At 44.6% G+C, this 63,426-nt stretch overlaps 2 protein-coding genes across 9 annotated transcripts; both read right to left on the bottom strand.

The window, feature by feature from the left end:
* Nucleotides 1-11,549: 11,549 nt before the first annotated feature.
* LOC135549621 (histone acetyltransferase KAT2B-like) lies at nucleotides 11,550-26,583 on the bottom strand. Of its 2 annotated transcripts, none has more exons than XM_064979750.1 (18): nucleotides 26,213-26,583; nucleotides 25,333-25,459; nucleotides 24,937-25,082; nucleotides 24,773-24,859; nucleotides 24,480-24,661; nucleotides 23,792-23,983; nucleotides 23,555-23,658; nucleotides 23,263-23,388; nucleotides 22,989-23,128; nucleotides 20,425-20,633; nucleotides 16,715-16,841; nucleotides 16,360-16,470; nucleotides 16,067-16,210; nucleotides 15,816-15,930; nucleotides 15,552-15,579; nucleotides 15,329-15,392; nucleotides 15,158-15,242; nucleotides 11,550-14,213 (listed from the first exon to the last, which is right to left on the bottom strand). In XM_064979750.1, the coding sequence occupies exons 1-18, from the start codon at nucleotides 26,411-26,413 to the stop codon at nucleotides 14,020-14,022; spliced, it is 2,382 nt and encodes a 793-aa protein (XP_064835822.1). In that variant the 5' UTR covers nucleotides 26,414-26,583; the 3' UTR covers nucleotides 11,550-14,019. The 2 variants fall into 2 exon arrangements, with proteins under 2 accessions (XP_064835822.1, XP_064835821.1); XM_064979749.1 differs by having other exon boundaries at nucleotides 11,680-14,213; nucleotides 15,552-15,582; nucleotides 26,213-26,582.
* Nucleotides 26,584-27,849: 1,266 nt separating this feature from the next.
* LOC135549620 (ras-related protein Rab-5A-like) lies at nucleotides 27,850-40,736 on the bottom strand. Of its 7 annotated transcripts, none has more exons than XR_010456991.1 (7): nucleotides 40,552-40,717; nucleotides 38,562-38,790; nucleotides 38,115-38,266; nucleotides 32,561-32,683; nucleotides 32,363-32,456; nucleotides 29,464-32,177; nucleotides 27,850-29,403 (listed from the first exon to the last, which is right to left on the bottom strand). XR_010456991.1 is itself a non-coding variant. In XM_064979748.1 (6 exons), exons 2-6 carry the CDS (start codon nucleotides 38,725-38,727, stop codon nucleotides 32,062-32,064), a joined length of 651 nt encoding a protein of 216 aa, XP_064835820.1. In that variant the 5' UTR covers nucleotides 38,728-38,790; nucleotides 40,649-40,736; the 3' UTR covers nucleotides 27,850-32,061. The 7 variants fall into 7 exon arrangements, 2 of the variants coding, with proteins under 2 accessions (XP_064835820.1, XP_064835819.1); XR_010456993.1 differs by having other exon boundaries at nucleotides 27,850-29,325; XR_010456990.1 differs by having other exon boundaries at nucleotides 27,850-29,502; nucleotides 29,613-32,177.
* Nucleotides 40,737-63,426: the final 22,690 nt, after the last annotated feature.

The following is a 63,426-nucleotide window of genomic DNA, read 5'->3' as shown; positions in this document are numbered from 1 at the left end:
AAGCTTCACTCAATGTGCCTTTTAAGAGAAAATCTGTTACCTTGTGCCAGAGTGGTACCTGTTCCAGAATGTCCCTGCTCCACTTATCCAGCATGACCTTCAACGGCCCGGTCAGCAGGTCGGGCAAGGTTCTCCCTTGCTGCTCTTGGCTCCCATTGTGAAACTCCATCTATAGTCCTGGTATCTCTATAGTACCTCAGGATACCTCAGGACCCTGTCCTGGTATCTCTATAGTACCTCAGGATACCTCAGGACCCTGTCCTGGTATCTCTATAGTACCTCAGGATTCCAGGACAGGGTCTCTATAGTACCTCAGGATTCCAGGACAGGGTCTCTATAGTGCCTCAGGATACTTCAGGACCTTGTCCTGGTATCTCTATAGTGCCTCAGGATACCTCAGGACCCTGTCCTGGTATCTCTATAGTGCCTCAGGATACCCCAGGACCCTGTCCTGGTATCTCTATAGTACCTCAGGATACCAGGACAGGGTCTCTATAGTACCTCAGGATTCCAGGACAGGGTCTCTATAGTGCCTCAGGATACTTCAGGACCTTGTCCTGGTATCTCTATAGTACCTCAGGATACCTCAGGACCCTGTCCTGGTATCTCTATAGTGCCTCAGGATACCCCAGGACCCTGTCCTGGTATCTCTATAGTACCTCAGGATACCAGGACAGGGTCTCTATAGTGCCTCAGGATACTTCAGGACCTTGTCCTGGAACACTTTCATCTCCAACACATGACCTGTTCCCAGAACAGAATTTTCTAAAGGTTTCCAGAACATGTCGACTCCAATCAAGTTGTAGAAACAGCTCAAGGATGATCAATGAATATAGGATGCACCTGAGCTCGATTTCAAGTCTCATAGCAAAGGGTCTGAATACTTATGTAAATACGTTTTTTTTTTTCTAAAAACCTGTCTTTGCTTCAGGTCGGCAGGGTAGCCTAGTGGTTAGAACGTTGGAATAGTCACCAGAAGGTTGCAAGTTCAAATCCCCCGAGCTAACAAGGTAAAAATGTGTCATTCTGCCCCTGAACAAGTCAGTTAACCCATTGTTCCTAGGCCGTCATTGAAAATAAGAATTTGTTCTTAACTGACTTGCCTGGTTAAATAAAGGTAAAATAGAAAAGGTCCTGAGCTACAGGCAGTTAGATTTGGGTATGTCATTTTAGGTTAGCTCGCCAGCTATTGTCGTTCTTTTAACGTAACGTAACGTAATCAACACTGCTAGCTAGCCAGCTAGCCCCCGAATAGCAGCACTGTAGAAACTATTACACTCGACGGAACGACTTGATTAGTGTAGTGTCAACAACGCAGCCACTGCCAGCTAGCCTACAAAGTCAACAACGCAGCCACTGCCAGCTAGCCTACTCCAGCAGTACTGTATCATTTCAATCATTTTAGTCAATAAGATTCTTGCTACGTAAGCTTAACTTTCTGAACATTCGAGACGTGTAGTCCACTTGTCATTCCAATCTCCTTTGCATTAGCGTAGCCTCTTCTGTAGCCTGTCAACTATGTGTCTATCTATCCCTGTTCTCTCCTCTCTGCACAGACCATACAAACGCTCCACACCGCGTGGCCGCGGCCACCCTAATCTGGTGGTCCCAGCGCGCACGACCCACGTGGAGTTCCAGGTCTCCGGTAGCCTCTGGAACTGCCGATCTGCGGCCAACAAGGCAGAGTTCATCTCAGCCTATGCCTCCCTCCAGTCCCTCGACTTCTTGGCACTGACGGAAACATGGATCACCACAGATAACACTGCTACTCCTACTGCTCTCTCTTCGTCCGCCCACGTGTTCTCGCACACCCCGAGAGCTTCTGGTCAGCGGGGTGGTGGCACCGGGATCCTCATCTCTCCCAAGTGGTCATTCTCACTTTCTCCCCTTACCCATCTGTCTATCGCCTCCTTTGAATTCCATGCTGTCACAGTTACCAGCCCTTTCAAGCTTAACATCCTTATCATTTATCGCCCTCCAGGTTCCCTCGGAGAGCTTGATGCCTTGATAAGCTCCTTTCCTGAGGACGGCTCACCTCTCACAGTCCTGGGCGACTTTAACCTCCCCACGTCTACCTTTGACTCATTCCTCTCTGCCTCCTTCTTTCCACTCCTCTCCTCTTTTGACCTCACCCTCTCACCTTCCCCCCCTACTCACAAGGCAGGCAATACGCTCGACCTCATCTTTACTAGATGCTGTTCTTCCACTAACCTCATTGCAACTCCCCTCCAAGTCTCCGACCACTACCTTGTATCCTTTTCCCTCTCGCTCTCACCCAACACTTCCCACACTGCCCCTACTCGGATGGTATCGCGCCGTCCCAACCTTCGCTCTCTCTCCCCCGCTACTCTCTCCTCTTCCATCCTATCATCTCTTCCCTCTGCTCATACCTTCTCCAACCTATCTCCTGATTCTGCCTCCTCAACCCTCCTCTCTTCCCTTTCTGCATCCTTTGACTCTCTATGTCCCCTATCCTCCAGGCCGGCTCGGTCCTCCCCTCCCGCTCCGTGGCTCGACGACTCATTGCGAGCTCACAGAACAGTGCTCCGGGCAGCCGAGCGGAAATGGAGGAAAACTCGCCTCCCTGCGGACCTGGCATCCTTTCACTCCCTCCTCTCTACATTTTCCTCCTCTGTCTCTGCTGCTAAAGCCACTTTCTTCCACTCTAAATTCCAAGCATCTGCCTCTAACCCTAGGAAGCTCTTTGCCACCTTCTCCTCCCTCCTGAATCCTCCCCCCCTCCTCCCTCTCTGCAGATGACTTCGTCAACCATTTTGAAAAGAAGGTCGACGACATCCGATCCTCGTTTGCTAAGTCAAATGACACCGCTGGTTCTGCTCACACTGCCCTACCCTGTGCTCTGACCTCTTTCTCCCCTCTCTCTCCAGATGAAATCTCGCTTCTTGTGACGGCCGGCCGCCCAACAACCTGCCCGCTTGACCCTATCCCCTCCTCTCTTCTCCAGACCATTTCCGGAGACCTTCTCCCTTACATCACCTCGCTCATCAACTCATCCCTGACCGCTGGCTACGTCCCTTCCGTCTTCAAGAGAGCGAGAGTTGCACCCCTTCTGAAAAAACCTACACTCGATCCCTCCGATGTCAACAACTACAGACCAGTATCCCTTCTTTCTTTTCTCTCCAAAACTCTTGAACGTGCCGTCCTTGGCCAGCTCTCCCGCTATCTCTCTCAGAATGACCTTCTTGATCCAAATCAGTCAGGTTTCAAGACTAGTCATTCAACTGAGACTGCTCTTCTCTGTATCACAGAGGTGCTCCGCACTGCTAAAGCTAACTCTCTCTCCTCTGCTCTCATCCTTCTAGACCTATCGGCTGCCTTCGATACTGTGAACCATCAGATCCTCCTCTCCACCCTCTCCGAGTTGGGCATCTCCGGCGCGGCCCACGCTTGGATTGCATCCTACCTGACAGGTCGCTCCTACCAGGTGGCATGGCGAGAATCTGTCTCCTCGCCACGCGCTCTCACCACTGGTGTCCCCCAGGGCTCTGTTCTAGGCCCTCTCCTATTCTCGCTATACACCAACTCACTTGGCTCTGTCATAACCTCACATGGTCTCTCCTATCATTGCTATGCAGACGACACACAATTAATCTTCTCCTTTCCCCCTTCTGATGACCAGGTGGAGAATCGCATCTCTGCATGTCTGGCAGACATATCAGTGTGGATGACGGATCACCACCTCAAGCTGAACCTCGGCAAGACGGAGCTGCTCTTCCTCCCGGGGAAGGACTGCCCGTTCCATGATCTCGCCATCACGGTTGACAACTCCATTGTGTCCTCCTCCCAGAGCGCTAAGAACATTGGCGTGATCCTGGACAACACCCTGTCGTTCTCAACTAACATTAAGGCGGTGGCCCGTTCCTGTAGGTTCATGCTCTACAACATCCGCAGAGTACGACCCTGCCTCACACAGGAAGCGGCGCAAGTCCTAATCCAGGCACTTGTCATCTCCCGTCTGGATTACTGCAACTCGCTGTTGGCTGGGCTCCCTGCCTGTGCCATTAAACCCCTACAACTCATCCAGAACGCCGCAGCCCGTCTGGTGTTCAACCTTCCCAAGTTCTCTCACGTCACCCCGCTCCTCCGCTCTCTCCACTGGCTTCCAGTTGAAGCTCGCATCCGCTACAAGACCATGGTGCTTGCCTACGGAGCTGTGAGGGGAACGGCACCGCAGTACCTCCAGGCTCTGATCAGGCCCTACACCCAAACAAGGGCACTGCTTTCATCCACCTCTGGCCTGCTCGCCTCCCTACCACTGAGGAAGTACAGTTCCCGCTCAGCCCAGTCAAAACTGTTCGCTGCTCTGGCCCCCCAATGGTGGAACAAACTCCCTCACGACGCCAGGACAGCGGAGTCAATCACCACCTTCCGGAGACACCTGAAACCCCACCTCTTCAAGGAATACCTAGGATAGGATAAAGTAATCCTTCTCACCCCCCTTAAATGATTTAGATGCACTATTGTAAAGTGGCTGTTCCACTGGATGTCAGAAGGTGAATTCACCAATTTGTAAGTCGCTCTGGATAAGAGCGTCTGCTAAATGACTTAAATGTAATGTAAATGTAATTTTAGGCGAAAATTGGAAGAAAGAAAAGGGTCGATCCTTAGGGCCGTTAAACAGCTTCTTGATATGCCACACCTGTCAGCTAAACCAGCCAATCAGCAGCAGGGCACAACCGAAACAGGCCCAGCCACCGCGGCCCAAACCCGAACTGGAGAGGGGCCACAAACCAGACCTCCAAAACGACTGTTGTCACATGGTGAGCAGTGAACAACATACAGATTTCTACATTGCTGTTAAAGGAAAGGATAGGCTTTGACAGCGATTCTCAACTGGTGGGTCACGGGTGTCTGAGTAAAATGTTTTTTTTAAATGTATTTTACTAATTTTGGGGGGTGATTTTTTTTTTTTACTCTAGTCTAAACTTAAATGACTAATACAATGTAGAGAATGTGTAGATATTATAATGAACCTAAAAAATATATATAATTGAATCTCTTTTCTTCTTCAATCATAGTTTTTTCAATGTAGTTATTAGCAGTGCTATATAGCAGATTTGGCTGATTTAGTGGTCTCAAACCAGTGAGCTTACCAACATTCTTCATCAACAATATGAGCAATATGGAGTTATTGACAATTAAAAAGGTAGGAATGTTGTTCCCTTGTCATATAATTGCTACTGTCAATATTGTTATGTACTTGAGTGAAGACCCAAAAGCGGTTTTAACAGAAAACAGAGTTCTTTAATGAAAAACAGGAATGGCATAAATCCTCTTCCAACGTTGACAATGGAACAAAAAGAACGTAGTATAGTGCAGGATGCACCTGCCAGGCAGACTCCGACAGGATAGGACAAGGTGGAAGCAAACGAGACGACAGCTTGCTTCTGGCATCAAAAACACAAACAAGAATCAGACACTGAAAGTAGCAGGAACAGAGAGAGAAATAGAGACCTAATCAGAGGGGGAAGAGAGAACAGGTGAGAAAGAGTGAATGAGCTAGTTAGGGGAGATGTAGAACAGCTGAAGAATGAGAGACAGAGAAGGTAACCTAAAAAGACCAGCAGAGAGAGACAGAGTGAAGAGAAAGGACAGGAACAGACATAACAAGACATGACAATATAGCATGTATTTTTCCAGATAGCATTTCAGCAAAACAATATTAGGATGCGAATATTGAGTCACGACTGAGAACCTTGTTTAACTTTGGTTTTAATGCAAAGCCAGTTGAGAAACACTTGGCTACATATTGTGTCTATATTGTTTCTGGTGCTGAACTCCCTGTGTCTATCCAGTCAGAAGGGTAGAGCCCTGTCCTACAGCTGGGCCCGCTGAGGTCCCTGTGTCTATCCAGTCAGAAGGGTAGAGCCCTGTCCTACAGCTGGGCCCGCTGAGGTCCCTGTGTCTATCCAGTCAGAAGGGTAGAGCCCTGTCCTACAGCTGGGCCCGCTGAGGTCCCTGTGTCTATCCAGTCAGAAGGGTAGAGCCCTGTCCTACAGCTGGGCCCGCTGAGGTCCCTGTGTCTATCCAGTCAGAAGGGTAGAGCCCTGTCCTACAGCTGGGCCCGCTGAGGTCCCTGTGTCTATCCAGTCAGAAGGGTAGAGCCCTGTCCTACAGCTGGGCCCGCTGAGGTCCCTGTGTCTATCCAGTCAGAAGGGTAGAGCCCTGTCCCACAGCTGGGCCCGCTGAACTCCCTGTGTCTATCCAGTCAGAAGGGTAGAGCCCTGTCCTACAGCTGGGCCCGCTGAGGTCCCTGTGTCTATCCAGTCAGAAGGGTAGAGCCCTGTCCTACAGCTGGGCCCGCTGAGGTCCCTGTGTCTATCCAGTCAGAAGGGTAGAGCCCTGTCCTACAGCTGGGCCCGCTGAGGTCCCTGAGATAGAACACCAAATCCCAGAAGTCCCTTGGAGTGTCTCTGTTGACAGACAGTCCTGTTCCAATGACAGAGGAAGGTCTTGAGGGTCACACAGGTAAGTGGGTATGCTTGTTATGGTGATAATCTATTGAAATGACTAAGGCTTCATCCAAATGGCAACCTATTCCCTAGTACAGGGATTAGGGCGCCATTTTGGACACAAGTGAAAAATGATCGGTGATGGTGATTGTGTGTTCCAGAGCACCACAGAGTAGATGGCGAGGAGGCTCTGCTTCCTGTCACTCCAGGACTGCAGGAGGAGATGATGAGGATCGACAATGTCCTGCCTGTTTTCAGGGTCTCCCCCTGTGAGCCTCCTGGTCCTGGCTTATCGACAAGCAGCACCCCCCAGAACCACACTGCACTGATCCCCAAAACATGCAGGAGGACAGGTACTGCCCAGTTGGCTGCCAAGGACATGTTAATGAATGATGCTGAATCAGTGTCCTCTCATTCTTTCACACTACACTTATACCTTCAACATGTACAGTGTTCTTCTCTGACCACTAAATCAAATCTAATTTTATTGGTCACATACACATGGTTAGCAGATGTTAATGTGAGTGTAGCGAAATGCTTTGGCCATATCAAAATCTCTTAATCTCTTCTCTCATTCCATCACCTCTGTCAGGATTATCAGTCCACTGGTGTCAATAGAATATCTGCCTGAAGAGGAGGTCCACGATAACAGTGGACTACAAAGAGCTGTTGCTGCACGCGTGAGTATTAAATATACACAGTCAATATGAGACTGCCTGAATACGTAGTATTATATACACTGAGTGCACAAAACATTATGAACACCTGCTCTTTCCATGAAATAGACTCACCCAGGGAATCCAGGTGAAAGCTATGATCGCTTAGTGATGTCCCCTGTTAAATCCACTTCTATCAGTGTAGATGAAGGGGAGGAGACAGGTTAAAGAAGGATTTTTAAACCTTGAGACATGGCTTGTGTATGTGTGCCATTCAGAGGGTGAATAGGCAAGACGAAAGCTTTAAGTGCCTTTGAACGGGGTATGGTAGTAGGTGCCAGGCGCTCCAGTTTGAGTGTGTCAAGATCTGCAACGCTGCTGGGGTGTTCACGCTCAACAGTTTGCCGTGTGTATCCAGAATGGTCCACCACCCAAAGGACATCCAGCCAACTTGGCACAACTGTGGGAAGCATTGGAGTCCAAATGGGCTAGCATCCCTGTGGAACGCTTTCGAGACCTTGTAGAGTCCATGCCCCGACCAATTGAGGCTATTCTCAGGGCAAAAGGGGGTGCAACTCAATATTAGGAAAGTGTTCCTAATGTTTTGTACATTCATGTTATACAGAGTCAATATGAGACTGATTACATCGCCCACAAAGTTTCACAGGAGCTAAATATATAGGTTAGGTACACCACCCGGTCCACAAAAATGGTTTGCTCCTACAGACAGTGAGTTACATGGCTGTGTCTTGCTATATAAAACAGGCAGACAGGCATCAAGACATTCAGTTACAGTTTGATTGAACGTTAGAATGGGCAAAACTAATGACCTTAGCAACTTATAGCGTGGTATGATCGTCGGTGTCGGGCATGCCGGTTCCAGTATCTCAGAACCGGCCGACCTTGGCATTCCACACAAGACCGGGTCGGGTTTACTAAGAATGGTGCAACAAACAAAAAACATCTAGTCAGCTGCAGTCCTGTGGCAAAAACATCTTGTTGATGAGAGACGTTGAAGGAGAATGGCAAGAATCCTACAAGATTTATAAATAATCTTTGTATATGATATCGTAAATAGGGCTGGTGGAGTTATGTCACAAAAATATATGGAAATGTCTGCTCTACTCAAAATTACAACCAACTAATTGCAGCATTACCACAAAAATTGGAAGAGGCAAGTGAAAGGGGGAAAAAGTGAGACAGTTGTCTGTCGGCCCTGCATTACTGACCAACATTTATTAAAGAAAATTGTGATAAATAAAAAAGGTAAATCAGTTTCATTTAAGAACCAAACAATTTCCAGCTGTGCCATATAGATTGCAAAATAGTTGGGTAGAGATTTTCGATATACAAATTCCATGCCACATGGTTTATGAACTGATGAGCAAAACAACGCAGATTAAAAACTTTCAATTTAAATGATTATACAAAATTATTGCAACCAATAGAATGCTATATATACCGTGGGGAGAACAAGTATTTGATACACTGCCGATTTTGCAGGTTTTCCTACTTACAAAGCATGTAGAGGTCTGTAATTTTTATCATAGGTACACTTCAACTGTGAGAGACGGAATCTAAAACAAAAATCCAGAAAATCACATTGTATGATTTTTAAGTAATTAATTTGCATTTTATTGCATAGGGATGGGAGAATCTGTGGCTAGGAACATCAAAAACCAGAAATAAGAATGGATTACAATGGCACAAAAGGAGGGGTGGACAATTTAGGCAAGCTGGCAGCTCCAGCTCCAAAAGAAGAACCCTATGCTGGTCATTTGTGATATTCTTCAAGTTCTTGGACATCTCGATGTATAATGTTTTTGTCAACTGGATGGCATTGAACTCAGATTGGAACAGAGGGAAGCTCCAGAGGGAGATGGCTCTTTCTTGAGGAGCTGGGCCAGGCATTAGTAAGACCTCGAATCCAGAGGCAACATATCCCAAGGACCCCGGTATCTGCAGCCATCATGAGGAGGATTCAGGAGGAGGATGCTGGTGCCCCATCCTCCCGACCCACAGAACCAACAACTCCAATACCGGAAGTAAGTGTGAGTGATGTTGTTGGGTGTGTGTGTCTGACTCTCCTACCCTGGCCTGCTGTAACTATATATGTGAGTGAGAAATTTGTCAAATTCCTGAACTAAGTGTAAAATTCCTGAACTGTGTTCATTCTAAATTGCACCCGGTAGTAACGTTAAGAATCTCTGTGATGTGTGTGGAACCAAGAAGGACAGGAAGACACAGTACACATGCATCAAGTGCAAGAATACATTTGCAACACAGTAAAACTCTGTCCCTCATGTGGTGTGTAGACAGGCCTTCATTTGTGTTCAATGGGGCTCATCTATCTTTTCCATAAAATACTGTATTTAAAATTTGTCTTTAGAATTTGTTCAGTTCAAACCAATAAACATCAATTGTGATAACCTTGTTTCGTGTATATTTGTTCAAGATAAACATGATTTTTTCCCCCCACGTTTGTCTTGATTATAATGTTATTAAAAAATAAAATAGCGCTTTTAAATGTGATCTAGCAGAGGTAAATAGCAAATATTAACCATGTTTTCTGTCTATATTGCTTGTAATTGATATGTCAACATCTAAGTATTAAGTATTTTGATATGGTGTATTGTTTTAATAACCCAATAATGGTGTGGGTCCATCAGACCTGCGAACATGGGTTGAATAACAAAACATGAACACCACACAAAATAATCTCTATCCTTTCAATTCAATTCAATTCAAGGGCTTTATTGGCATGTGAAACGTGTTAACATTGCCAAAGCAAGTGAGGTAGATAATATATAAAGTTAAAAACAATAAAAATTAACAGTAAACATTACACATACAGAAGTTTCAAAACAATAAAGACATTACAAATGTCATATTATATATATACAGTGTTTTAACAATGTACAAATGGTTCTCCATCTCTTATCTCAGGAAACTGAGGCGTGGAGACAAGTTCACAGACACCAAGTTCCTCCGCTCTCCCATCTTCAAACAGAAACCCAGGAAATCCATGAAGACCCAGCCGTTGCTGGAGAAATACAATGAGTCTGTTGTGGGATGTCGCTAACATGTGCTTTGTGTCCACACATTGAACACACGTTTTACCCATCCACATCTGTTTGAGAGTTAGTTTGGCACCTGTGTTTGTAAATGATGTTAATAGTTTTTTTGTCCAATGAAATAATGGAAGGCAGCTTTAATTGTGGTTCATTTCTTAGTTCATTCTTTGTTCTTATCAGTAGGCTGAATTTAGCCAAATCATCAGGGGCATTGGAGATGTTCAAAGTATATCTCCCCAAAATCTATATTCTCTCCATCTCCCCGTTTAGTGATGCCTGTATTGATTGTTAGCCACCTGTAGAGGGCGATGTTAGAACAGCATTCTGCCGGACGACATGTTCCTCATCTACTGTATGGTTGTGTTCAGTCAGTTCACTGTTGTTCATATATGTTTAGCTTGCCTTTTCTAGAACTTTGAATATTCATTTGCCACATGCTGCTGTTTTCATGTGTAAGATGTTTTGGTTTTATGAATAAACATTCAGTCCATGATTCCTATTCAGCTGAGCCTTTAATGGCCTTTAATACACTCAGGTATACACTCAGGTTGTACTTTAAAAGTCACCATCTGAAATATAATTATAATATAATATATAATATAATGCATTACTGTAGCCTGACTGATGCAGCGTAGTGGCTTTACATAAATAGGCTGAAGTGTGGGGTTGCCCATCTGCAGCTACCTTAAAAAAAACAATGCATCAAATGCTACTTTCTACAAATAAATGTAACTTGTCACTCTGATCGTAAAAAGCCTGTCTCGGCAGAAGTGTATACATAAATATATATTATTTAAAAATATATATTAAGTGGCGGGCCACCACTGCCAAATTAATATAGGGCAAACAAAAATGTGTAGGGTAGGGACGTCCCAAGGATTCCAGATAGCACTGACCCGCCACCCACTGACCTGGCACTAAGCTTTCATCTAACCAATTAATTCGTCCCCAACTACCTCTGGAGAGGATCAGAAAGATCTGCTCACGAGGGGTGCATTCCTCTGCCCAGGGGTTGCTGACGCCTGCCAGACCTTACAATGCCTCGATAGGTATTTAAGTATCAACTAATCACATGTTATAGAAATCTGTCAATCGATGACAGTTAATGTGGCACGCAACCATTGGTTGACGCATGCAACCTCTGAGCAGGTGAACTCGACAATATTATTTTAATCGTCTACACCTGTTATTTCAACTGTGGGCAATCAGAATGTGGATAATATCAGGACACATGTTAGCGGCAGGTATAAAAAACGGCGTTTGTTTTATATAGATTTGCAAAGTGGGATTTGAGTTGAAACGTCCGAGTCAGTGATTTGTAGCAGGAAAAACACAACTCCAATCGATTAGATTCACTTCTATTTTAATCAGTCTATAAAATAGTCTGTCATTCAAACCATTATTACAAAATCCAGGTTTCTCCTAAAGTTTGAAAAAGTACAAACATCTTCTATACAAAACAGCAAAACTACATAGTATTGCACAATCTTTTTTATTTTATCTTCAAAGTACAAAGATATCAATCGTCTAGACAGAAATAATAAGACAGAATAAATTATTTTATTAAGCATTATTCCTTAAAAATTACAGCACATAAATAAGGAGAAACTCTACATAGTTAAAATTAGCCATTATTTCATAGTGCTTTTCTCAAAAGACGGAACATCTCAATGGAAAACAAAAAAGCTCTCACCATGTGATGCTGAATAGTTGCTTGAAAAAATAAATAAGTGCATTTCCATGGTCACCTTTTGCCCTATGGGACTTTTTACATGGACCAGCATGAAGGGCTTCCCCTCCTTTCAGTTTAAAAACAAACCAGGAAAAATATACAGCAAGTAATTCAAGAGGTTTACAATTGTTAAAATTCATACATACAGATTTAAAATATAATTTTCCTTTTTTGGCAGGATGAACTCTCTAGTAACATACATACAAATTTTGCCCTCATAAATTCTGGGACAGACCTCATCTGACGTCACTCGTAACACGCACATACAAATAAAACAAGTCAGATTACTATGGTTCCAGGGAGAGGTTACCCCTAGGTACAGATCTAGGATCAGCTTCCCCTCCCCTAATCCTAACCTTTACCATTAGTCTAGGTTTTTTTCACCCTACACCATTACGACCCAGTAACACCATATGAATGGCTGAGTAACTGACTATCCCTCCCCATATCTCTCAGACAGTCCAGTTCTTCACAGATGTGACATCTTACATGTGAGTTAGGTCAGCTGAACAGATGGAGGGTTGGGTCAGCTGAACAGATGGAGGGTTGGGTCAGCTGAACAGATGGAGGGTTGGGTTAGCTGAACAGATGGAGGGTTGGGTTAGCTGAACAGATGGAGGGTTGTGTTAGCTGAACAGATGGAGGGTTGGGTTAGCTGAACAGATGGAGGGTTGGGTCAGCTGAACAGATGGAGGGTTGTGTTAGCTGAACAGATGGAGGGTTGTGTTAGCTGAACAGATGGAGGGTTGGGTTAGCTGAACAGATGGAGGGTTGGGTCAGCTGAACAGATGGAGGGTTGGGTCAGCTGAACAGATGGAGGGTTGGGTCAGCTGAACAGATGGAGGGTTGGGTTAGCTGAACAGATGGAGGGTTGGGTCAGCTGAACAGATGGAGGGTTGGGTCAGCTGAACAGATGGAGGGTTGGGTCAGCTGAACAGATGGAGGGTTGGGTCAGCTGAACAGATGGAGGGTTAGGTTAGCTGAACAGATGGAGGGTTAGGTTAGCTGAACAGATGGAGGGTTGGGTTAGCTGAACAGATGGAGGGTTAGGTTAGCTGAACAGATGGAGGGTTGGGTTAGCTGAACAGATGGAGGGTTGTGTTAGCTGAACAGATGGAGGGTTAGGTTAGCTGAACAGATGGAGGGTTGGGTTAGCTGAACAGATGGAGGGTTGGGTTAGCTGAACAGACGGAGGGTTGGGTTAGCTGAACAGATGGAGGGTTAGGTTAGCTGAACAGATGGAGGGTTAGGTTAGCTGAACAGATGGAGGGTTAGGTTAGCTGAACAGATGGAGGGTTGTGTTAGCTGAACAGATGGAGGGTTGTGTTAGCTGAACAGATGGAGGGTTAGGTTAGCTGAACAGATGGAGGGTTGTGTTAGCTGAACAGATGGAGGGTTAGGTTAGCTGAACAGATGGAGGGTTGTGTTAGCTGAACAGATGGAGGGTTAGGTTAGCTGAACAGATGGAGGGTTAGGTTAGCTGAACAGATGGAGGATTGGGTCAGCTGAACAGATGGAGGGTTGTGTTAGCTGAACAGATGGAGGGTTAGGTTAGCTGAACAGATGGAGGGTTAGGTTAGCTGAACAGATGGAGGGTTGTGTTAGCTGAACATATGGAGGGTTAGGTTAGCTGAACAGATGGAGGGTTAGGTTAGCTGAACAGATGGAGGGTTAGGTTAGCTGAACAGATGGAGGATTGGGTCAGCTGAACAGATGGAGGGTTGGGTTAGCTGAACAGATGGAGGGTTAGGTTAGCTGAACAGATGGAGGGTTGTGTTAGCTGAACAGATGGAGGGTTGGGTTAGCTGAACAGATGGAGGGTTGGGTCAGCTGAACAGATGGAGGGTTGTGTTAGCTGAACAGATGGGAGTTTCTATCTAGGACTTCTGTTTTCCTGAGTGGGGCAAGGGATAGTATACTGATTAACCTAAAATCATTCTTCCTACTGGATATATAGCTCTCTCTTTTTCTGGTTGAACGCAGTAGAAAAATAAAAGAAAGAATAAGTAAATAAAAACAAAAACATTTAAAAATCATTAGACCGAAGCCATTGCTCCCTCACCCTTGAAGCCCCTCCCATCTCTTCACTTCTCAATGAGACCTGCCTCCTTGATCTTGGTGTAGAAGAACTTCTCTAGCAGGTTGGCACACTTGTAGTACTGGCTCTCTGGAGGGTTGTACTCGCGACAGTTGGTGAAGATACGCTGCATGTCGGCCATGAAGAGCTTCCGCGTGGTGTAGTACCTGCTCTTCAGACGCTCAGACATCGTCTTCAGGTCTGGAGATAATCACACAACATTAACACGACTCTTGATTGACCTCTATGAAACCAAATGTTGTGATTAACACAATATGACTTAACTAGCCATTACGTGTCTGTCTGTAGGTAACTATACCAGAGAAGAAGAGGCAAAGCCCAAAATCAAATCAAATAAGATGGTCTATTCATATTCAGCGTAGCATCTCAATCTCCATTGTATACAGGCATTGACATCAACACCACTCATTGAATATTTTAAAAAGTATTCAAATGAAGAGATGTATCCACCAAGTCCGCTGTTCCGCTCTGTGATTTTTTTTAAATATGGAAAGGAGCCAACTACAGGCAAAATCCTAGCGGAAAACCTGGTTCAGTCTGGTTTCCACCAGACACTAGAGGATTAATTCACATTTCAGCAGAACAATAATCTAAAACACAAGGCAAAATCTACACTGGACTTGTTTACCAAGTAGACAGTGAATGTTCCAGAGTGGCTGAGTTAACGACTTGACTTAAATTTACTTGAAAATATATTGCAAGACCTGAAAATGGTTGTCAAGCAATGATCAACAACTAACTTGACAGCTTGAATATTTCTTTTTACAGAATAATGGGACAAATGTTGCATAATCCAGGTGTGGAAAGCCCTTAGAGATTTACCCATGTTTCCGCCTTCAATAAATGTAATTCTTCAATAAATTAGCAAACACTTTCACTTTGTCATTACGGGGTATTGTGTGAAGATGGGTCAGAAAAAAATCTATTTAATCCATTTTGAATTCAGGCTGTAACACAACAAAATATGGAACAAGTCAAGGGGTATGAATACTTTCTGAAGGGGCTGTATCGGATGCAATTCAATCATCCATATTTTCTTGCTTACAAGTTATGTATGGCTATATTCCTTCCCCTGAAGAGTTGACCCAGGCACAGATGTGTTCCATGCGTAGTGCCATACATACCCATGGGGAAGCGGATGACTTGGTAGTAGCCAGGAGCCTCAGTCTTCTTCACTGGTTCCATGAACGGCCAGGCATTCTGGTGACTCTATAACACATAACGAGAAACCTGTGTGTGTGTGTGGCTACGAGTTGGTGTGTACGTGGGTGCATGCGTACGTGCGTGTCCCTCACCTTAACATGTTGTAGGATGGTCTTCAGGGTGCTGTACAGCTGATCTGGATCCTTCAGCTCTTTCCTGGGATCACAACAGGAAACAGGAATTTGTGATCACCTCATTTTCTGTCAGAGTTACCATTAGCTCACTGGCTAAGCTTTAGAAGGAAAACTTAAAAGCCGTTACATTTGTTTGACTAAAAATAGATGAGTAAAAGCTATAAGGAGCTGAAAGACTCACCCTTTGCCCACCGGTTTCCATCCAGTTTCTCCTGGTGACAAAAAGGAGTTGAGTTAAACTAGAGACACTGTTCACACACTTCTTTATTGCCCAAATCACTGCTACCTCTTTGGAGACTTGCCTTTGTCCACAATGGCACCCTGTTCCCTATATAGTGCCCTACATTTGACCAGGGCCCATGTAGGGAATAGGGTGCCATTTTGGACACATCCTTTGAACCTATGCTGAAGGTAGACTAATATAATGACAGGAGGAGAAACATACGTATTCCAGGAATGCTCTCGATGGGAATCTGTCGAACTCCTTCCTTAAAACAGGAAAGTCCTGGGTAGACCTTTCTGATCTGAGCTTGCTTCCTCTCTATCAGTTTCTTTATGATCTGAAAGCGAGGATGGAGTGATTGAGGGAGGGAGGGTGTGAGAGAGATAGTGGAAGGGAGACCGAAAGAGAGAGAACTTAGGTAACTCAATTTATTATACAAATAGACATTGTAGGCATGCACACACCACACACACCTCTTTCTGCTTCTTGATAATGACAGAGAACTCCGTGTAAGGGATGCTGGGGTTGAGCTCACAGCCCATCAGTGTCGCTCCCTCATAGTCTTTGATGTAGCCCAGATACTTGGCCTTGGGAACCTTGATGTCTTTAGAGAAGCCCTGAGACAGAGAGATGGAGAGAAAAAGAAAGACAGAGAGCTGTAAGAATGGTATTTTTTTTTAAAGAGACTGTTTCTAGATGTTTCCCTACATTACAAGATAACCAATGTCATTTGCTGATCTTTTTAAGCAACCAATTATGTACTGACCTGCTTTTTGAAGTAGCCAATGGCATACTCGTCTGCGTAGGTGAGGAAGTTGAGGATGTCGTGCTTGATGTGGTACTCCTTCAGATGGTTCATCAGGTGAGTGCCGTATCCCTTTAAACAATAGGTAGGGGTCAAAGGTCAAAACTGACCAATCAAGAAGAGTGAGGCACGGAGCTCAATGGCAGTAGAATGAATATCAGTCATATCAGTTAATACCAACAGAAATGTGACCCAGAACTGTTTGTTTGTGTATAGGCAAGTCCTATGGTCACTGTCATGTCAAACATGTCCATAGGAGTTGGAAAGAGAGCACAAACAGATCTGGGACTAGGTTAAAAGAGCTGCATTCTCGTACCTTGACCTGCTCGTTGGAGGTGACTGCACAGAATACAATCTCTGTGAAGCTCTGTGAGGGGAACATCCGGAAGCAGATCCCTCCGATCACACGGCCATCTTTGATCAGCGACAGAGTCTTGTGCTTTCTGTTTGGAGAGAAAGTGAACGGTTCCCAATCTTTCAACTCAATAGCTCATAATACGCAACTGGGTTCAACTTCTGCTTTAGAGTTAAATAGATACAGCCAGGTGTAATGTTCAATTGCTGCCACTGTTTACATAACATTGAGGGGTCAAACCTCTGGTTACAACTGTATAGCAACTTCACATTAAAAGTTCTCTTTCTGTGCTACAAAGTTGGGACTATTTTTCTCTTTGGTGGTCAGTCAATCAGGGTAGAACTCTAAATCAAATCTTATTTTATTGGTCACATACACCCGCAATAACATCTGCTAAATTTGTGTAACGAAATGCTTGTGTTCCTAGCTCCAACAGTGCAGTAGTATCTAACAATTCACAACAATACACACAAATCTAAAAGTAAAAGAATGGAAGAAATATAGAAATATTAGGACGAGCAATGTCAGCATGGCAATGACTAAAATACAGTAGAATAGTATACAGTGTATACACATGAGATGAGTAAAGCAGGATGTAAACATTATTAAAGTGACTAGTGTTCCATTTTAAAGTGACCAGTGATTCCAAGTCTATGTACATGGGGCAGCAGCCTCTAAGGGGCAGGGTTGAGTAACCTGGTGGTAGCCGGCTAGTTATGGCTATTTAACAGTGTGAAGGCCTTGAGATAGAAGCTGTTTTTCAGTCTCTCGGTCCCAGCTTTTATGCACCTGTACTGACCTCGCCTTCTGGATGATAGTGGGGTGAACAGGCCGTGGCTCGGGTGGTTGATGTCCTTGTTGATCTTTTTGACCTTCCTGCTGTAGGTGTACTGGAGGGCAGGCAGTGTGCCCTCTGTGATGTGTTGTGCAAGCCGCACCACCCTCTGGAGAGCCCTGCGGTTGCGGGCGGTGCAGTTGCCATACCAGCCGGTGATACAGCCCGACAGGATGCTCTCAATTGTTGTGCCTTCTTCACCACACTGTCTGTGTGGGTGGACCATTTCAGATAGTCAGTTGATGTGTACGCCGAGGAACTTGAAGCTTTCCACCTTGTCCACTGCGGTCCCGTCAATGTGGAAAGGGGCATGCCCCCCCCCCCCCTTTTCTGGAGTCCACAATCAGCTCCTTTGTTTTGTTGATGTTGAAGGGGAGGTTATTTCCTGGCACCACTCCGCCAGGGCCCTCACCTCCTCCCTGTAGACTGTCTCGTCATTGTTGGCCTACTATGGTTGTGGCGGCTGCAAACCTGATGATTAAGTTGAGTGAACAGGGAGTACAAGAGGGAGCTGAGCACACACCCTTGTGGGGCCCCTGTGTCGAGGATCAGTGAAGTGGAGATGTTGTTTCCTACCTTCACTACCATGGGGGGGCGGCCCGTCAGGAAGTCCAGGATCCTGTTGCACAGGGTGGGGTTCATAGCCCAAGCTTGATGATGAGCTTGGAGGGTACTATGGTGTTGAAGGCTGAGCTATAGTCAATGAACAGCATTCTTACATAGGTATTCCTCTTGTCCAGATGGGATAGGGCAGAATGCAGTGCAATGGTGATTGCATCATCTGTGGATCTATTGGGCGGTAAGCAAATTGAAGTGGGTCGAGGGTGTCATGTAAGGTAGAGGTGATATGATTCTTAACTAGCCTCTCAAAGCACTTCATGATGAAAGAAGTGAGTGCTACGGGGAGATTTAGTTCAGTTATCTTTGCTTTCTTGGGTACAGGAACAATGTTGGACAATGGTGGAAGCAAGTGCTGACAGCAGACTGGGAAAGGGAGAGATTGAATTTGTCCGTAAACACTCCAGCCAGCTGGTCTGCGCATGCACTGAGGACGTGGCTAGCGGATGGCGTCTGGCCCAGCAGCCATGCGAGCGTTAAGATGTCTCACTCACATCGGCCATGGAGAATGAGAGCCCACAGTCCTTGGGAGCAGGCCACGTCGATGGCACTGTCTTATCCTCAAAGCGGGCAAAGGTGTTTTTTTTAACTTTACCTTTAAAATAAAAAGCAAGTCAGTTAAGAACAAATTCTTATTTTCAATGACGGCCTAGGAACAGTGGGTTAACTGGTCTAGGAACAGTGGGTTAACTGGTCTAGGAACAGTGGGTTAACTGCCAGGGGCAGAACGACAGATTTGTACCTTGTCAGCTCGGGGATTCGATCTTGAAACCTTTCGGTTACTAGTCCAACACTCTAACCACTAGGCTACGCTGTCGTCCCAGCTCTCTGGGAGAAAAACGTCAGTGTCCGCGATGTGGCTGGTTTTCCCTTTGTAATCCGTGATTGTCTGTAGACCCTGCCACATACATCTCATGTCTGAGCCGTTGAATTGTGACTCCACTTTGTCTCTGTACTGACGTTTTGCCTGTTTGATTGCTTTACAGAGGGAATAACTACACAGTTTGTATTCAACCATATTCCCAGTCACCTTGCCATGGTTAAATGCGGTGGTTCATGTTTTCAGTTTAGCGTGAATGCTGCCCTCTATCCATGGTTTCTGGTTTGGGTAGGTTTTTATAGTAACAGAGGGAACAACATCCTCTATACACTTCCTGATGAACTCAGTCACCGTGTCCGTGTATACATCAATATTATTCTCTGAGGCTACCCGGAACATATCCCGTGATCAAAACAATCTTGAAGCATGAATTTTGATTGGTCAGACCAGTGTTGAATAGACCTTAGCACGGGTACTTCCTTTTTGAGTTTCTGCCTATAGGAAGGGAGGAGCAAAATGGAGTTGTGATCTGATTTGCCAAAGGGAGGGCAGGGAGGGCCTTGTAGGCATCCCGGAAGAGAGAATAGCAGTGGTTGAGTGTTTTAGCAGCGCGAGTACTGCAGTCAATGTGTTGATAGAACTTCGGTAGCGTTTTCCTCAAATTTGCTTTGTTAAAGTCCCCAGCTACAATAAATGCAGCCTCAGGATATGTGGTTACCAGTTTGCATAAAGTCCAGTGTAGTTCTTTGAGAGCCGTCCTGGTATCGGCTTGAGGGGGAATAAACACAGCTGTGACTATAACCGAAGATAATTCTCTTGGGAAGTAATACGGTCTGCATTTGATTGTAGAGTATTCCAGGTCGGGTGAACAATAGGACTTTAGTTTCTGTACATTATCACAATCACACCACGAGTGGTTAATTCTTAAACATACACCACTGCCCTTCTTCTTCCTGGAGAGTTTTTTTATTTCTGTCTGTGCGGTGTACTGAGAACCAGCTGGCTGTATGGACGAGGACAGTATATACACATTAGCAAGTAATATACTCGGAAGAGGTGGATGGTGTGCTCGCCTCTTGAGTCGGACTAGAAGTCCACTCCAAATACCTCTTCTCCACGGGTTCTTGAAGCAGCCTCTGGGATAAGTTCAATTGCCCTGAGGGGTGCGAACAAAGGATCCAATTCTTGGAAGTCGTATTCCTGGTCGTAATGCTGGTGAGTTACCGCCGCTCTGATATCCAAAAGTTATTTCAGGCTGTATATAATAACACAAAAAAACGTTCTGGGCTAATAATGTAAGAAATAACATACAAAAAAACAAAAATACTGCAAAGTTGCTTAGGCGCTATAAGGAAAGCTGCCATGTCTGTCAGCGCCATCTTTCATGGTAACACTCACGGGTCAAAGACGAGGCGTGTGATATACTCTTTGGGCATGCGAGGCAGCTGGTGAGAGAAGACATTCTGGAGGCCCACCAGCCACATGAGGATCCTCTTGTTGGGCTTCTGGTTGAGGGAGTTCCCAATGACGTGGAACTCTATCACCCCCCTCCTCTCCTCCAGGCGTGCCGCCTCATCACGGGCCGAGTGGGCCGACAGTAGACTGGTCTGGGGGTGGGGAGGGAATGACGTCAGCCTTACTCATTATCAAGTCCTATGACAGCACTCATTTTGATTTAGCAGTGTCCATATATTTGTCCCATTATCATCATTCTCAGCAGCAGCAGTAGCTTCACCATAATCATCACCTTCAAACCTCAATACTGCCTCTAAAACATTGACTTAGTGGGGGGTTCTGAACTGCAAGTCAAATGTAATCCAATATCCACAAACTGATTTTTAACAGAGATGGAATAGAGTGTTAAGCGATGGAAGTATTGATGACTTTGTGTAGGACTGAAGAGAGAAGTAGTGATGATTATGTGTAGGACTGAAGAGAGAAGCAGTGATGATATGTAGGACTGAAGAGATGGAAGTAGTGATGATATGTAGGACTGAAGAGATGGAAGTAGTGATGATATGTAGGACTGAAGAGATGGAAGTAGTGATGATATGTAGGACTGAAGAGATGGAAGTAGTGATGATATGTAGGACTGAAGAGAGAAGTATTGATGACTATGTGTAGGACTGAAGAGAGAAGTAGTGATGATTATGTAGGACTGAAGAGAGAAGTAGTGATGATATGTAGGACTGAAGAGGTGGAAGTATTGATGACTATGTGTAGGACTGAAGAGAGAAGTATTGATGACTATGTGTAGGACTGAAGAGAGAAGTATTGATGACTATGTGTAGGACTGAAGAGAGAAGTATTGATGGCTATGTGTAGGACTGAAGAGAGAAGTATTGATGGCTATGTGTAGGACTGAAGAGAGAAGTATTGATGGCTATGTGTAGGACTGAAGAGAGAAGTATTGATGACTATGTGTAGGACTGAAGAGAGAAGTATTGATGACTATGTGTAGGACTGAAGAGAGAAGTATTGATGACTATGTGTAGGACTGAAGAGAGAAGTAGTGATGACTATGTGTAGGACTGAAGAGAGAAGTAGTGATGATTATGTGTAGGACTGAAGAGAGAAGTAGTGATGATATGTAGGACTGAAGAGAGAAGTAGTGATGATATGTAGGACTGAAGAGAGAATTATTGATGATATGTAGGACTGAAGAGGTGGAAGTAGTGATGATATGTAGGACTGAAGAGATGGAAGTATTGATCAATACGTGTAGGACTGAGGAGATGGAAGAATTGATGATATGTAGGACTGAAGAGATGAAAGTATTGATGATATGTAGGACTGAAGAGATGAAAGTATTGATGATATGTAGGACTGAAGAGATGGAAGTATTGATCAATATGTGTAGGACTGAAGAGATGAAAGTATTGATGATATGTAGGACTGAAGAGATGGAAGTATTGATCAATATGTGTAGGACTGAAGAGATGGAAGTATTGATGATATGTAGGACTGAAGAGATGGAAGTATTGATGATATGTAGGACTGAAGAGATGGAAGTATTGATGATATGTAGGACTGAAGAGATGGAAGTATTGATGATATGTTGGACTGACGAGATAGAAGTATTGATTTGTATTTTTTTACCTTTATTTAACTAGGCAAGTCAGTTAAGAACAAATTCTTATTTTCAATGACGGCCTAGGAACAGTGGGTTAACTGCCTGTTCAGGGGCAGAACGACAGATTTGTACCTTGTCAGCTCGGGGATTTGAACTTGCAACCTTTCGGTTACTAGTCCAATTCTCTAACCACTAGGCTGATGAATACGTGTTGGACTGATTGAGGTCTAGATTCCATCAGATCAAGAGTTAACCGGCGATAGCAGACAGCTGCATAGCGGATGTTTTGGCGGTGTCAGAGGTGGAACTGCATTGGAGTAGTCAAATCGGTGAGCAGCTGCTCTTGCGATCATCGTCACGAAGCCACACCCGCCCCACTCGAGTTAGAAGTTCAGACACAGAAAGTGTAGGCTGTATAGAAATAATGACGCTCAAATAGACAAATCATTAAACAAAATAATGAGTGTTTCTATCATCAATCAGGTGAATACTACGTCTTACATTCCAGCACGGGGTTGATGGCACCTTAATTGGGGAGAATGGGCTCGTGGTAATAACTGGGGCGGATTTCGTGGAATGGTAACAAATACATCAAACAACTGGTTTCCAGGTGTTTGATGCCATTCCATTTGCTTCATCCCGGACATAATTATGAGCCGTTTCCCCTCAGCAGCCTTCTGTACATTCCAGTGGTCGAACTTGAAGGCTGCATGGGATTTCTCCAAAGGTGACTCCCTGCAGACAGTGGCAATGTCCACTTTAAGTATAATGCAAGGAGCCGCCTTTGAATTTGACAGCTCTAGTAGCGCAGTTCCACCTCAGGCACCGCCAAAACAACCTGTATTCGGAAGTCGGCTGATTGATCAGAGCCCTGAGTGTTTGATGTTACCTCTGGTCCCAGCATGGAGGCGGGGTCGGTGATGGTTGCCATGACTTCGTTGATGAGTTCCATGGGGATGTCCCCGACAATCCTGAGCTTCTTAGTCTCCTCATGGGGGAGGGGCTCCGATGGCTTCCGCTTCTGCCCACCTACACAGGTAGATCATATGTAAAGTTTCCCCTAGAAACTGATCTAAAGAGTGATTTTACCCCTAATGGTTAAGGTTATAATTTGTGGAGGCTAAGCTGATCCTAGATCTGTGCGTAGAGCCTGTTGTGTTTACCTGGGCTGGGTTCCAGAACAGAGGCGGTCTTCCTGGCAGGACTGACACTGCCACAGCTGGATGGGTCCACAGATACTGGGCTGGAGTTGTAGTACAGAGGCCTGGCCACCGGGGGCGCACTGATCACTGTCATTATACACAAGGGAGCTCATCAGATTACTTTATCAATGGAGAGTAGCACTTCATCATATCAATCACATCACAACTTTCCCTACTTAGAGTTTTACCTTGCCTAAAAAAGTTTAAGTGAGAGTGTGTTGGACAAGCTGGCTAAAGGTCAGGTGTGTTTTACCTGTATGGATGGGGATCGGTTCTCCTGAGGATCCAGCCAGGAATTCTTCACTCCAGATGGGAGAGCTGTGACTGTACACCTCCTCCTCCAGCATGGACAGGAACCTACAGCACACAGATATCACACCTACTGTAGACCGAGACTAGGAATCCTCCTCTATCTCGTGAGTGTGTGTGTGTGTGTGTGTGTGTGTGTGTGTGTGTACGTTTGTGTGCATGTGAAGAATTTGTCTCTTACTTGGGGAAGTGTGTGAGGATGAGAGTGCGTTTCTCCAGGGGTAGCTTATCCTTCTCCTGCCTGGCCTGCTCTAGCAGCTGTTTCCTCATTACAGTGAAGACGGAGCGCAGCAGGGTCCGACCGAAGATTTGGGTCGTCTCGTACCGCGGTAGACTGTCACAGAACTGAGGGACGTTGCAGTAGCACAGCCATCTGGGGGAAAACACACCACAAAAATGTGGGTTTGATTCTAGGTTATATAACGGTGATACAATTTGCATGAAATGTACACATCTATTGGAATGAAGAGAAAATGAATCTTTTGTTAGCAAGTTATGGGAGTGAATGGGGCTACTGGGGACTAAAAACACCGTAGCTACCCTACGTTTTAAGTGTTTGAGAACACACGATTGTGTGCGACTCAAAATGGGTCAAAATCCCCAAGATCCAGGGGGGAAAAGGGACCTTGTGCATTTCAGGTAAAACAACAACCCAATGTTTATATCCCAGGACAAATCATGTCTGGTGTGGATGAACTAAATCTACATGGGTGTGATGGCCCGGTGTAGTCAGCATGTAAGCATTAAGAACACAAAGCCAGCCCACAGTGTGGTCAGTGCACTAGGAATAAACATGTCATGACTGTGAACGCATCATCAAAGCGTGCCTGCCCGCAGTTGCATTCAGATCATCAAAGGGTGCCTACTACCTGGTGTAGTTGACTTTGTACCCGGCGGCATCATCAGCAGGGGCCCGCTGTCGTCTCTGTGAGGGTGTCTCCAGCTGCCAGTAGTTGATCTGGTTTAGGAACATCTTGGCCAGCTCCACGATGGTCTGACGTTCCTTGGAGGGAAGATGGCTGAACTTGTACTGGACAAAGTTATTCACCCCCTGTTGAAGAAACACAGAGATCATGTAAACAAAATATAATGTATACATCTTGTGTAAGTGTGATCTAAATATGTATTTTTCTGCTAGGCGTGTGTGTATTTGTACACTTGCCTGTTCAATGCTAGGTTTCTCAAAGGGAGGACTCTCCTGTGCCTCCACCACAGGTCTGCCCATCTGAAGGATGCATTTCCTCAATAGCTGAAGGTGAAAGAAGGACATTGTGAGACAGATGCACTGAAAGTAATGTGTTGTTGACATGTTGAGCTGTGGCCTACCTTGAAGAGGGAGAAGTAGACTTGTTTGGTGTCAGCATCCTCCTCTTTGTGGACACATGTGTACAGGTACTCCACGTCCAGAGCAATGCCCAGAAGCCTGTTCATCTCCTCCTCTGAAACGTTCTCCAGGTGGGTTACATGGTCACCTGAAAAGGAGAGACAGTGAGTGAGAGTGCGAAGACAGACTTTAGTTTTGATGACTAATGTGTCCCTGAAAACCTGTTACCTCCTTATTATCTAGATTTCTAGAACATTCCACCGGCCTATACCATGCCCTTACATGAGGCAGTGGCACCCCATCCCCATGTCCCCCCTCTGACCCTCTCTCCCCCTCCAGTACACAGGGCAACCCCTCCTAATGTCTCCGCTCTCAACCCTCTCTCCCCCTAGTCTTACCCAGTGTATGAGAGCAGCTACGGCAGGGGTCCTGAAGGTTGAAAGTGTTGGGCTGCTGGTCTGTACGGGGTGGTGTGGGAGGGGGGTTCTGGCTCTTCCAGCTGTTACACTTACAGGCCCCCTCAGCCTGCAGCACAGGGTTCCACCGGTTAGAAACACACATACTGTATGCATACACACACATGTTTAGAAACATAACATAATAGGAAAAATCCCATTGAACTTATATGCATAAGTTGACAAAGACAGCTTGGCTACAAAGTGGCATAGTTAGGCAATGCCTGTTGGGCCAGCCCTCTCTCACTACAACTCTTAGCTGGAGCCAAACTGTGCACAGGAACAAGAGCCAAGGAACAACAACAAACCCCGCCCCCCAGCAGCTGTCACTGTCAAAACAAAGACGCTGTCTCTCCCTGCAGATGATATATAACTGCAATAAATACTTTCTATTTTACCACGGTGCGCTGACAGACGGAAGAAACACTGTCACTATTCCAGTGGGGTGAATTACGCCCCGCACACTCCCCTTGCTGGAGGCATTCCGCACCAAGGCATGCAGGCTAACCTGAATTTGTCAAAGCACCTTGAGAATGTTTAGTCCACTCTCCCGCCTAGAAATACACATTTTAATATTATAATATGGGAGCGCTAAACTGTACATTTTGCCGTTTTTTTCCTGATGTTTATTTCCAATAGGATCATTTTACATAACTAGAGCATGAGGGATATGAAGAAATGCAAGCGCAGCAATGGCTTCCTTTGCTGCGTTTGCATTTTGGTAGCGCTGCAAACCAACAAGCATCTGAAACTCAAACCACTTTCAAAACATTGCAAAATGTATAATTGCTAAATAAAGTAATAATGGACTACTTAAAACTACCTTGCAAGATGAATAAACTCCGAGCTTCTCCAGTTTCTTCGGGCGCGGGGAGGAGCGGAGCTGCGCCTTCTTCACGGCGATTCGTGCCGATCCTACCGTAGCGCCCGAACCTTCGGTTCCCCCGGCTCCCGGAGCCGCAGGCGCCGATCCCGCTGCACCGATGGCCGGGGAGCCCTGCTGAATCCCTGCGCTCCCGGACATCCTCGAGACCGAACGGGATCCCCGACCCTGGAATTAAATGGTTTAGGTGTCCCGTTCTCTATTCCACTACTGGAGAATCAGACATGGCGCTGATCCGTTTTTTTTATAGCTCAATGCGCTGATCCCTATTTTTTTATTTGTCATTGTAGGTCCATTTTTCCTCCACTAGGGGAGACAAACTGGGTATTCCAGTGAGTAGGCTCGGTTAGGGGTTCCCAAACTTTTTTGGTCCGCGACCCCATTTTGATATCAAAAACCCACACCATGTAAAACACAAAAGGTGATGTAATCAACAGCCAATGTCTACTTTTTTAAAACGGTGTCTTTGACAGTCTAACATAAATCAGTCAGACGGCATCATTGATGTCCCCCCCCCCCCCCCAGTCTGATTTAGTGCCTCTAATGAGTCCTACACAGGCTTGTGTGCATGGGTGTAATAATACCCATAAAACCTAATGGTCAAAAAGGGAAATGGTTCCAATAGTTTTTTCACAATTAACGTTTTACCATAGGGGATTTTAGAAACACTTAAAATAAGGGCTGTGTTGGGTGTAGGTTTACCCTGGCGTGAGGTTTTGATGACCATGTAAATCTCTCTAGAACAAGCTGACTTTTATCAACATCAATGATGGGGTCATAATAATATGTAGCTTAAACCGTTCAAAAGATAGAACTACATTTGTAGGAAGAAAACAGAAACCACTGTTTATTACAACCGCATCTAGCTGCTACTGGAGGTTACGGACATAATTTTATATCAGAATTTCCTGTTTTCAAACCCCTAGTTTAGGAAATGCTGGAGTCGGCTATGATCCAGGGTAGAGGTCACAAAAAATGTAACCATTTGTAGTGAGAATTTCAAGGTCAAATGTAATGACCTTGGACAAATGGAGTGTGACATACCGTCATAGACAAAATAATAATAAGACGTGGGAAAAGCAGACAAGACTCTGGTGATGATGTCCACCTTACAAATACCACAATAATGTACTAGGCCTTGTAGTTACACAATACATATGTAATAAAATGTTTCCAATTATAGGCCGATTATTACATCTTACAATAGAGTTTTGTTATATATTCAGAGAGCCAGGGTGAGGACAGGTCTGACAGGACCACTAGTACCTTAGTCGATGGTGTGACCTCAATAGGCAAAGCTAAGTGGTCAAAGGTCAGATAAAAAGAACAGGATGGCACTGGTGACCTCCGGACAGTGTACAGTAGCATAAGAAAACATCTACAACCGCTGAAAACAAATCTTAGAACCACAAGTTCTAGAGATCATAAAAAAATAGGAACCACCTCTTAGGTAAGACAAATATCCTACTCCACACATGATATTATTTAACAGTACTGTAAAATGCTTGCATTTATTTATTTTTTTCCGGCTGCAATTAAGTGGCCACAGCAACAAAAATGTATACAATGTACATCCCTATGAGTTAATCCATTTATTCATCATCATGATCCACCAGCTAATACCCCAACAGTAGAACAGAGCCGTCTTTCTTCTCCTACTAAGGTTGTTAACATTGTTCCCACAACGTCGTTACATTCCTACTGAGACGTTATAAGACAAGCGGAAAGTTAATTTTTTTCAAATCCTTTCCGCTTTGCTCCAACAGGGATTCAACAGCCAGACAGTGTATTGTGTGTGACTTCAGTTCTAGTGGGATGAGGAGTACTGGACAGGTCATCCTAACTTTAGATCACTCACAAATGAGTGAAATGTGAGAGAGAGAATGTTAAAAAATAGAAACCAAAAAAAAAAAATCATTTAGCTTTTCTAGAGAAATAAAGTATAAGTCAGACCACTAACGAAATGCAAGATATCTTTTGTTTGTTAATAACACTTACATTTATAAAGACCACCATCGATTATAATTTAAACATTTTTGTGGGGGGGGGGGGGGGGGGGGAACAACAACTCCAAACCCACACTGAAGCTGTTTTCTGCTAACTGTACAGTTTTTTAATGATTATCTAGACAACTCCCTAGCAAGCATTAGTCCTGTCAACTGTAAATGGAAAAAGTAGACTACATTGCAATACCCTATGTACAGTATATTATATATATATTTATATCACACTGGCTGTAATTATGACAAGATATATTCATGAGAATCATTAGTGCAAGGCATGAGGAAGAGACCTGGACAGAGTTATTGATCAGGACGGGTTGTGTGTGTGTGTGTGTGTAACAGGTCCAGGGTTTAAGAATAACACAAAAGTGTACATGTGTGAGTGAGCCGTGTTTTAGCTTGTGTGTGTTATTTAGATCTGGAAGGGTTTAGAGAAATAAACCTGCGCCTGACTGTGTTTGTTGTCTCTGAGGATGTTTTATCACCAAACAGTCCAGTCTCCCTCTGTGTACACACAACCCCACACACACAGCACTTCCTAAAGAACAGGGGAGGAAGTGACCATGACAAAGAGAGACGTCCTGATTGGCACCCTATTCCCTATATAGTGCACTACTTTTGACCAGGGCTTTAGTCAAAAGCAGTGCACGATTTGGGGAATAGGGTGACATTTGGGACACATACACCTACAGAGGTCACCTCACCATGTTCCCCCCTCTCAACACCTACAGAGGTCACATCACCATCTTCCCCTCTCTCAACACCTACAGAGGTCACCTCACCATGTTCCACTCTCTCAACACCTACAGAGGTCACCTCACCATGTTCCCCTCTCTCAACACCTACAGAGGTCACCTCACCATGTTCCACTCTCTCAACACCTACAGAGGTCACCTCACCATGTTCCACTCTCTCAACACCTACAGAGGTCACCTCACCATGTTCCACTCTCTCAACACCTACAGAGGTCACCTCACCATGTTCCCCTCTCTCAACACCTACAGAGGTCACCTCACCATGTTCCACTCTCTCAACACCTACAGAGGTCACCTCACCATGTTCCCTACTCTCAACACCTACAGAGGTCACCTCACCATGTTCCACTCTCTCAACACCTACAGAGGTCACCTCACCATGTTCCCTACTCTCAACACCTACAGAGGTCACCTCACCATCTACAGAGGTCACCTCACCATGTTCCCCTCTCTCAACACCTACAGAGGTCACCTCACCATGTTCCCCCTCTCAACACCTAGAGGTCACCTCACCATGTTCCCCTCTCTCAACACCTAGAGGTCACCTCACCATGTTCCCCTCTCTCAACACCTAGAGGTCACCTCACCATGTTCCCCTCTCTCAACACCTACAGAGGTCACCTCACCATGTTCCCCTCTCTCAACACCTACAGAGGTCACCTCACCATGTTCCCCTCTCTCAACACCTACAGAGGTCACCTCACCATGTTCCCTACTCTCAACACCTACAGAGGTCACCTCACCATGTTCCCTACTCTCAACACCTACAGAGGTCACCTCACCATGTTCCCTACTCTCAACACCTACAGAGGTCACCTCACCATGTTCCCCTGTCTCAACACCTACAGAGGTCACCTCACCATGTTCCCCTGTCTCTCCAAGTGGAAAACAGCTGCCTTCCAGCCAGCATCTTGTTTACAGCTGGACAGGCATCATAACCTGAACCATGACCTAATCTCATCCATTACATGTTGAGACGTAATGAACATCAGCTGACATTGTAACCAGAATGGATCAGGATGTAACCCCTCCCTCTGACAGAGACCATCAGGTCAGGATGGAAAGGGGTCTGGAGACTTGGCATTCAGGGGGCGGGTGAGGTGAACATGTGAACAAGTCTCAGAGGCCCGTTGCCATACTGTGGTGATAGTAGGTAGGGTTGGGTGGGGGTAAGAGGGTGATAGCAGGTAGGGTTGGGGGGAGTAAGGTGGTGATAGCAGGTAGGGTTGGTGGGGGTAAGGTGGTGATAGCAGGTAGGGTTGGTGGGGGTAAGGTGGTGATAGCAGGTAGGGTTGGGGGGGGGTAAGAGGGTGATAGCAGGTAGGGTTGGGGGGGGGGGTAAGAGGGTGATAGCAGGTAGGGTTGGGGGGAGTAAGGTGGTGATAGCAGGTAGGGTTGGGTGGGGGTAAGGTGGTGATAGTAGGTAGGGTTGGGGGGAGTAAGGTGGTGATAGCAGGTAAGGTGGTGATAGCAGGTAGTGTTAGGTGGGGGTAAGGTGGTGATAGTAGGTAGGGTTGGGGGGAGTAAGGTGGTGATAGCAGGTAAGGTGGTGATAGTAGGTAGGGTTGGGTGGGGGTAAGAGGGTGATAGCAGGTAGGGTTGGGGGGAGTAAGGTGGTGATAGCAGGTAAGGTGGTGATAGCAGGTAGGGTTGATGGGGGTAAGGTGGTGATAGTAGGTAGGGTTGGGGGGGTAAGAGGGTGATAGCAGGTAGGGTTGGGGGGAGTAAGGTGGTGATAGCAGGTAAGGTGGTGATAGCAGGTAGGGTTGAGGGGGGAAGGTGGTGATAGTAGGTAGGGTTGGGGGGAGTAAGGTGGTGATAGCAGGTAAGTTGGTGATAGCAGGTAGGGTTGGTGGGGGTAAGGTGGTGATAGTAGGTAGGGTTGGGGGGAGTAAGGTGGTGATAGCAGGTAAGGTGGTGATAGCAGGTAGGGTTGGTGGGGGTAAGGTGGTGATAGTAGGTAGGGTTGGGGTGGGTGTGAAGGCAGGTTGCTTTGCAGTGTGAAGGTCCTTGCAGACACTGAAGAAATCACAGAGCCAATACTGTGAACCATTGCACAATGCCACTAGGACAGCTATGCCCAATCCCAAATTGCCCTCTAACCCCTTAGGTAGACCTGAGAGAATTGAATATGAGCATTATGGGGATCGCTCCACCTTGCCCTCCGATAGGCTAGGTGGAATGTTCACCCGATTGTTTAGATCACAAATCCTCTCAGACCTACATAAAGTACCTAAGGGGTTAGGGTTTGATTTGGGGCTGAGCATTAGAAGCAGGCAAGGCCCTGGGATGGGACAAAGAGAGACAGAAGGGATAAACTCTATACTAGCACTACTAAAGGTTTAGTGGGCAAAGCATATGAATACATTACTCAAGAGACAGATAAGGGTAGACAGAGAACAACAGAGAGAAACTAGAAGGAACCCAAGACCACTGCTAAACAGTCTTATCTTTAGAATTAGCCCTCACAAACCTTTGGAGCCTCTCTCCTTCTCAAATATATGTTTTTGTGCCGCTGAATAAAGTTAACACAGATTTTTTCTCATCATCAAGTTAGGCCATGTAGTGATACATGCATCCATAATTCCCACGATAAAAAAATAAACAAAACAAAAAAACAGACAGAAAGGACAGAGACTGTGTTAGAAACACAGAGCGATAGTCTGTAGCTATACCCAGGAGATGAGACCACCATCAGAGTTGTCCCGTCCCTTAGTCCTGCTGCTTGCCAATAGTCAGGAAGAATGAGGTAGGGAAGGCGGGCACTAATTTCAGAAAAGAAGGAGGAAGGTGTGAGGTGTCTCAATTAGTAACAGCAGAACCAGTAGAGCGGAGAGGGAGGGGCAGGGTGTCGTTGAGAGAACTAGAGAAGAGGGTGTTGCTTTGCATTAGTTACTGCAGAGAGGAGGAGAAGGGTAGAATGGGACGGGGGTTCAAAGAGCATCTTTTTTCAATGCTGCAGATCAGAGAGTTTTGGGCGGGCGGGGTCATCACATTAGTTACTGCAGTGTGGGGGGGGGGAGATTTCGCTTTAAGTACTGCAGCAGGGGGCCTTAGTTGGCTGGGCGGCTTCCGTTAGGTCGACGCCCCTGTTCCGCCCGCTGTTAGCTCCTGTGGCCGCAGGCTCGCTCTTGGGCAATCTTTTTGCTAGAGGATGGAAGAAAAACAAACAAAAAAACTTCATAAACGCCAGCTACTGATGAGGATCGCTTGATCAAAACATCCTGCTTGTTCACATTTCCTTGATACATGTCTAAGTATGTATTTAGTGAGTATTTGAGTGTGCAGAGCCCTATTCAATTACACATCAGTAAGGGGTTAGAGGAACCTACCAATAGCCATGAATATCTCGTTCACATTCATAGACGTCTTGGCCGACGTCTCCATGAAGAGTAAGCTGTTGTCGTCTGCATATGACTGGGCATCCTGGAAAAACAACCATGTCAGAGACAGTCACTGCCTGTCAAACGCAGACACACACCGGTGTGTTCTCGTGACACCAGACAGGTACAGGTGTTTGGAGGACTCACCTGGAAGTCCACGGCTCTCTTGCTGGCGAGGTCAGCCTTGTTGCCAGACAGGGCGATGACAATGTTGGGGCTGGCTTGTCTCTGCAGCTCCTTCACCCAGTTCCTGGCCCGCGCAAATGACTCCTGACACAAGAGACAATAAAAAATTTTAAAAAAGAGTTCTAACATTGAAAGTCAATATAAATAAAAAAAATAATATATATTAAAAAAAAGTTTAAAAAAAAAAAAGAGTTCTTAACAGGGTGTGTTTTTTTTTTTTAACCATCGCAGGTGCCGTCTCCTTCACTTTGTCACCTGACAATTTTAAGGTTTTTACTTTTTAACTACCGTTTATATTTTGGGTTTTTCCCTCAACTTTTTTTTTCTTCATTCCGGACGCTTTATCTGGACATGGTTCGTCAGGACCTCCAACAGCCGAAGTAGTAACATTAACATGATGCCTTCTAATTGCAGTCGCTGTACTCATAATATACAGGAGAACGATCACCTTACAGCGAGGATAGCTGTGCTACAAGCCCAGCTTCAGACGCAATCGTTAGGCAGAGGGTCATTTCAGTGTAGGAAAGGATGAAACAGCGTCTGTGCCACCAGTAAGTACAGGTAGTAGTATAAATCCCCTGGCACGGTACCCGCAGCCGGACAACTTTCTCACGGTTTCTGGAGGGAAATGCTGTAGGAACGCTCAACCGGTGTCGCTCATTCAGCCGACAGAAACTTTCAACCGGTTTTCCCCGTTTTAAGCAACGAGTCGGGGTCAGAGGCCGAGCCTTCTCTGGTCTCTACTCCTCCCGTTACGGGGTCTGAGATGCCGAAGCTTCCCACCATTAGCTCTGACAAATTGAAAACTCTAGTCATTGGCGACTCCATTACCCGCAGTATTAGACTTAAAACGAATCATCCAGCGATCATACACTGTTTACCAGGGGGCAGGGCTACCGATGTTAAGGCTAATCTGAAGATGGTGCTGGCTAAAGCTAAAACTGGCGAGTGTAGAGAGTATAGAGATATTGTTATCCACGTCGGCACCAACGATGTTAGGATGAAACAGTCAGAGATCACCAAGCGCAACATAGCTTCAGCATGTAAATCAGCTAGAAAGATGTGTCGGCATCGAGTAATTGTCTCTGGCCCACTTCCAGGTATGGGGGAGTGATGAGTTCTACAGCAGAGTCTCACAACTCAATTTCTGCCCCTCCCAAAAGATAGAATTTGTATATAATTGGCCCTCTTTCTGGGACTCACCCACAAACAGGACCAAGCCTGACCTGCTGAGGAGTGACGGACTCCATCCTAGCTGGAGGGGTGCTCTCATCTTATCTACCAACATAGACAGGGCTCTAACTCCACAATTAAATAGGGTGCAGGCCAGGCAGCAGGCTGTTAGCCAGCCTGCCAGCATAGTGGAGTCTGCCACTAGCACAGTCAGTGTAGTCAGCTCAGCTATCCCCATTGAGACAGTGTCTGTGCCTCAACCTAGGTTGGGCAAAACTAAACATGGCGGTGTTCGCCTTAGCAATCTCACTAGGATAAAGACCTCCTCCATTCCTGTCATTATTGAATCTCAAAATTGAGCTACTTAATGTTAGATCCCTTACTTCAAAGGCAATTATAGTCAATGAACTAATCACTGATCATAATCTTGATGTGATTGGCCTGACTGAAACATGGCTTAAGCCTGATGAATTTACTGTGTTAAATGAGACCTCACCTCCTGGCTACACTAGTGACCATATCCCCCGTGCATCCCACAAAGGCAGAGGTGTTGCTGACATTTACGATAGCAAATTTCAATTTACAAAAAAAATAAATAAAAAAAAAATGCAGTTTTTGTCTTTTGAGCTTCTAGTCATGAAATCTATGCAGCCTACTCAATCACTTTTTATAGCTACTGTTTACAGGCCTCCTGGGCCATATACAGCGTTCCTCATTGAGTTCCCTGAATTCCTATCGGACCTTGTAGTCATAGCAGATAATATTCTAATCTTTGGTGACTAATATTCACATGGAAAAGTCCACAGACCCACTACAAAAGGCTGTCGGAGCCATCATCGACTCAGTGGGTTTTGTCCAACATGTCTCTGGACCTACTCGCTGTCACAGTCATACTCTGGACCTAGTTTTGTCCCATGGAATAAATGTTGTGGATCTTAATGTTTTTCCTCATAATCCTAGACTATCGGACCACCATTTTATTACATTTGCAATTACAACAAATAATCCGCTCAGACCCCAACCAAGGAACATCAAAACTCGTGCTATAAATTCACAAACAACACAAAGATTCCTTGATGTCCTTCCAGACTCCCTCTGTCTACCCAAGGATAAAAATCAGTTAACCACCTAACTGAGGAACTCAAGTTAACCTTGCGCAATACCCTAGATGCAGTTGCACCCCTAAAAACATTTCTCATAAGAAACTAGCTCCCTGGTATACAGAAAATATCCAAGCTCTGAAGCAAGCTTCCAGAAAATTGGAACGGAAATGGCGCCACACCAAACTGGAAGACCTCCGACTGGCTTGGAAAGACAGTACCGTGCAGTACCGAAGAGCCCTTACTGCTGCTCGATCATCCTATTTTTACAACTTAATTGAGGAAAATAAGAGCAATCCGAAATTCCTTTTTGATACTGTCGCAAAGCTAACTAAAAAGCAGCATTCCCCAAGAGTGGATGGCTTTCACTTCAGCAGTAATAAATTCATGAACTTCTTTGAGGAAAAGACCATGATAATTAGACAGCAAATTACGGACTCCTCTTTAAATCTGCGTATTCCTTCAAAGCTCAGTTGTCCTGAGTCTACACAACTCTGCCAGGACCTAGTATCAACAGAGACACTCAAGTGTTTTAGTACAATATCTCTTGACACAATGATGAAAATAATCATGGCCTCTAAACCTTCAAGCTGCATACTGGACCCTATTCCAACTAAACTACTGAAAGAGCTGCTTCCTGTGCTTGGCCCTTCGATGTTGAACATAATAAACAGCTCTCTATCCACCGGATGTGTACCAAACTCACTAAAAGTGGCAGTAATAAAGCCTCTCTTTGAAAAAGCCAAACCTTGACCCAGATTTTAAAAAAAAATTTTTTTACTATCGGCCTATATCGAATCTTCCATTCCTCTCAACAATTTTTGAAAAGGCGGTTGCATAGCAACTCACTGCCTTCCTGAAAACAACACAATGTATACAAAATGCTTCCGTCTGGTTTTAGACCCCATCATAGCACTGAGACTGCACTTGTGAAGGTGGTAAATTACCTTTTAATGACATCAGACCGAGGCTATGCATCTGTGCTTGTGCTCCTAGACCTTAGTGCTGCTTTTGATACCATTAATCACCACATTCTTTTGGAGAGATTGGAAACCCAAATTGGTCTACACGGACAAGTTCTGGCCTGGTTTAGATCTTATCTGTCGGAAAGATATCAATTTGTCTCTGTGAATGGTTTGTCCTCTAACAAATCAACTGTAAATTTTGGTGTTCCTCAAGGTTCCGTTTTAGGAGCACTATTGTTTTCACTATATATTTTACCTCTTGGTGATGTCATTCGGGAAAAATAATGTTAACTTTCATTGCTATGCGGATGACACACGGCTGTACATTTCAATGAAACATGGTGAAGCCACAAATTTGCCCTCGCTAGAAGCCTGTGTTTCAGACATAAGGAAGTGGATGGCTGCAAACGTTCTACTTTTAAACTCGGACAAAACAGAGATGCTTGTTCTAGGTCCCAAGAAACAAAGATATCTTCTGTTGAATCTGACAATTAATCTTAATGGTTGTACAGTTCTCTCAAATAAAACTGAAGGACCTCGGCATTACTCTGGACTCTGATCTCTCTTTTGAAGAACATATCAAGACTGTTTCAAGGACAGCTTTTCTCCATCTACGTAACATTGCAAAAATCAGAAACCTTGTCCAAAAATGATGCAGAAAAATATATCCCACGCTTTTGTTACTTCTAGGTTAGACTACTGCAATGCTCTACTTTCCGGCTACCCAGATAAAGCACTACATAAACTTCAGTTAGTGCTAAATACGGCTGCTAGAATCCTGACTAGAACCAAAAAATGTGATCATATTACTCCAATGCTAGCCTCGCCACAACGGGCTTCCTGTCAAGGCAAGAGCTGATTTCAAGGTTTTACTGCTAACCTACAAAGCATTACATGGGCTTGCTCCTACCTATCTCTCTGATTTGGTCCTGCCGTACATACCTACATGTACGCTACGGTCACAAGACGCAGGCCTCCTAATTGTCCCTAGAATTTCTAAGCAAACAGCTGGAGGCAGGGCTTTCTCCTATAGAGATCCATTTTTATGGAATGGTCTACCTACCCATGTGAGAGATGCAAACTCTGTCTCAACCTTTAAGTCTTTACTGAAGACTCATCTCTTCAGTGGGTCATATGATTGAATGTAGTCTGGCCCAGGAGTGTGAAGGTGAACGGAAAGGCTCTGGAACAACGAACCGCCCTTGCCGTCTCTGCCTGGCTGGTTCCCCTCTTTCCACTGGGATTCTCTCTGCCTCTAACCCTATTACAGGGGCTGAGTCACTGGCTTACTAGGGCTCTTTCATACCGTCCCTAGGAGGGGTGCGTCACTTGAGTGGGTTGAGTGACTGATGTGATCTTCCTGTCTGGGTTGACACCTCTCCTTGGGTTCTGCCGTGGCGGAGATCTTTGTGGGCTATACTCGGCCTCGTCTCAGGATGGTAAGTTGGTGGTTGAAGATATCCCTCTAGTGGTGTGGGGGCTGTGCTTTGGCAAAGTGGGTGGGGTTATATCCTTCCTGTTTGGCCCTGTCCGGGGGTATCATCAGATGGGCCACAGTGTCTCCTGACCCCCTCCATTTATGCTGCAGTAGTTTATGTGTCAGGGGGGCTAGGGTCAGTTTGTTATATCTGGAGTACTTCTCCTGTCCTATCTGGTGTCCTGTGTGAATTTAAGCATGTTCTCCCTAATTCTCTCTTTCTTTCTCTCTCTCGGAAGCCCTGAGCCCTAGGACCATGCCTCAGAACTACCTGGCATGATGACTCCTTGCTGTCCCCAGTCCACCTGGCTGTGCTGCTGCTCCAGTTTCAACTGTTCTGCCTGTGATTATTATTATGTGACCATGCTGGTCATTTATGAACATTTGAACATCTTGGCCATGTTCTGTTATAATCTCCATCCGTCCCAGACAGAAGAGGACTGGCCACCCCACATAGCCTGGTTCCTCTAGGTTTCTTCCTAGGTTTTGGCCTTTCTAGGGAGTTTTTCCTAGCCACCGTGCTTCTACACCTGCATTGCTTGCTGTTTGAGGTTTTAGGCTGGGTTTCTGTACAGCACTTTGAGATATCAGCTGATGTACGAAGGGCTATATAAATAAATTTGATTTGATGAGACATGGTACCAGGTAAATGGTGATGTTAAAAACACTTCACTTTCAATCTGGAACGTGAAGGCATCACCAGTGTGACCACATATCCAAACATGTGAGATCAATTATCACTTTTACAAAGGGAGGTTGGTTGCACTGGTTATACAATCTATCAAGATTATGCTACTTGCCTCATTTGTGATGTCGTAGACCACGATGGCGGCCTGCGCCCCTCTGTAATACATGGGCGCCAGGCTGTGGTAGCGCTCCTGTCCTGCCGTGTCCCAGATCTCAAACTTCACCGTCGTGTCGTCTAGACACACTGTCTGGGTCAGGAAGGCCGCTGGGGAGGAGAGAAGAGAGTTGTCAAATACATAATTGACGTGAACTTTAAAAGGCATTAGAGCAGGACACCTCACTAAACACATTCAACAATATGAATGAAGGGATAAATAAATAACTACAGCCCAGACCCAACAACAACCCATAGTCCCTATTGCGCCATTGTCTGCAAGTCTGAGGTTCCTTCCGTAACCGGTTCCTTCAGATCTTATAACACTGAAGGGATAGAAACTTCCAGAAGAGGCTATAGATACTTTTCTGTTCCTGGCTTAAGTGCATAAATGAGTGATGGTCACCTCCAATGGTGCTCTCCTGGAACTCGTGGAACTGTCCCTTGACGAAGCGGAGCACCAGGCTGGACTTGCCCACTGCCGACTCCCCCAGAAGTACCAGCTTGAACTGGCAGATCTTGTTACCAGCGTTAGACCCGTTGGGTCTCGTAGCTCCTCCTCTGTTGGCCATGGCCTAGTCAGATCCCCGGTCAGTGTTTGTCCCGCACGTCTGACTATGCTGTCAGGGCTTCAGCTGGAGGCGGCGGTAGAGAGAAGGAAAAAAGGAACAATTATTCACAACTCTGATGATGTTTTCTGCTAGGGTTATGTCAGATGTGGTAAAGATAAGAGGATTTTGAAGTAGAGATATGGATGTTTTCGTAAAGTTTTTTGACATGTAGTTTAACCCTGGCCTATATCCTCCATAAGTGAGTCAAGGTGACAGTATGGAAGTGGACATTCTTCTCGAAAGAGAAAAAACCTTGATATATGTGTCCAGACTCTCCTGATAAAGAGATCAACTTAGCCCTTAAATATATGGTGAAATCTTGGAATGGAATGAATGATCTGGACATTTTACTTCCCTCCTTTCTCAGGGAGGTAGAAACTGAATAGATGATCCTGTCTACAGAAGAAAATTGAGAGTGGCAGGCTGCCCTGAAAACAAGTTGTCAAAATAAACATGGCTTGGCAGTCAAACCTTGCTGTAGAGCTGGGGCATATTAATAAGAGCACACCATAGCAAAACACTGTGCAACGGAAAACGAATACAAGCTTTTCTAACTGGACAAGCAGATAGTATATCCCTGTATTAAACTGTTTTCTCCCATTTTGTGTATTGAATATGACCCAGCCCAGTCTCTGAATGCATGGTATCACAGAGATGGCTGGATATGTGAGCTCACTAAAATATATTTTCCCTCATCAAATACACCATACATTGCTACTGACAGAGTTGTGTGTGCCTAATCTGTAGACTATTGAAATATATTTTTTAAAGACATAATAATATGGCTCTGATCTGGACTTCCATATGCATTTACAGTCAAAACCATGCAAACTCTTTCGGTACACACAGTAACATCCCCACTCGGAGCTGAAATTGTACCCCTCAAACTTTCCAAAACACACACACACACACAATTTGTCATAGAGGAAAACACTACTCAGCAAGGACGTTGCAGTGTTGCCTTCCAATGTAAATATGTTCGCCTACATATAGCTAATATATTAGCGATGTTAGTTAGAAGGTAAACATGCGCACTCGGCTGACAGCAATGCCAACGGCCTGTACTGGCTGTTGCCTTCGAGGTGGGACGTGACTCAACCAGCACTGTTATGAATCTCTGCAGTGCTAGCATGGACTGTTCAAACTTCTAACTATGTACTGAATTAGCATAGTCAACGTGGCCTACTCTTCGATTTATTTTCGAAGCCACAGCATCTAGCTAGAACATTGAGAGTACGCCATTTTCCAAATAGAAGCAAATGCTAACCCAATTAACGTTAGCTTGCTAGTTAGATTATTAGCAAGCCAGGTAACTAGCCAGCTAACTAACTACATCAACATCTGAATTGCTAACGTGTGCTACCTACCTACTCTCTGATTACTGACTGTCTTGCTAAGCAGCTCCTGTTAGCTAGTTAGGTGACTGGGTGGCAAGCTAACGTTAGCATAACAAGTCCGATTGCGAATGTGATGATGGAGCTGGATGGCTTACTACATTTTCAATAAGCTAACTAGCGAGGAGAAGCGTATGACGAACCCATGTCCATACATGATCAACACAACTAGGATAAACAACCAATAAATAGCATCACGAGCACGGTTTTGACCGGAACGATTAAATGACAAAACCGTTGTTAGGTCTCTTCCCGAACCAAATCCGGGCCACGGCCTATTTTTTACATTTCTCATCAGACGCCAATGTTAGCATATCAAGCTAGCTAAACTAGCATGTTGACAACTAATGAGCTGAAATCTACAACTTGTCACACCATTTGCTTACTATACCTGAGTGCCAGGCGGTTGACAAACACAGAATACCACACACGAGTCTATACACAAAATAAAGGTCGCAGTGCGGACAGATACGTATTGTTGCACATACAAATAATTTCAACAACCCCGATCACGTCTCCTCCTTTTTCTTTCTTTTTGCAACTTCCCCTTTTACTAGAACCAAAACACAAACAACTCCTTCCGCCCATTCTGCCACGTCACACAGCACGTCTGCTCTGCAGAGGTAACGCCGGATTCATGAATTTGATTGTTTGTCTTCTAGGATGAAATCAAGAGCAACGTGGGATTTCAAGTGATTTGGATCAATGTAGTAAAACTAGTTAGAAGCAGACGTTAGATTACCCAATTACCTTGTTATTGGATCTGCCATTTAAAATGGAAGTAAATACAGGGCTCAAGTAAAAGCTTTGGGATAATTAAGATGAAGATGACGTAAATATGCATATAGATGTATTACTCATAAAGTGAAGGGGGGACAATGTGCACCAAAATAACAATAGCCGAGGGTAAGGTGTAGGTTAGGCTGTATCATAAACTATCTATTGCCGGATTTAAAAGAACTGGGAACTCGGTAACATAATGACGTCAGTGAATTTAAGGTCGGGAAGTCGGAGCTCTAGATAGCGGCCCGAGGTCCTGAGTTGGAATTGCGACTTGTGTGACCATTCAAATCGATTTTTCATAGTCGGAGCTCGGTTGTTCCACCGAGTTCTCAATTGTTCTGAACGAACTGAAGTCGGAAATTTCCAAGCTCCAAGTTGTTTTGGACGCAGCATTTGTATCTGACTGTGTTTCTCAACCTTGTTCGTTTCAGGGACTGGCCATGCTGTCCCTTGTGTGTCTGGGACCGGCAAGATATGTATTTTCCTCCTATATTAAACCTAGCTTTGAATAACTGACTCAATTAGGGAGTAAACGTTATTTATAATAAGGGTTAGAAAATCGACCCCTGAAATGAAAATGGATGAACATCCCATATTTTACATAAACCCTCCCATGAACGCTTGAAAAATAATAAGTGACTCCCCTATACCCAAAATAATACACTACATGGCCAAAGGTATTTGGACACCCCTTCAAATTAGTGGATTTGGCTACTTCAGCCTCACCCGTTGCTGACAGGTGTATAAAATTGAGCACACAGCCATGCAATCTCCATAGACAAACATTGACAGTAGAATGGCCTTACTGGAGAGCTCAGTGACTTTCAACGTGGCACAAGTCAGTTTGTCAAATTTCTACCCTGGTCAACTGTAAGTGCTGTTATTGTGAAGTGGAAACATCTAGGAGAAAGTGGTAGGCCACACAAGCTCACAGAACGGGACCACCGAGTGCTGAAGCACGTAGCGTCCTCAGTTGCAACACTCACTACTGAGTTCCAAACTGCCTCTGGAAGCAACGTCAGCACAATAACTGTTCGTCGGGAGCTTCATGAAATGGGTTTCCATGGCCGAGCAGCCGCACACAAGCCTAAGATCATCATGCCCAATGCCAAGCGTCGGCTGGACGATGTAAAGCTCTCCGCCATTGGACTCTGGAGCAGTGGAAACGCGTTCTCAGGAGTGATGAATCACGGTTCACCATCTGGCAGTCCAAGGGATGAATCTGAGTTTGGTGGATGCCAGGAGAATGCTACCTGCCCCATTTCATAGTGGCAACTGTCAAGTTTGCTGGCTGTTTTCATGGTTCGGGCTAGGCCTCTTAGTTCCAGTGAAGGGAAATCTTAATGCTACAGCATACAATGACATTCTGGACGATTCTGTGCTTCCAACTTTGTGGCAACAGTTTGGGGAAGACCATTTCCTGTTTCAGCATGACAATGTGCCTGTGCACAAAGCGAGGTCCATACAGAAATAGTTTGTCAAGATCAGTGTGGAAGAACTTGACTGGCATGCACAGAGCCCTGACCCCATCAAACACCTTTGGGTGGATATGGAACTCCGACTGCGAGCCAAGCCTAATTGCCCAACATCAGTGCCCAACCTCACTAATGCTCTTGTGGGTGAATGGAAGCAAGTCCCAGCAGCAATGTTCCAACATCTAGTGGAAAGCCTTTCCAGAAGACTCAAGGCTATTGTAGCAGCAAAGGCGGGACTAACTCCTTATTAATGGCCATGATTTTTGGAATCAGATGTTTGACAAGCAGGTATCCGCATATTTTTGGTCATGTGGTGTAATGAAACAATAAAGTGGAACATGCTTACCGTTTATCCTCACTTCTTGGACAGACCAGAGCATAGATATGCAGTTGTAGAAACTGTTATTTGTCCTGTAAGCGTTGGATGGCAACGCATACTTTTTATAGAGCACAAGGCTGTGAGCCAGAAGGTTGTGGATTTTCAGATCACTGTGGACAAGAGTATGGGTGGAAATATCTCCTTTATAATAAAAGCATTCCATGAATCTATATTTGTGTTTGCAGTTCAGAGAATGTTTTTTTTAAATTATAATTTCATGCAATTCTATGTAATTGTATGTATTAACAGAATATTTTTTAATACCACACAAATTACAGAAATTGCAGGCTATTAAGAATGCACAGAGAGATAGGCCTATGTGTTAATCTTATCATATTTCTCTAATGCCAAATCAGTGTGTCTTGTTTGCAATGAAACTGTCCCTGTTTGCAAATAATTAAATCTGAGACAGGCTGCATTAGGAATCTGAGCATGGTACTTAAAAAATGAGGGCTACCTTTCCACCCCAGACAGAGTAGGCCTACCTTTCCACCCCAGACAGAATAGGCCTACCTTTCCACCCCAGACAGAATAGGCCTACCTTTCCACCCCAGACAGAATAGACCTACCTTTCCACCCCAGACAGAATAGACCTACCTTTCCACCCCAGACAGAATAGGCCTACCTTTCCACCCCAGACAGAATAGGCCTACCTTTCAAACCCAGACAGAGTATGCCTACCATTCCACCCCAGACAGAGTATGCCTACCTCTCACCCCAGACAGAGTAGACCTACCTTTCCAACCCAGACAGAGTAGACCTACCTTTCCACCCCAGACAGAGTAGACCTACCTTTCCACCCCAGGCAGAGTATGCCTACCTCTCACCCCAGACAGAGTAGACCTACCTTTCCAACCCAGACAGAGTAGGCCTACCTTTCCACCCCAGACAGAGTAGACCTACCTTTCCACCCCAGGCAGAGTAGGCCTACCAACACTGAAATGTGTAAGCTTTAACTAACTGCTGGCTTCTCTTCTTCCGTGTCTTAATGCAACAAGAGAAAGTCACAAGTGTTTCCCCAAAAGCTGTCTGGGTTTAAACATCTTCGATTGTACAGAAAGTTAATAGCTTAATCAATTTATAATGGCAGAATTGATTACTTCCCAAGCAAAGATAATGTTTTGTCTCCTTGGCTATAGAAGGTTGTAGCTCAGACTCTGAATATCAAAGAACCAAAACAATGATCAAATCAAATTTATTTATATAGCCCTTCGTACATCAGCTGATATCTCAATGTGCTGTACAGAAACCCAGCCTAAAACCCTAAACAGCAAGCAATGCAGGTGTAGAAGCACGGTGGCTAGGAAAAACTCCCTAGAAAGGCCAAAACCTAGGAAGAAACCTAGAGCGGAACCAGGCTATGTGGGGTGGCCAGTCCTCTTCTGGCTGTGCCGGGTGGACATTATAACAGAACATGGCCAAGATGTTCAAATGTTCATAAATGACCAGCATGGTCAAATAATAATAATCACAGGCAGAACAGTTGAAACTGGAGCAGCAGCACGGCCAGGTGGACTGGGGACAGCAAGGAGTCATCATGCCAGGTAGTCCTGAGGCATGGTCCTAGGGCTCAGGTCTTCCAAGAGAAAGAAAGAGAGAATTAGAGAGAGCATACTTAAATTCACACAGGGCATCGGATAGGACAGGAGAAGTACTCCAGATATAACAAACTGACCCTAGCCCCCCGACACATAAACTACTGCAGCATAAATACTGGAGGCTGAGACAGGAGGGGTCAGGAGACACTGTGGCCCCATCCGATGATACCCCCGGACTGGGCCAAACAGGAAGGATATAACCCCACCCACTTCGCCAAAGCACAGCCCCCACACCACTAGAGGGATATCTTCAACCACCAACTTACCATCCTGAGACAAGGCCGAGTATAGCACACAAAAATATCTGCCACGGCACAACCCAAGGGGGAGCGCCAACAATGATATCCCCATATGCATCAGAGTCGCGTCTTTCCCAGGTACTGTACAGCTTGTTTCTAGCATAAAGCATCACAGACCACAGTGCTGTTAAATATCACTTTATATTATAGGTTCCATTTTCTTTTGTTAAAAATCTTAAGGGAACAAAGCGTAGGCCTGTGCTTTTTGCCATTTTCTTTAATAAAGGGTAGGCCTATGGCCTCTTATACCCCCTATACTTGAGTCTTGATTTTAACTTAACAGCCCTTCACTGACACAGAGGTATGTTTTTTAAAGAGTGCATAGTGGGTGGATGAATTGACCTCCAAATATACGGATATAGCAGCCTGTAGCCTAATTTTGTAGACCTCCCTCTTATTTCTTAAATAGGAAGAAATAGTCTCCAACACAAATCCCTCTTGTTATTAGTAAAGTCTAATTCAAATTAAGAAGTTGAAATGAATTATGCCTACTCGAATTTGCCTTCTTTCAGCACCATGAGCTGTCCATTTCGATTGATTTTGAAGCAGCTGCTGCTTCAAGTTTCAGCATAACAAAGTTACTCAAATTTGGCTTATTGTGAGGTCAATAACTCTGGTGAATACATAAGAAACATTTTGTTTTTAATAACATCAATTATAGTAGTAGCATGCTAACAGATTTTACCCCTGGTCCTCCTTCCCATCGTTGCTCTCTCCTTCTCAAACCGAACAGAACAAAGGCTATATGCTAGTCCGTGCAGAAGTCTGGGCCTAACCAAAAATTAGTCAAAGAGCCTTTGACTCTCTTCCTGAACTGCGACCGTATGGTTTGTTCAGCAGGCAGCACACAAAAACGTTTTTCATCAGCAAGAGCAGAGCAGGCCAGGGCTCAGGGTTGGAATATCCATTGCAGTGTGTATTGCAGCCTAGTTTTATTCACACCATCCCAGCAGCTACCTTAGAAATATTACTTTGCTCTGTGCTTCTCTGAACATGCACTTCGTAGCCTATAGTCTATAGGTTATGGATAATTTGATTGAGTCCACACTAAATAGCCTATAGGCACACAACATATTGAGCGCCCAGCGGAGTATCAGAAATGAGGGGCGGCATTGAGAACACATCGATGTATAGCCTAATAAGCAACTAATTCCAAAGCATATTTTAAATTCTAAAACAAAAATATCTCAATTTCATCAATAACAAATTACATGACCTCCGTTGGACTAGATTTTTTTTAAATACGAAACCCTCCACTTGACTGAAATTGAAAAAGCATTCTCCTCCAAGGTAACCATTCTGTAAATTTCTATCCATCCCTTAGTATCATTAAAACATTTCACAAACTGGCACGGGTCCATAGACTGGGGGATGAGATACACAGGTCTTGGAGCAAGATGCTGCTGCTATTTGAACCTGAAGAGGGAGCTCAAGGCTTTAAAAGGATACCAATCATACAGTCCATTGGTGGAGGTCTAGATGCCTGTTACCATTAGGTGTCTCACAGCTGGAAATCCTGCCTCACATGAGTCCTATAAATGAAGGCTGACATACAGAGTAAAGACAAATAAACTATCAACAGCATTGTGAACCATATAGAAATGATATTCTATAAGGCTACCATTCCATTTCCACATTGTGTTATTCATCCAAAGAAAGACAATTTATTATTTTTGAATCGCAAGAGTGATTCTGTCAAAATCCTCTGGTTTTATCTACCTTCCATTGATCAATCTGCAAATCAACGTGTTGACAAAGTAATCAATCAACCAAAACCAAATAGATATTCAGTCTTGGTTGTCCTGCCTTTATGAAGACGTAAACAAGTCACAGCCAAAGTCAAGCCTTTTACAACCTGAGGTTGGAGTAGCAGCAGTGAGTTGGCCCACAGACTCCCTTTAGGAAGCCTCAATACTTTGACAGTGGGGCTATTCTTAGTACAGCACACTTAGCCCAGTGCAGTTTGGCACTGTTAAGGGTCATAATCTCTATTCAATGAAACCCGTAGACAGTATGTCTGTCTGGTCCCTCAGGGCCCAAGTCAAGGAGGTTGCATTGGATCCCCGGACAAATAACAAGATGATGATTCATTTGCCCATAAAGTATTCACACCCCTTGATTTCTTTCAAAATTATCTGCAATGTCCCTCAGTCGAGCAGTGAATGTCAGACACAGATTCAACCACAAAGACCAGGGAGGTTTGTACAGAATTAATCCTGTACATAATTAAACATATTCCAAGACATGCATCCTGTTTGCAACAAGGCAATAAAGTAATCTGCCAAAAATTGGCAAAGCAATTCACTTTTTGTCCTTAATCTACACTGGAGTTGTTTACCAAGAAGACACTGAATGTTCCTGTGTCCGAGTTACAGTTTTCACTTAAATCTACTTGAAAATATATGGCAAGTCTAGGTGTTTAAAGCTCTTAGAGACTTACCCAGAAAGACTCACAGCTGTAATCACTGTCAAAGGTGCTTCTACAATGTATTGACTCAGGGGTGTGAATACTTACAGTACCAGTCAAAAGTTTGGACACACCTACTAATTCAAGGGGTTTTCTTTATTTTGACTATTTTCTACATTGTAGAATAATAGTGAAGACATCAAAAATATGAAACAACACATATGGAATCATGTAGTAACCAAAAAATGTGTTTAAAAACAATCTAAATATAGTTTATATTTGAGATTCTTCAAGATAGCCACTCTGCGGTCCAATCAACCCAAACCATCTCAATTGGGTTGAGGTCGGGTAATTGTGGAGGCTAGGTCATCTGATGCAGCACTCTGTCACTCTCCTTCTTGGTCAAATAGCCCTTACACAGCCTGGAGGTGTGTTTGGGTCATTGTCCAGTTGAAAAACAAATGATAGTCCCACCAATGACAGTCCCACAAACCAGATGGGATGGCATATTGCTGCAGAATGCTGTGGTAACCATGCTTGTTAAGTTTGCCTTGGATTCTAAATAAATCACTGACAGTGTCACAAGCAAAGCACCCCCACACCCTCGCACCTCCTCCTCCATGCTTCACTGTGAGAACCACACATGCAGAGATTATCCGTTCACCAACTCTGTGTCTCAAAAAGACACGGCGGTTGGAACCAAAAATCTCAACTTTGGACTCATCAGACCAAAGGGCAGATTTCCACCTGTCTAATGTCCATTGCTCGTGATTCTTGGCCCAAGCAAGTCTCTTCTTATTATTGGTGTCCTTTAGTAGGGGTTTCGTTGCAGCAATTCGGCCATGCAGGCCTGATTAACGCAGTCTCCTCTGAACAGTTTATGTTGAGATGTATCTGTTACTTGAACTCTGAGGGGCGGCAGGGTAGCCTAGTGGTTAGAGCGTTGGACTAGTAACCAAAAGGTTGCAAGTTCGAATCCCCGAGCTGACAAGGTACAAATCTGTCGTTCTGCCCCTGAACAGGCAGTTAACAAACTGTTCCTAGGCCGTCATTGAAAATAATAATTTGTTCTTAACTGACTTACCTAGTAAAATAAAGGTAAAATAAAAAAAAGCATTTATTTGGGCTGCAATTTCTGAGGGTGATAACTCTAATGAACTTATCCTCTGGGACTTCCATTCCTATGGTGGTCCTCGTGAGAGCGAGTTTCATCATAGCGCTTGTTGGTTTTTGCGACTGCACTTTCAGAAACTTCAAAATTCTTGACATTTTCTGGATTAACTGACCTTCATGTCTTAAAGTAATGATGGACTGTCGTTTCTCTTTTCTTATTTGAGCTGTTATTGCTATAATATGGACTTGGTCTTTTACCAAATAGGGCTATCTTCTGTATACCAACCCTACCTTGTCACAACACAGCACAACACAATAATTTGTTTTTAACTGACATGCTTAGTTAAATAAAGGTTAATAAAAAACGAAAAACAAGGCACACCTGTTAATTGAAATGCATTCCAGGTGACTACCTTATGAAGCTGGTTGAGAGAATGCCAAGAGTGTGCAAAGCTGTCATCAAGGCAAAGGGTGGCTACTTTGAAGAATCTCAAATATATTTACTTTTCTTTAACACTGTTTTGGTTACTACATGATTCTATTTGTGTTATTTCATAGTTTTGATGTTTTCACTTTAATTCTGCAATTTAGAAAATAGTAAAAATAAAGAGAAACTCTGCAATGAAAAGGTGTGTCCAAACTTGTGACTGTTACTGCAGGTGCATACAGGTGACAGACAGTGACACACGGACAGACACGTTCATTACCGTCTTGTAATCATTAGTACAACAGTTGTAAACTAGAGTTTCTTTTGGATAAATGCAGGTATGTTTATCCTCATTTCGTTCCGTTTGCTTCCTTTAAGAAACGTTTTTCAACAGAATCGGCAGAATGAATACACCCCCTCACTTTCATAGCAGCCTCGTTGTATTCCTTCTCGCATCTATGCACTCCTCTCCACTCACATTTTATCTTTGTTACTGGACTTCAATGCACATCACATCAGCTGTATGTGACCAGGCACAAACATATTTCCAAGCAAAACCATAGCATAACCTCTACATTGTTGTTTCCATATTAGCTAAAGTAGCATCATAGTCAACATAGCTAATAGAACTAACACGTTAATAAACCCGCTACTACAATCAATCAGAAATGTTACAGTGTCCAGTCAGTAAGCAGTTTAGCACTTACACAGGCAGGCCCCGGTGGAAATTAATTAGTAAAACCAAAAGCTTACCTTGACTTGGAAGAGATTAATTCTTGTGTTGGATAGTCATAGCCAGCTAGCTAACATAGTATCCCTCTGTTTGAGCAGGGTGTTTGAGTAGGCTAAACTAGCTAGCTGCATTTGCTAGCTAAGTAAGTGAAACTGAAAGTTTAAAAAATATTAAATCTCTCTATCTCTTGGTTGTCTTTCATTTTGAAAGAAATTAATTTGTTAACTGTTCAATTATTGTCTTTCTCTCTCTTTGAGTCAACTACTCACCACATTTTATGCAATGCAGTGCTAGCTAGCTATAGCTAATGCATTCAGTACTAGATTCATTATTTGATTGGGTGGACAACATGTCAGTTCATGCTGCAAGAGCTCTGATATGTTGGAGGACTTCCTCCAGAAGTTGTCATAATTACTGTGTAAGTCTATGGAAGGGGGTGAGAAACATGAGCCTCCTAGGTTTTGTATTGAAGTCAATGTACTCATAGGAGGACAGAAGCTAGCTGTCCTCCGGCTACATCATGGTGCTACCCTACAGAGTACTGCTGCGGCTACAGTAGACCTTCATTGCAATGTGGTTTAATCAATTATTTGTAGACATCTGAATATATTTAGTATAGTTTTATTTAAATAGGATAACATTTAAATGTTTTAAATGTTTTATTTTATGTAATTCCCCGAGGAGGATGGTCCTCCCCTTCCTCCTCTAAGGAACCTCCACATGTTTTTATCAATGGCAATTTGAATGCACAGAGATGCTGTGACGAGATCCTGGGGCTCATTGTTGTCCCAATCGTCACCTGCTATCACCTCATGTTTCTGTATGATATTGCACGGCCCCATGTCGATTTGGCATGTGTCCCCAGATCCTCAAAAGGTTCTACAGCTACATACTGACCGGGTTGCGTTAACTGCTTGGGATGGCAACTGCTCGGCATCTGACCGTAAGAGAGTAGTGCGTACAGCCCAGTACATCACTGGGGCCAAGCTTCCTTCCATCCAGGACCTATATACTAGGCGGTGTCAGAGGAAAGCCCCCCAAATTGTCAAAGACTCCAGTCACCAAGGACTGTTCTCTCTGCTCCTGGAGCGGCAAGTCTAGGACCAGAAGGCTCCTTAACAGCTTGTACCCCCTAGCCATAAGACTGCTGAACAATTAATCAAAGGACCCCCCCCCCCTCCACCCCTCCCTCCATTTGTTTTTTACATTGCTGCTATTCGCTGTTTATTACCTATGTATAATCACTTCACCCCTACCTGCATGTACAAATTACCTTGACTAACCTGTACCCCCACACATTGACTCGGTACCGGTACACCCTGTATATAGCCTCGTTATTGTTCTTTTATTGTGCTACTTTTTAATAATTTTTTACTTTAGTTTATTTGGTAAATATTTTCTTGAACTGCACTGTTGATTAAGGGCTTGTAAGTAAGCATTTCATGGTAAGGTCTACACCTGTTGTATTTGGCGCATGTGACAAATAAAGTTTGATTTGATGTCGCAAGGATCTGTACACAATTCCTGGAAGCTGAGAATGTCCCAGTTCTTCCATGGCCTGCATACTCACCAGGCATGTCACGCAGTGAGCATGTTGGAGATGCTCTGGATTGATGTGTACGACAGCGTGTTCCAGTTCCCGTCAATACCCAGCAACATCGCACAGCCATTGAAGAGGAGTGGGACAACGTTCCACAGGCCACAATCAACAGCCTGATCAACTTTATACAAAGGAGATGTGTTGCACTGCATAAGGCAAGTGGTGGTCACATCAAATGACTGGTTTTATGATCCACACCCCTACTTTTTTTAAGGTATCTGTGACAAACAGATGCATATCTGTAATCCCAGTCATGTGAAATCTATAGATTACAACATAATTCATTAATTTAAATTGACTGATTTCCTTATATGAACGGTAACTCAGTCATATCTTTGAAATTGTTGCATGTTGCGTTTACATTTTTGTTCAGTATTTGTATTTTATTTGTATTTATTATGTATCCCCAGGCAGCAGCTACTCTTCCCGTGTTCCGTCAAAATTAAGGCAGTTCTACAATTTTTTAAAAACATTTCAATAAAATCATTACAGAATTCACAACGTACTAAGTGTATACATCACAACATGCTTTCACAGACCCCAACCTTCTCATATCTCCAGTGACGAAGAAAAGGATAAAGGAGTGAGACGTATGAAAGACACACTTACTGAATGAATTCTAACAAGCCAGACAGGGCAGCATCTTTATTCTATGGAATGAGAATGTCAATGTACTTCAACAGCTGGAGATGAATTCAGGATGAATCTGGTTCTGAGAGACCTTTACTGCTGGCTGATCCTGATTATTATGTAGCTGTGTGTGTTTGTGTTTGTGTGTGTGTGCAGGTGTGTGTATTAGAGAGAGTGAGAGTGTGTCTGTATGTGTGTGCGTTTTATGTGTGTTTGTGTGTTGTTTGGTTTGATTATTAAAGATAATTGGCCTAAGAGGCATGCTAGACCTGGAGGGCACTGAGGACACTGACATCCATAAAGCAGATAATTTGATCTGTGAGTACAGACATTAAATCACATTACATCTTTCGGTGACCCATGAGTGGACATGATACTGTGAAATCCAGCATCGCTCTCACATGTTCAAATTATTAAACCAGGACACGAGGTCAGTTGGCCTCACACATGCACGTGCATATGCACACACGCACACATACACACACACACGCACGCACGCACGCACGCACGCACGCACGCACGCACACACACACACACACACACACACACACACACACACACACACACACACACACACTCTCACCTGACCATCTCTCCAGTTATTTGACTGCTAGAGAGAGTGCATCCAAAGATGATTCTCAGAATAAGTATTGAGAGCTATCATTTACTCTCTATCCCATATTCATGTGTCCAAATTCAGCGTAAAGTACAATCTTCACCAGTAACCACCCAGCACGAGGTGGTTGCCCTTGAAAGTTGACACAAGTCCTGTTTATACCTGGTTCCAACATGTGTCCTTCGTCCTGATATTTTCTTAATCTTGTCTGTTTACACTTACAATTTCTGATCACAATGCGTATTTTATTTGTCTACATCTGCCTAAAAATGTGGGCACAATCAGAATGTGGACAAACTCAGAACCAGGACAAACGACACATGTTAGCACCAGGTATAAACGGAGCTTCTGTGACATTTTTCAATACCAGTTTCTCCAGTAGCAACCCAGCACGAAGAGGTTGCCCTTGAATGTTGACATGATGACATTTCTCAATTTAATAACTTTGCCCTTATACAATATTCATATGATGACTGACAAGGTAATGCATTTACTTGACGAATGCAACAGAAGTGATGGTACGGCCTATCTGCCCTCGACTGCACAGATAATGAGTCTGTGACAGACTGTCAGGAGGGCTGAAGCTGAGGACATATAGGATACAGGTAAGTAACAATATAGTGGCTTATGGTGACTGACTCCATGGTGGAATTATTACTGAATGTGTTACCTAGTGGGACTGTGGGAGAACCCAGTGGTGGTTTATTCAGAAGAAACCTCTCATGAATCCTAAATCAATCCCTCGCCCCTACATACACCTTATGCACTTAGGTAGATCTGAGAGGATTGGATAGGTGTTAGCAATACGGGATTCAGTGAATGTTCTTAGGTCACAGGTCTCCTGTGGATTATACAGCCATGCTGGTGCCTAGCCTACTTTGGTGTGTGTGGAAAGATTATCGCTCACCAGTAAACTGCAAAAAAATACTTCAGGCACTAGGTGGGAAGCTGTCTGCACAAACAAGCAATGAGATACTTGTATGATTAGTATATTGCATTGTATCCCCATTGGGAAGACTTGTCTATGAGTTTACCAAACACGCACAGCATTAAACAAGCACAGGTCATTCAATACAACACAGGGAATAAGTCAACAGGGTGCTAAATGTTTCCACAAGAATAAGTGGCTCATTGTCCCTTATGTCCCAAAGGGGATGTAAATTAGCAAGTAATACAATGGAGGGGATGGGGAGAAATATACCCTGAATCCCATATCAACATCTACCCCTAGGCACTTACCCTTGTTGACATATTGCTAGAACGGAGAAAATATTGTTTCAATCAAATTTAAAAGATGCCAGGCAGACAGGGGTTCTACTAACTGTGAAAGCTACTCTATATGACCTCCTGTGTCTGCCTGTCATCATTTCCATTTTTTTTAAAGAGTATTTATTTCATCCTTTAAAAAAACATATATTTAAAGGATTTGTATTATTTTTGACAATGTAGAGAGACAGATAGTAGGGGCATAGACTGAGGGTCACCAGGTCGCCTCGAACCCCTGTTGCCAGGGGGCATATGTGGGCATATGTGCAACACCAAACTCTGGCACAAAATAGTATATTTTCTCTTTTTAGTTACATGGTTTCCAGTGAAGGCTTTCATATAATTCACATAATATTACGACTGTGCCATTTCTACTGTTAGACAGTATATACTGGGTGGTTCTAACCCTGAAGGCTGATAGGCTGAAAGCCGCTGTATACCACGGATATGACAAAACATTTATTTTTACTGCTCTAATTACATCGATAACCAGTTTATAATAGCAATAAGGCACCTTGGAGGTTTGTGTAAAATGGCCAATATACCACGGCTGAGGGCTGTATCCAGGCACTCCGCGTTGTGCCGTGCTGAAGAACAGCCCTTAGCCGTGGTATATACCACACCTCCTCGTGCCTTATTACTTAAATATTTCTGTGGTATTATGTACTTACCAGTATATGATTCAGGGGTGCAACTTTCATTGGGGACGGGCCCCCCCCACATTTTTGTCCACCCCAGTTTTATCATTGGAATTTGATACAAAACGAGCAGTCGGGTAGGCTGTTTGGAGTGGTTTTCCGACTGGATAAAAAAACTACGAAAAAAAAACACCCCCAAAATCAAAGTTGCGCCCCTGAAATTATTCCGTATTGAGATATTTTATTTCTGTTGACTTTTATTATTTGAGCTTGCAAACTGTTGATCTGCTGTTGGCAGACATCATATGGGTGTCTTTGGCATTGCTCAAGTTAAATTCACCTCAAGTGTACAGTACCAGTCAAAAGTTTTAGCACACCAACTCATTACAGGGTTTTTCTTTATTTTTACTATTTTCTACATTGTGGAATAATAGTGAAGACATCACAACTATTTAATATCACATATGGAATCATGTAGTAACCAAAAAAGTGTTAAACAAATCTAAATATATTTTATAAGACAATTGTGTAGTCTAGAGCGATTTTCTAGGTTAGCTAGCCAGCTATTGTCGTTCTTTTAACGTAACGTAACGTAATCAACACTGCTAGATAGCCAGCTAGCCCCCGAATAGCAGCACTGTAGAAACTATTACACTCGACGGAACGACTTGATTAGTGTAGTGTCAACAACGAAGCCACTGCCAGCTAGCCTACAAAGTCAACAACGCAGCCACTACCAGCTAGCCTACTCCAGCAGTACTGTATCATTTCAATCATTTTAGTCAATAAGATTCTTGCTACGTAAGCTTAACTTTCTGAACATTCGAGACGTGTAGTCCACTTGTCATTCCAATCTCCTTTGCATTAGCGTAGCCTCTTCTGTAGCCTGTCAACTATGTGTCTATCCATCCCTGTTCTCTCCTCTCTGCACAGACCATACAAACGCTCCACACCGCGTGGCCGCGGCCACCCTAATCTGGTGGTCCCAGCGTGGAGTTCCAGGTCTCCGGTAGCCTCTGGAACTGCCGATCTGCGGCCAACAAGGCAGAGTTCATCTCAGCCTATGCCTCCCTCCAGTCCCTCGACTTCTTGGCACTGACGGAAACATGGATCACCACAGATAACACTGCTACTCCTACTGCTCTCTCTTCGTCCGCCCACGTGTTCTCGCACACCCCGAGAGCTTCTGGTCAGCGGGGTGGTGGCACCGGGATCCTCATCTCTCCCAAGTGGTCATTCTCTCTTTCTCCCCTTACCCATCTGTCTATCGCCTCCTTTGAATTCCATGCTGTCACAGTTACCAGCCCTTTCAAGCTTAACATCCTTATCATTTATCACCCTCCAGGTTCCCTCGGAGAGTTCATCAATGAGCTTGATGCCTTGATAAGCTCCTTTCCTGAGGACGGCTCACCTCTCACAGTCCTGGGCGACTTTAACCTCCCCACGTCTACCTTTGACTCATTCCTCTCTGCCTCCTTCTTTCCACTCCTCTCCTCTTTTGACCTCACCCTCTCACCTTCCCCCCTACTCACAAGGCAGGCAATACGCTCGACCTCATCTTTACTAGATGCTGTTCTTCCACTAACCTCATTGCAACTCCCCTCCAAGTCTCCGACCACTACCTTGTATCCTTTTCCCTCTCGCTCTCATCCAACACTTCCCACACTGCCCCTACTCGGATGGTATCGCGCCGTCCCAACCTTCGCTCTCTCTCCCCCGCTACTCTCTCCTCTTCCATCCTATCATCTCTTCCCTCTGCTCAATCCTTCTCCAACCTATCTCCTGATTCTGCCTCCTCAACCCTCCTCTCTTCCCTTTCTGTATCCTTTGACTCTCTATGTCCCCTATCCTCCAGGCCGGCTCGGTCCTCCCCTCCCGCTCCGTGGCTCGACGACTCATTGCGAGCTCACAGAACAGTGCCCCGGGCAGCCGAGCGGAAATGGAGGAAAACTCGCCTCCCTGCGGACCTGGCATCCTTTCACTTCCTCCTCTCTACATTTTCCTCCTCTGTCTCTGCTGCTAAAGCCACTTTCTACCACTCTAAATTCCAAGCATCTGCCTCTAACCCTAGGAAGCTCTTTGCCACCTTCTCCTTCCTCCTGAATCCTCCTCCCCCTCCCCCCCCTCCTCCCTCTCTGCAGATGACTTCGTCAACCATTTTGAAAAGAAGGTCGACGACATCCGATCCTCGTTTGCTAAGTCAAACGACACCGCTGGTTCTGCTCACACTGCCCTACCCTGTGCTCTGACCTCTTTCTCCCCTCTCTCTCCAGATGAAATCTCGCTTCTTGTGACGGCCGGCCGCCCAACAACCTGCCCGCTTGACACTATCCCCTCCTCTCTTCTCCAGACCATTTCCGGAGACCTTCTCCCTTACCTCACCTCGCTCATCAACTCATCCCTGACCGCTGGCTACGTCCCTTCCGTCTTCAAGAGAGCGAGAGTTGCACCCCTTCTGAAAAAACCTACACTCGATCCCTCCGATGTCAACAACTACAGACCAGTATCCCTTCTTTCTTTTCTCTCCAAAACTCTTGAACGTGCCGTCCTTGGCCACCTCTCCCGCTATCTCTCTCAGAATGACCTTCTTGATCCAAATCAGTCAGGTTTCAAGACTAGTCATTCAACTGAGACTGCTCTTCTCTGTATCACGGAGGCGCTCCGCACTGCTAAAGCTAACTCTCTCTCCTCTGCTCTCATCCTTCTAGACCTATCGGCTGCCTTCGATACTGTGAACCATCAGATCCTCCTCTCCACCCTCTCCGAGTTGGGCATCTCCGGCGCGGCCCACGCTTGGATTGCGTCCTACCTGACAGGTCGCTCCTACCAGGTGGCGTGGCGAGAATCTGTCTCCTCGCCATGCGCTCTCACCACTGGTGTCCCCCAGGGCTCTGTTCTAGGCCCTCTCCTATTCTCGCTATACACCAAGTCACTTGGCTCTGTCATAACCTCACATGGTCTCTCCTATCATTCCTATGCAGACGACACACAATTAATCTTCTCCTTTCCCCCTTCTGATGACCAGGTGGCGAATCGCATCTCTGCATGTCTGGCAGACATATCAGTGTGGATGACGGATCACCACCTCAAGCTAAACCTCGGCAAGACGGAACTGCTCTTCCTCCCGGGGAAGGACTGCCCGTTCCATGATCTCGCCATCACGGTTGACAACTCCATTGTGTCCTCCTCCCAGAGCGCTAAGAACCTTGGCGTGATCCTGGACAACACCCTGTCGTTCTCAACTAACATCAAGGCGGTGGCCCGTTCCTGTAGGTTCATGCTCTACAACATCCGCAGAGTACGACCCTGCCTCACACAGGAAGCGGCGCAGGTCCTAATCCAGGCACTTGTCATCTCCCGTCTGGATTACTGCAACTCACTGTTGGCCGGGCTCCCTGCCTGTGCCATTAAACCCCTACAACTCATCCAGAACGCCGCAGCCCGTCTGGTGTTCAACCTTCCCAAGTTCTCCCACGTCACCCCGCTCCTCCGCTCTCTCCACTGGCTTCAAGTTGAAGCTCGCATCCGCTACAAGACCATGGTGCTTGCCTACGGAGCTGTGAGGGGAACGGCACCGCAGTACCTCCAGGCTCTGATCAGGCCCTACACCCAAACAAGGGCACTGCGTTCATCCACCTCTGGCCTGCTCGCCTCCCTACCACTGAGGAAGTACAGTTCCCACTCAGCCCAGTCAAAACTGTTCGCTGCTCTGGCCCCCCAATGGTGGAACAAACTCCCTCACGACGCCAGGACAGCGGAGTCAATCACCACCTTCCGGAGACACCTGAAACCCCACCTCTTTAAGGAATACCTAGGATAGGATAAAGTAATCCTTCTCACCCCCCCTTAAATGATTTAGATGCACTATTGTAAAGTGGCTGTTCCACTAGATGTCATAAGGTGAATTCACCAATTTGTAAGTTGCTCTGGATAAGAGCGTCTGCCAAATGACTTAAATGTAAATGTAAATGTATATTTGAGATTCTTCAAAGTAGCCACCCTTTGCCTTGATGACAGATTTGTGAACTCTTGGCATTCTCTCAACCAGTTTCATTAGGTTGTCACCTGGAATGCATTTCAATGAACAGCTGTGCTTTGTCAAAAGTTAATGTGTTTGAGCTAATCAGTTGTGTTGTGACAAGGTGTGTGTGTGTGGGGGGGGGGGGTATACAGGAGATAGCCCTATTTGGTAAAAGACCAAGTCCATGTTATAACAAGAATAGCTCAAATATGCAAAGAGAATGATAATCCATCATTACTTTAAGACATTAAGGTCAGTCAATTACTGAACATGTAAACTTTGAAAGTTTCTTCAAGTGCAGTCACAAAAACCATCAAGTGCTATGATGAAACTGGCTCTCATGACCACCTCCACAGGATTGGAAGACCCAGAGTTACCTCTGCCGCAGAGGATAAGTTCATGAGAGTGACCTAATTGCAGACCAAATAAATAGTTCACAGAGTTCAAGTAACAGACACATCTCAACATCAACTGTTCAGAGGAGACTGTGAATCAGGCCTGTATGGTCGAATTGCTGCAAAGAAACCACTACTAAAAGACACCTTTAATAATAAGAGACCTGCTTGTGTCAAGAAACACGAGCAATGGACATTAGACTGGTGGAAATCTGTCCTTTGGTCTGATAAGTCCAAAGTTTAGATTTTTGGTTCCAACCACCATGTCTTTGTCAGAGGCTGAGTACAGTAGGTGAAGGGATGATCTCCGCATGTATGATTCCCACGTGAAGCATGGAGGAGGAGGTGTGATTGTGTGGGGGTGCTTTGCTGGTGACACTGTTCGTGATTTATTTATAAATCAAGGAATTCAATGAATTATAATGGTGTTTTTTGTTCACTAGTTGCCCTTTTCTTGTGGCAAAAGGTCACAAATCTTGCTGCTGTGATGGCACACTGTGGTATTTCACCCAATACATATGGGTGTTTATCAAAATTGGATTTGTTTTCAAATTCTTTGTGGGTCTGTGTAATCTTAGGGAAATACAGTGGGGCAAAAAAGTATTTAGTCAGCCACCAATTGTGCAAGTTCTCCCACTTAAAAAGATGAGGCCTGTAATTTTCATCATATAGGTACACTTCAACTATGACAGACAAAAGGAGAAAAAAAAATCCAGAAATATCACATTGTAGGATTTTTAATGAATTTATTTGCAAATTATGGTGGAAAATAAGTATTTGGTCACCTTCAAACAAGCAACATTTCTGGCTCTCACAGACCTGTAACTTCTTCTTTAAGAGGCTCCTCTGTCCTCCACTTGTTACCTGTATTAATGGCACCTGTTTGAACTTGTTATCAGTATAAAAGACACCTGTCCACAACCTCAAACAGTCACACTCCAAACTCCACTATGGCCAAGACCAAAGACATACAATACCACTGATAATCTCCCTAGATCTGGGGCTCCACGCAAGATCTCACCCCGTGGGGTCAAAATGATCACAAGAACGGTGAGCAAAAATCCCAGAACCACACGGCGGGACCTAGTGAAAGGCCTGCAGAGAGCTGGGACCAAAGTAACAAAGCCTACCATCAGTAACACACTACGCCGCCAGGGACTCAAATCCTACAGTGTCAGACGTGCCCCCCTGCTTAAGCCAGTACATGTCCAGGCCCGTCTGAAGTTTGCTAGAGAGCATTTGAATGATCCAGAAGAAGATTGGGAGAATGTCATATGGTGAGATGAAACCAAAATATAACTTTTTGGTAAAAACTCAACTCGTCGTGTTTGGAGGAGAAAGAATGCTGAGTTGCATCCAAAGAACACCATACTTACTGTGAAGCATGGGGGTGGAAACATCATGCTTTGGGGATGTTTTTCTGCAAAGGGACCAGGACCACTGATCCGTGTAAAAGAAAGAATGAATGGGGCTATGTATCACGAGATTTTGAGTGAAAACCTCCTTCCATCAGCAAGGGCATTGAAGAAACGTGGCTGGGTCTTTCAGCATGACAATGATCCCAAACACACCACCCGGGCAACAAAGGAGTGGCTTCGTAAGAAGCATTTCAAGGTCCTGGAGTGGCCTAATCAGTCTCCAGATCTCAACCCCATAGAAAATCTTTGGAGGGAGTTGAAAGTCCGTGTTGCCCAGCAACAGCCCCAAAACATCACTGCTCTAGAGGAGATCTGCATGGAGGAATGGGCCAAAATACCAGCAACAGTGTGTGAAAACCTTGTGAAGACTTACAGAAAACTTTTGACCTCTGTCATTGCCAACAAAGGGTATATAACAAAGTATTGAGATACACTTTTGTTATTGACCAAATACTTATTTTCCACCATAATTTGCAAATAAATTCATAAAAAATCCTGCAATGTGATTTTCAGGATTTTTTTTCTCATTTTGTCTGTCATAGTTGAAGTGTACCTATGATTAAAATGACATGCCTCTCTCATCTTTTTAAGTGGGAGAACTTGCATAATTGGTGGCTGACTAAATACGTTTTTTGCCCCACTGTATGTGTCTCTAATATGGTCATACATTTGGCAGGAGGTTAGGAAGTACAGCTCAGTTTCCACCTAATTTTGAGGGCAGTGCGAACACAGCCAGTCTTCTCTTGAGAGTCAGGTCTGCCTTCGGTTGCCTTTCTCAATAGCAAGGCTACGCTCACTGTACATAGTCAAAGATTTCCTTAATTTAGGATCAGTCACAGCAGTCAGGTATTCTGCCACTGTGCACTTTCTGTTTGGGGCCAAATAGCATTCGAGTTTGCTCGGTTTTTTTGTAAATTCTTTCCAGTGTTTCAAGTAATAATTATTTTGTTTTCTCATGATTTGGTTAGGTCTAATTGTGTTGCTGTCCTGGAGCTCTGTGGGGTATGTTTGTGTTTGTGAACGGAGCCCCAGGACCAGCTTGCTTAAGGGACTCTTATCCAGGTTTATTTTCTATGGAAGTTAAGGCTTTGTTATGAAAGGTTTGGGAATTGCTTTGTTTTAGATGGTTGTAGAATCTAACGGCTCTTTCAAGTAGTGTGATTTTGCTGTGATCTGATAGGGTGTCAGTGGACTGACTGTGAACACTCTAAGAGACTCTGGGTTGAGGTCAGTGATAAAGTAGTCTACAGTACTACTGCCAAGAGTGTGCTATAGGTGTACCTACCGTAGGAGTCCCCTCTAAGCCTACCGTTGACTATGTACATACCCAGCGTCCGACAGAGCTGCAGGAGTTGTGACCCGTTTTTGTTGGTTATGTTGTCTTCTCTGTTTCACACCTGGTAGTTTGGTGGATGGGTCTACCAGCTCTCTAGAGTTTAACCAGTGGGTCCGTCTCCTTTATACCATGTTTCTTGTAGGAATACAATGCCTGTATTGCCAATTTCTTTGATGAAGTCTGGGTTCCTGCTCTTTAAGCCAAAGGCAGATGACCTCAGACCTTGTATAGTCCAGGATGAGATAGTAAAATCTTTGTCTTCTATAGTGTCTAGTGTTGTTTTTGTGTGGTTTAGGCCCGGACCATTACATTAGGTGGGAGCAGAGCATGTTGACCATCTGATACATACCTCTCTCTCTCTCTCTCTCTCTCTCTCTCTCTCTCTCTCTCTCTCTCTCTCTCTCTCTCTCTCTCTCTCTCTCTCTCTCTCTCCTCCCACATACACCAGTTTCTGTATAGCTTTCTATGTACTTTTCAGGAGGTCTTTGCCCTTTTTATGAAGTTGCATAGGTCTATTTTAGCCAATCATGACTGGAATTGAGAGTATTTCGCGACTCTTGTATATTCACAATGCCTAATGTAGTTGTGTTGCAATTAGTCTACCCTGGGCCTCAGGAGCTGGTTCTGACATTTAGTGGAGGATAATGTGCATTAAAATGGGAGACAACCTTTTTGCTTTGAGCTGCAATTACGACAAAAAAACAAAAGCTTTCTAAATGTCTCCGTTGAAAGAAATTAGGCCTGAACTGTTAAACATTTAACCAGAGAGGCACTTACTTCTTAATTCCTCAAGCATAGTCCCCACCCTTCCCTTCTCATTATTTTAGGTATTTGACACACACCTATGGTAATAACTTTGAGAAAGCTTTGAGGTAAGGTTCTTCCCCTGCTTTGCTGACTGTGGTTGGGTCCAGTTTCTTCTGATCTCTGTATCCCTCAGGTGTTGCTGTTGCCGTGTCAGAACTTGTTAATGAGTTTTGTTTACACAACTTCGAAACATGTCTTCCTTTCTCTTTCTCTCTTCATTTCATCTAGCCCTGCGACAGAATCTGAAAGCTTCTGAGCCCATACAGTAAATCTCAGCTGAACAGCATAAACACTTTTGATTGCAGAATTGTACATTTGAATATTCTTTAAAAACGGCCTTTCTGTCTTTATTCTATAGTGGACTTTTTGTTTGTCTGCAGCACATGAAAAGAAAAGAGAGCAGAGAGAGGTAGGCTATGACAGAATACGCCCCATGTTGAGTTCTGCACCACAGGCAGATTTTCCCCCCGCGTGGTGCAAGAGCCAATTTAGCTCACCCGCTGCCGTCGCCTTCAGGGTGATTGACGACCCAAGCCCTGGCTGCGGAGTGTTTTAACAAGCGGGCGAGACGCGCACAAAGCCATTTCAGCATTGGGAGATTTGACTTATCTGCTCCTCACAGTGTGTTGTTATATAATGCAGGAGACTGGTGAAGGACAGGGGGGTGAAGGCTCTCACTTTCTTATACAACCAATGGTCGACCTGTTTCTAAGACGTTTGTTATGACATATGCCTAAAAAGTACTGCACATGTGGCACAGACTGCAGACGGGGTTTGGAGGAAATTAGGAGTTTTGAATGATAAGAGAGAACATTAGGCATGGTGTTTTTTCTCAAACTTTTTTGAAAGGGTAGGAATTGTTGATTGAATTTCAACACTCTAGCTTGTCTCTGATTGGAGGAATTAAAGGTGTTACAACCGACCCCTGTTACATTTGACCCTGGTCTCCCCTATCATTAAATACTTACATTCAGCTCCTCTATTGATCGCTACATACATTTAGACTGAATCTGCCATCCGAGAAGTTGTTTGTTTGATGTCAAAATGAGGGGCATTGTACAAAATAAATTAATCAGCGATGAGATCGTCTCTAACAAATCTAGCCAATCAGAGTATCAATGTTGATAATGTTATCACATAGGCCAGCTCTGGCCCAACCCATCAGTTTCCGGGACCAATCAGGACAGTCAGAATGTGTTTGCATTCCAGAAGTTATCGAGGAGGAAACAAATCCAGACTCATGGTAGAAAAGAAAACATTAGTGGGCGTGGGGTTTGGCCAGAGCAATGTGGATGGGTAGCCAGGCTAGTTACATTTACCCCTGG

Source organism: Oncorhynchus masou, chromosome 12 (assembly GCF_036934945.1).
Source record: "Oncorhynchus masou masou isolate Uvic2021 chromosome 12, UVic_Omas_1.1, whole genome shotgun sequence".
Lineage (NCBI taxonomy): Eukaryota > Metazoa > Chordata > Actinopteri > Salmoniformes > Salmonidae > Oncorhynchus > Oncorhynchus masou.
This window is presented reverse-complemented; position numbering and strand designations above follow the sequence as displayed.

What these genes read in the sequence shown, in the direction of transcription:
- LOC135549621 (XM_064979749.1), bottom strand. Translation starts at nt 26,413, where the DNA reads ATGTCCGGGAGCGCAGGGATTCAGCAGGGCTCCCCGGCCATCGGTGCA. An exon ending in TCTACTTCTCCCTCTTCAAG is followed by an intron (nt 24,860 to 24,936) that starts GTAGGCCACAGC and finishes TTTCACCTTCAG; the next exon opens with CTATTGAGGAAATGCATCCT. An exon ending in TGTTCTGGAACCCAGCCCAG is followed by an intron (nt 23,129 to 23,262) that starts GTAAACACAACA and finishes CTACCTGTGTAG; the next exon opens with GTGGGCAGAAGCGGAAGCCA.
- LOC135549620 (XM_064979748.1), bottom strand. Translation starts at nt 38,727, where the DNA reads ATGGCCAACAGAGGAGGAGCTACGAGACCCAACGGGTCTAACGCTGGT. An exon ending in CCAGGAGAGCACCATTGGAG is followed by an intron (nt 38,267 to 38,561) that starts GTGACCATCACT and finishes TCTCCTCCCCAG; the next exon opens with CGGCCTTCCTGACCCAGACA. An exon ending in AGAGAGCCGTGGACTTCCAG is followed by an intron (nt 32,457 to 32,560) that starts GTGAGTCCTCCA and finishes TTGTTTTTCCAG; the next exon opens with GATGCCCAGTCATATGCAGA.